General features: G+C 50.6%; 3 protein-coding genes across 3 annotated transcripts; 2 read left to right on the top strand and 1 right to left on the bottom strand.

The window, feature by feature from the left end:
• Positions 1-18,412: 18,412 nt before the first annotated feature.
• On the top strand, positions 18,413-24,751 carry SFTPB (surfactant protein B). The gene is made up of 10 exons (XM_075562657.1): positions 18,413-18,476; positions 18,767-18,900; positions 19,106-19,177; positions 19,476-19,601; positions 20,015-20,167; positions 20,660-20,749; positions 22,379-22,562; positions 22,667-22,827; positions 24,195-24,275; positions 24,704-24,751. The coding sequence occupies exons 1-10, from the start codon at positions 18,413-18,415 to the stop codon at positions 24,749-24,751; spliced, it is 1,113 nt and encodes a 370-aa protein (XP_075418772.1).
• Positions 24,752-34,157: 9,406 nt separating this feature from the next.
• USP39 (ubiquitin specific peptidase 39) lies at positions 34,158-60,302 on the bottom strand. The gene is made up of 13 exons (XM_075563090.1): positions 60,012-60,302; positions 56,841-56,910; positions 54,973-55,067; positions 53,399-53,535; positions 51,988-52,140; positions 50,630-50,855; positions 43,306-43,383; positions 42,161-42,228; positions 41,533-41,721; positions 37,812-37,954; positions 37,027-37,162; positions 35,373-35,459; positions 34,158-34,627 (listed from the first exon to the last, which is right to left on the bottom strand). The coding sequence occupies exons 1-13, from the start codon at positions 60,265-60,267 to the stop codon at positions 34,580-34,582; spliced, it is 1,686 nt and encodes a 561-aa protein (XP_075419205.1). The 5' UTR covers positions 60,268-60,302; the 3' UTR covers positions 34,158-34,579.
• A 3,629-nt stretch (positions 60,303-63,931) lies between these two features.
• C11H2orf68 (chromosome 11 C2orf68 homolog) lies at positions 63,932-67,787 on the top strand. The gene is made up of 4 exons (XM_075563089.1): positions 63,932-64,148; positions 64,228-64,346; positions 65,482-65,633; positions 65,997-67,787. The coding sequence occupies exons 1-4, from the start codon at positions 64,042-64,044 to the stop codon at positions 66,117-66,119; spliced, it is 501 nt and encodes a 166-aa protein (XP_075419204.1). The 5' UTR covers positions 63,932-64,041; the 3' UTR covers positions 66,120-67,787.
• Positions 67,788-70,211: the final 2,424 nt, after the last annotated feature.

Below are 70,211 nucleotides of genomic sequence, written 5' to 3'. Positions count from 1 at the left end.
ACAGAAGCGTCCAGCTGCCTGTGAGGCTGGCCGTGTCCTTCCCGTTGTCCCTATTCGACCCCCTCTGGCCCCACAGTAGAGACCGGCAGTCCTCAGCTAGTAATAGCCCAGCTGCCCTTCTGCCAAGCCCACACTCCTGACTCCTGTGCCACCCTGCCTGCACTCAGGGTGGGTCCCTCGGCTCTGCTGGGAGCAGGGACTTGGCTTCTCCTCTTCTAGGATGTGGTGGGGGCCTCGGAGGACAGCTAGAACAATGGGGAGGCCCTTATCAACAGCTAATCCCGTCCTGGCCCACTCCGGGACTTCCCTTCTCAGGAGCACCGGCTCTTATTTTAACACAGGACCAGCTTGCTTCTGAGTCACCTTGGCCCTAATTGCCCGTCAACAGAGCAGGACAGTCCCTCCCTGTCACCAGGGCCAAGCTCTTCCGAGGCAGTACAAGGAAAACACCTTCGAGTCCATAGTGGGCCCTCAGGGTCCCGAGGAGACCCTCACACACCATCAGATCCCCCTCCTTATTCCCAGCTGAGTCTGTGCCCACCAAAGCCCAGAGAGGGCAAAGGCATGCCCCAAGTCACTCGGCAAGGTCAAAACTCCTGGCCCAGCCCCTTGCAATTGTGAGACAGACTTTTCAGAGGACAGGAGGAGGTGGGAGGCACACTCTGGGGGGTGGGCTTGTCACTGTCTGCATGTGCGTCTACGGAAGTTTCCATCCTAGACGTTCCCTGAAAATTGTGTGCCTGTCCTTGGGGTGTGAGGTCAGCTCCAGGGTTCATTCAGAAACAGGAGGGGCCTCGGCTCGGTGCCCAAGTATCAGGGGGAACATTGCCCAGAAAGGGGGGTATCCGGAACACCTATGAATCAGAGCCTGCAAGTGGCCCACACCGTGACTGTGGGCCTGACGGGAAAAGTGCTAAGTGGCTGGGTGAGTGGCGAACAATAGAAGAGTTGGTTTCATGAGGCTGTCCAGGCTCTGGCATGTCCGGTTCTATCCATAGCCCTGGAAAATGAGGACTGGGGCCAGAATGACGCCCCAGAGGTCCTGACAAGGCGTGGCCACCCCTGACCCCTTCTAATCCAACACTCTGTGAGGATTTATACCTAACACTGATCCCCAAAGGGACGTGGGGCTAATCCCCAGGTAACCTTGCATCCAGTTCCCACAAGTCCCCTTCCCATCCCACCCCCGAACATACACATTCTCTCTCATTCACCAGAAAGGGGCTTATGGTCATATCTTGACTCTGGGAGCCAGTGCTGAGAGAAAGACCTTGGGTAAGTCCTTCACACTCTCTGTAAAGTATGCAAAGGGACAGCATTGGTAAAAAGATTAAAGCACGCTAATGTTCTCATCAGGTACCCTGATGGCATAGCGGCTACCTTGGGCTGCTAATCAAGAGGTCAGTGGTTCTAAACCACCAGCCACCCGAGAGAGAAAGACGAGGTTTTCTACTTCCATAAAAATTCACAGTCACAGAAACCAATAGGGGCAGTTCTACCCTGTCCAATAGGATCACTATGAGTTAGAACCGCCTGGACAGTTCTTTATTGTGATCATCATTAATACTATTGTTGTCATTTTAAGCACTTGGCAGATGCAGTCTGCTTCCTGTAACCCTGTGGAGTGTGTCCTCCAGGGACCAGCATTGTGAAGTCAGGAACCCCAGGCCTGGGATCCTCAGGAACAACCATGCTGGGAGGGGACATCAGCTGCTACATAAAGCTGAGATCAGGGCATTATGGATGGATGGAGCAGAGGCTTTGTACATCGAGCAAGCGTACAAGGTGGGATACAGGGGTGACGCGGTGCTCAGTGTTTGGCCCGATTCTCCTGTTCTTTCTCCCTCTGTGTGTGATGGAGGGAGGAGCAGGGTGGGCCTTTTTACCCCACAGAGACTGAGACTGAATAGTTGAGGCTCTGATCTACAGGGTCCCGCATTTTTGCTAATCAAAAACCCAAGAAACTTTATAATGCCTTTTTGTGTTTTTCAATATTTTTAGTTTTTTGTTTTTATAACACACTTGTTTTGCTTTTCATTTTTTTCTTTTGGAAATAAATTTTAGAACTGTAAACACAAACACGAGGAATTGTCGATTCAGCACATTTAAGGCATCTCTGGACCCATCTCCATGAGGTCCCAGTCATTCTGTTTGTGTCCCATGATCCAATGTAGGGCCCCACGTTGCCTTGAAGAGTTGTGTCCCCTTACTGTCCTCCAGTCTGGAATAGCTAGCTCCCTTCCTCTTTGTCTTTCACGACCTTGACACTCTTAAAGCAGGGTGGGCAGTCCTTGCTGAGTGGTCCTCAAGTTGGGTGTCTGATGCTTTCCTGTGGGCAGACTGAGGTGAGGCATTTTCCACTGAAGTGCCCCAGAAGCCATGCTGTGTCCCTCTCAGGGCCGCAGCTGGAGGCACCTGTGTTGGTACATCTCATTGTGGGATATGCGAACTTGCATCACTGAGGTGTGGGTGTGCCTATCAGATGCAGCCAATTCAAAGTTGCCATTATGTAACTAATAAGTATCTGATGAGGAAATACTGTGAGCTAACCTAACTGTCCTGTTCATGGCATATGTTCAACCACTGATTCTGGCATTCACGCATGGTTCTTGCCTGCAATAATTATGCATGTGCTGTTAGCCCAATAGTGATCGTTCCGTCTCCACTTATTAAGTGGAATTCTACTTTGGGGGAGAGCTTCCCCTTCTCCCCCATTTATTTATTCAATCAATCATTTATACTAATACGGACTCATGGGCATTTGTCTCTCACTCTCCAGGTTATTGTCTATTACAATCATTTATTTAGTCGCCCAAATTGTCCTGTATGGGATCACTGAGACCCACTGCATCTTTTTGTAATGTCCTCCTCCTTTTCTTGAGCACTTTTTCTAGCACATCAAAATCTTGCGTTCTCACATAGACTTTCTCAGTCTCAACCCTGGAATGAGGCATTTCTTGAAAGAGCCTTGATTCCCTTTATTGGAGAATGGTGATTAGAAGCCAAGACCCAGGGGCTAATAAACCCAGAGCTACCATTATGTCATTATTTCTACATCCCCTCAACAGCAAAGCTAGGAAATGCCTGTACAAATACACTTATTCCTATTTCCATTTCTATATCTAACTATATGTATACAGCCAGGAGTTCAACCCAATGCCCCCTGTTCCAATTCAACACCACAGTGCGAATTTCTGTATATGCTACTCCTGAGTGGGGTAAGCATTGGATTGATAACCTCAAGGTCAGCGTTTCAAAGCCTTCACTCACTCTTGAGTGAGTTTGTCTGCTCCCATATGGATTTCAGCCTCAGACACCCTATATAGGGTCATCATCAGTCAGACCTGATGACTCACTGCCATTGAGTGACCCTATAGGACAGGTAGAACTGCCCCTGTGAGTTTCCAAGAGTGTAACTCTTTGCGGGAGTAGAAAGCCCCATCTTTCTCCCTTGGAGCAGCTGGTGTTTCAAACTACAGACCTTGCGGTTAGCTACCCAACACATTGTTTTTTTCTATCAGCAGTGAAAAACAGAGTTCTCACTTTCCTTAATACATGTACTTATTTGATTAACCTAAGAAGACACATGAACTAGTTTCAGAACTTGTAGTGTTTTTAATTTTTTTTAGCTCCTGTGGCTTTGGTCAAATAATGCAATGCTTAGGGTGGGTGTGCTGATAAGATTGCAAGCAAGGCCAGGCAGTCTAACTGGGGGAACTCGGCAATGGGCGGTGTAACTTCTCTGGATATCTATCGCCTTATGTGCAAACAGAGGGACTAACAATATCTAGATGGTAGGATTCATGTGAGAACGAAAAAGATCGTGCATGTCAGGACAGAAAGCCCTGGGTAAATCATACGTGCTTATTAGAGCTTTTTATGACATAGAAAACCTTATTAATTCATTAGGAAATGGAGTCAATATTTTAACTGTGATTGAACTATCATGAAATGGGGTGGCCAATAATGGTTTCAGCTGATTGGAAAGCAGTAAGGAAGGGTTTGCAAACGTGGAGGCTGGCAGGGCACCCCTCTCGTCCAGTAGGTGGCAGCACTTGCACCCATGAATTTTGAGCCAGGTTCCGGCTCCGTGAGGAAGTCGCCACAGCCAGGGACGGTCCTGATGCACTGAACAAAGAAAGCAACACCCTCATCCGAGATGCGAAAAGACACCCACAACTGTGAAATACGCCCCTGGGGTTCAAACGCATCTGGCCAAACCTGGCGCTGTCAAGGAGCAACCAGAGTCGGGCGTGGCTCAGGCCCCCTTCCCCCAGGCCTTGGAAGGCCGTCCTGGGCGGTTGGGGGACGGGGTGAAGGGACCAGGGGTGGGGGGTAGGGGGACAAGCTGCACAGGATGGACTGTAAGCGCTGGAGCACCCGCTCCTTGGCACGCTTGGGTCCCCAGACAGGGGCTTGGCTGGGACTTACAAGCAAACCCACATCAAACTCCCTGCCATTGAGTTGGTGCCCCCTCACAGCGACCCTCTAGGGCGGGTTGGCACTGCCTTTGTGGGTTTCTGAGACTGCCGTTCTTTGTGGGAGTAGAAAGCCACGTCTTTCTACCGAGGCGCCCCTAGTGGTTTCGAACCGCTGACCTTGCGGCTAGCAAGCCAGTGGGTAACCAGAGCGCCACCGGGACTCCCTGCACTCACAACAGCCCCCGAACAACGCAGTGCACCTGAGAAGCAGGCGTGTGGCCCAGGGGCAAGAAACAGACTCACTCGGGAGGGCTCAAGAGGAGGGTGGATGTCCACCTTGGACAACCCCACCCCGTACGCGAGGCTCCGCTTCTGGAAGGACCGGCGGTACTGAGCTCCCGGTCACCCCGCTGCGCTGTCCTTGCGCGGTCAGTTCTGCTCCCCGGGTGGCAGGAGAGGGGTTTAGCCCCACATCGACCACATCCTGCAGGTCTGCGAGCCAGAGCCTTAGCCTCCCTATGCTTCCGCTTCCGCTTCCTCATCCCACGGCTGCAGGTAATCATCTCCAACGCGGGGGTGGGGTTTGGGAGTTTTCATGAATATTCAAGACGAGGATGAACTACTCAGTACTGAGTCTGGCCTCTCCCGAGTGCGCAATAAACGTTAGCCTTTCTGAATATCAGAATTACCATGCTTATGACTTTCCCTGTCACTGACCGCTGCCCTGTGGTCTCAGGTGCAGCTCGCTGGCGACTCTAGTTGGGCGAGCAGAACTCTTCCGGTCTGCCGGTTCCGGTTCCGTCACTGCTCCAGGGCTCGGAGTACCCAGCCACAGCCTGGGGCGCCATCAGTGGATGGCCGTGGTGAGGCGCTCCTCCCAAAGGAGGGCATGCAGGTCCCCAGAGCACCCAGGAAGGTTTTAACCCTTCCATAGCGCTTTCTTCAAAGAAATGCCCCTGCTCTCATTCAGTTACAGGTGGTGTTGAATCCATAGTCACTTGTATCATAACTAGTTCTCCCAATTCATGTGACTACAGGTACAAACCCCCCCAGATGGGCATCCAGGAAAGGTCTCCATTGTGAACATTGTCATCGACTCCCCAAATTTGGAAAACGCACCCCCCAAGCTATGGCGGACAGCTTGCAGTCCCCCTTCGGGGCTGCTGGCTGGTCCTGAAATCCATGGGCCTGCTCCTCCTCCTACACCCTCATCTAGAACTACGCAGAACTGCACAGAGGCACCAGGTCACAGGGACCAGGGAGGCTTAACCCACACCCTTGCTCTGCCCGGTCCTTGCTCAAGAGCCCCTGGGCCTGCAGCATGGGGTGGGCTGGAGAAGAGTTGCTGCCTGAGTGCCAAGATGTTTAGGGGTATAAGTGGGTGCTCTCCTCCCCCTACAACCAAACCTTCTCATTGGGGTGGAAACGGCCTGGGCAGTATGGGTGGCCTCCCACAGTGACCGTGGGTACTGCAAGGAATCTGCCCTTTGAAGACACTAGGGAAGGTCACAGAGGCTAAGACAAAAGCAGACAGGTGGTGTCCACCTCAGGCCCGGGCTCCAGGGACAGTGGGACTGGATGGAAACCAGCTGTTAGAACTGGGGTGGGGGGCCTCGGGGGAGTGGCCCTGCTAAGCACACAGGTGAGTTCTCTCTGTAGCACCTCGGACATCTTGCCAGAACAGTAGGGTTGGTCTCGGTGTTTTGAAAGGAAAAACCCAAGAGGCTTGGGAGCTGGAAAGGCTCAGACATCGGCAGAGCCGACATGCCTCTGAAATCTGAGTCTCTCTGGTCCCCAGCTGGGCCTGCAGAGGCTGTTGCTGGTGAGAAGGTGCTCACTGAAGATCGACACGGACTGCAATGTGGTTTGAGGGAACCTTCTAGAGGGGTGCACTTGTCCTGCATCTTGACGGGATGGGGGTTACTTGGTCCAGCCATCCTCGGGATCCTTGGGGAATTGGTTCCAGCTGGGATGCTCAGCCCCATATTCACTTGCAGCATCCCCACACGGATCAGGCTGGCAGTGAACCCCTGTGACCACTGATAGCGCTGCTGTCAGGCAGAGCGCCCGTTGGAAAGTGACTAAGGCAGGTTAGGTTAGGTTAGGTTAGGTTAGGTTAGGTTGCAAATGAACCCTTATCATGTGCTCTCCCTGTGGACCCATTTTAAATACCATCTAGGGTTTTTTTCACCTTTTTTTGTTCCAGCTGCAGCTTCTTTGTTTACTTGTGTTATTGTTTTGTTTTTGTACGTTGTTCTGTATATGACATCCACCATAGGTAAAGCTAGAGAGACAGCCATTGGGTTCATAGTTGCTCTGGGTTATGGCAGGGGAGGCTGTGGGGAATGGAGAGCTAATAATGAGAACAAGAAAGATTCTGTGCCTAGCCCTGGGGGTTGGCCATGCAGCCTGCCAACCCCAGGGAGCTGGGCGCCCTGCCGTGTTCCTGAGGATCTTGGATCCATGCGCCTCTGCACATACCGGCCTGTGAGTTCCCAGCTTCCCACTCCACCTTCGTGCTTGACCCACCCACCAGCTGCTGCATTAGCCCAGCTAGCACGTGACCCATGGACTCGAGTTGGACAGGACGGAGCTGTTCTTTAGATACCAAATGTATTCTCGATATAAAGTTTCTTTTATGCATCTATGAGTGGCACTGGTTTTGTTTCTTTAGAAAATTCAACCCAACACACCACCCAAGTAAGGCACTCCCCGCCCCTCTACCCCCAGGACAGGACCATTTCTTGCCAGGGTGTCTAGCGCCTTCACAGGAGCTCCGCATCCAAACTACACTGTGGAAGTCTGTGGGGTAAACTTCCAGGTCCTCAGACTGAGTGTGGGGCAGCACATCTCACTGAAGACACCATCTTCCTACAGGGATGTGCTAGGACGAGAAGCACCATTCTTGATTCCTGCCAGAGAAACAGCTTCCCGTGTGGAAGTGCCACCATCACAGCACCCCACTGTCATCACAAGTTTTGCTGGACATCTGACATCTTGTGACCACAGAGCATCCAATGCTCTTTTCTAGGCTCACCCTAATTTCCTTTGGGGAACTCTTGGTACCTCCTGTGTGCAGTCTGGTGGAAAGGATAGATAAATTTATCCTTTGGGTGGAAAGGAAGCCCAGGGGCCCATCTTCCTATTGTAAGTGCCCCGGAAGCTCCCGAATTTCCTGCTGCCTCGCTCCGTCTTAGAACCCCCAGAGCTTACCAGCTGGACATTCTTTCCTGGAAATTGGGCTTTGGAATAAGACACACAAGGACAGGAGGAAGAGTTGGATTTTTTTGTACCTATGACAGAATTTGGGCAGCATCTGTGACTCCTCCTGCTTCCAAGCCCCCCTGTGCTGTCTGGCTCCTGTCCATTTCACCTCAGCTCTCTTCCATGCTTGACATCCTTGCCACCCACTCTTCATTGAGCCTACATCCACTTCTGCTCCTGCCATCAAGGACCCTGGCTGAACATTCGCTCAGCCTAAAGAAAAAGAAAAGCCCACTTCCCCTCCTGAAGAGAGTCCAAGGTGAGGCTCCAAGGTCAAATGTGACCTTCTCCTAGACAGTGGACAGTTAGCCAAAGAGAAAAGAAGTGTATGTGATTCACTAACTTAACCACCTGCCAGCTGGCCACCTCTGGTCTGCACGTGGAGAAGCTGAGTCCACTTGACAGAGGTGGGCCACCTCTTATGAAAAAGGAAGGGAAGGTGGAATTTTAAGTGCTTGTTCAGCTCACAAGAGAAGCCCAGCGATTGCCTGCTCTCGATTGCGTAACTCTTCTGAAGAATTGTGCTGGGAACTGCACAGCTGAGCGCATGGCATCCTGGGATGGAATAAAGGGTCGCCCTGGCCAGTCTCTTTGTTTTCCTACCCTGAACCATGGCCAGTGGTGCCCGGAGCATTCTGCCCTGCTGCCATGTCCTTCAAGGACTCCTGGCCAGGATGTTCCGCATGGTAATCATTTGCTCCAGTATGTAAGGCACTCCAAGGTCCGGTTCTTGTCAGGAACTCAGCAGGGTGTGCTGACAAAGAGCCCAGATGCCTGGGTTCAAATCTCAAATCCGTCCAGGTTGGGTGACCTGGGGCACATCACTTGATCACTAGATGCCTTAGTTTGTCTTACTGATGAAAACTGAAGACTGTAGGTGTCAGTGTGGGTTACTGCTCAACAGAAAGAACACAAAGCCTTCACAGTTGGACCAATAAGCAACAGCATGACAAATGGCATAAAGATGGATACTGTAAAGAATATAATTTTACTTAGATCCATAATCAGTATCTGCTATGCACTGAATTATGTCCCCAGAAGATGTGTACTGCTTCGGCTAGGCCAAGGGTTGGCCAATTGTGGCTTGCAAGCCACATGCAGCTCTTGCAGTACGTCCATGTGACTCTGGAAAACAATTGAACATTTTGAAAGGATATTATTCAGATAGTGGTGGTTTCACTCATTTGTAAAAATATATTGTGGCTCTCAAATAATTTTCAAATTGTTGTGAGGGACATGATTGGTTCTTTTATCTCAAAAGTTTGCTGAACCCTGGGCTAGGTCAAGATACTTGGTATTATGTCATTATCCTCCATTTATGATCTGATGTAATCATCCTTCATTGTGATCTGATATGTTATAAATCCTAACCTCTATGATGATAATGAAATATGAGTAAGGAGGTTATAGTAAAGAGGCAAGATGCAATCTGCGGGAGCAATTTGTATTTTGAATTCATCTCTTTTGTGATATACAAAAGAGACTCAAATGAGCAAACATAGATGAAGGGATATCAAGTTCACAGATGTTAAAAAAGAAACAAAGACACCCCACCACCACCACCCACCCCAGAGCAGACATAGAGAGAAAGCCTTCCCCTAGAGCTGAAAGCCTGGATTTGGATTTCTAGCCTTCTAAACTATGAGAGAACAAATTTCTGTTTGTAAAAGCCATCCCCTTGTGATAGTTTTGTTCTAGCAGCACTAGATAACTCACCCATGCAAGCAGCAGTGAAGAGATCAAATGACATTACAATGGGCATATCTGCTGCAAAAGGCCTCTTTAAAGTGTTAGAAATCAAAGATGTCACTTTGAGAACTGAGGTGCACTGATCCCCACTGTATTTTCAATCATCTCATATGCATATGAAAGTTGGACAATGAAAAAGGAAGATTTGATGTCTTCGAATTATAGAGTTGATGAAGAATATTGAATATATCATAGATTATGAGAAGAATGCTATTTGTTTGTTTGATTGTATTTACTTTCTGTAGGATCAAACATACAGAAATCAGTGGGATTCTTGCACACTAGAGAAGATGACACCCAACAGGAAATTAAAAGAACAAGACCACTTACAATATCTGCCCCAAAAGATAAAGTATCTAGGAATAAATCTTACCAGAGAAGCAAAAGACTTATACAAAGAACACTATAAGAAACCAAAAGAGACTTACACAAATGGAAGAATGTTCTTTGTTCCTGGATAGGAAGACTAAATATAGTGGAGACACTTTATAAATCCAATGCAATTCCATCCCAAATTCCAGCATAATTCTTCAAAGAAATGGAAAAACAAATCACCAACTTTATATTGGAAGGAAAGAAAACACAAGATAAAAAAAACACTATCTTAAAAGTTAAAACAAAGTAGGCGGACTTTCACTCTCAGGTTTTAAAACCTATTACATAGCCACAGAAATTAAAACAGCTTGGTGCTGGTACAATGATAGACAACCAAGTACTTACAGATATTTGACCTTTGCTAAAGAACTAAAACACATTAGTGCTGGAAAAAATTTAATTTCCACCTGCAAAAGAATGAAATAAGGCCTATACCTCGCACCATAAGCAAAAATGAGCTCAAGACTGATTGGAGACCTACATATAAACCCTAGGACCATAAAAGCCATCAATGAAAACATAAGGAGACTGGGGTAAAAAACAACCAAATAAATTCATTTTTAAAATAAAAACTTATAAATAAGGAGAAATGTAAAGACCCGCTCTGTCATCGCGCCCTTGCTGACTCACGGTGACCCCTGTGTGTTTCCAGGACTGTAACTGCTTCCAGGAGTAGAAAGTCCAGTCTTTCTCCTCAGGAGATGATGGTGGTTTCCAACTGCTGACTCTGTGGATCACAGCCCAACTCATAACCACTATACGACCTGGGCTCCCTAAGGTAGGTCCCTGGAATGAGGCATAACCACACTACCAAACAAAGAAAAATACCCACACTGGAGAAGACGAAACAGAAGACTGGGGCCTTCGGAAAATGTGACATTTAGGCCCATCAAAAGAGGAAAAAGAGAACCCACAGATCAGGAAAAACTACTTAACAATTATAAATCAGATAAAATACTAATTTCAAAATGTATAGAAACGTACAATACCTTAAAAAAATACAGACAACCCAATCAAAACGTGGGCATAAGACAGGAATAGACAATTTACTAAAGATGACACTCAGGCAGCCAACAATCAGATGAAGAAATGTCCAGGTTCATTAGCCATAGAGAAATATAGATTTAAACAACAATGAGATGCCACCTCACACACTCTTTGCAAAATCACAACAACAAAAAAGCCAAACCAGAAAATAATGAATGCTAAAGAGGATGAGGAGAGATTGGAGCGCTCCTATATTGCTGGTGGGATCGTAGGTTCTACAGCACTATGGAATCGGTATGGAGCTGATCCTGCAACCTCTCCGCTTGGTACATCCCCTAAAGAAACAAAGAACAAAATACGAACAGACATGTGCACACCTATGTTTGTTGCAGGCATTTCTGTACAAACAGAAAGACAGAAACAATCAAAACTCCGGCTATAGAGGAATAGTTCAACTCTGATGCAGTCATATGTGGAACAGCATGCATCTTTAAAAACAGTGGCCAGTCTGTCAAGCACCTTCAGGCCTGGGCAGAATCCCAGAACATCATGCTCAGCACAGTTAACCAACCTCATAAAGGTGAATATTGTCTGACACCATTATTATAAAGGAAAAAGAACGAAAAATCGTTTTCATTCCCCAAAGATGAGACTTTAAAGACGATGTAGAAGCCAAGGGTGTGGGGGGTAGGGGAGAGAGGAAAGGGCCAGCAAACAATAGAAGGAAGAAGGGTAGGAAAAGAAAAGAAAAAAACAAACAAATCTCTGGGGGAGGGGGCTAATGAGATGCTGTCGCCGATTTGATGAGGTGGGCTGTGGACGACAGAGCATGTTTTCCTTGGTTTGTATTATACTCCACAAACACACAGCAGGGGAAAGAAACGATATATAGGTCAACACAAAGATTTTTGTTTGTTTGCTTATTTGTTTGTTTCCCTGTGTTTTAAAGAAAGAGAGAAAAGGGTCACAGCCTTAAAACCAACCCTGCAGACCCCTCCCCGTCAGACCTAAACATGGACCCGGATTTTCCTGGAACATCCAAGTTGGTTTCAAGCACACAAAGAAAATGCTGCTTGGAAGAGAGGATCGGGAGACCTCAGCTCACCTACTTTGCGCATGTGCTCAGGAGAGACCAGTCCCTGGAGAAGGACATCATGCTTGGTGAAGTGGAAGGTCAGTGACTAAGAGGAAGGCTCTTGGACAAGATGGGTTGACACAGTGGCCCCAACAAACAATGGCGAGGATGGTGCAGACCCAGGCCGGGCTGCATTCTGTGGGGCACACGGTCACGCTGAATGGGAAGAACTCAGCAGCTCCTGGCAGGATCCAAGGACGTGCCCTATATCAAAAGACATCTGGAAATGTTATCATCAAAGAATCTTGCTTGAAGGGAGGGTTTCTCATCCCTTGTGGACCTCTTTCATCTGTCAAAAACCTTAGATCACTTAGAGAGACACAAAAAATGAATGTAACAGAAGGTAGTTATTGTGAGAAGCTAGAGGAGAGGGCCGGCAAAAGGGAGGAAGGTGGATTGACGTCCATCCATGAGATGGATTGACACAGCGGCTTCCACAGTTGTGAGAGCGGTGCAGACCAGGGCAGTGCTATGTCCTGTCCTACATCAGGTCTCTGGCCATCACGACTGCCTCTCTGGCACCCAACATTAGAATAGGACAGCGCTCCCTGGACGAGTCTCGCAGATGCTTAGAGACGGGCTGGGAGAAGTGGGCTGTGAAGGGGCGGTCAGGAGGGAGCCCTTGCTATGTCTGTCCCTCAGAAGCTAACATCGGAGCAAGGGCAGCTTGCAGACCCAGTCACCAAAGACATGCTAATGGAGTCAAAGCCTCCAGTTCCTGCTTCTCTTGCCTGGCTGCTCATACAGAGCTTTCCAAAGGAGCCCGTGCCGCCTCCAAGAGGCTCTCACTACGTTCTCTCTCAACCTGAAGGAATCGGTTCCATGGAGGAAGGTTCAAAGGACACACCTACGGGTGGGCGGCCTGTGAGTGTCAGCCCAACTCTACGAGATCCGGATTCCATGAGAATTGGAATGATCTTGTCCCACTTTAACCCAGCAAAGCCTGGTTTAGGATTGGGAGGCAGGTCAGAAACCCAAATGTGTGGCGTCGTAGCTTAGGCTCAAGTTGGCGCTCCTGTCCAAATGGCAGGGAGAGACTCAGCCCCAAGAGCTACAGCGAAGAACAGCTGGAGCCTCCTGGAGGAAGTGGATCAGAATGGAATGCCTCTCTCCCTTGCTCCTTCCTTTTTTTTTTTCCCTTCTCCCTCCCTCCTTACCGCCCCCCACCCCATTTCTTTCTTCTTTCTCTCTTCCTTTGATTAAGCTGCGTCTGGCTGTGCATAACAGAGAATTCGGCTAGAGATTGTGTGAGATCCAGCCCCACATCCGGATGGGTCCAAGGGGTGGTTGTGTGACTGAGGGGTAGATTAAAGAGACACGAAGCAAGGCATACAGGGGCTCCCCTCTTGCATGGCGCCCGGAACCAGAAGAGGGTGTAATGTACTCTCTCACGGCCTTATATAATCTCGGGCCTGCAAGTCACAGTAAGCACATACGTAACAGGAAGAGGCTGTATTAGAGGCATACATGGGACATGCGGGGGACGAGCTAGGGGTGTGCTCGAAATCGGAAGGGGAGGTGCTAGAGGCACACATGTGACAGGAAGGTGCATACACAACAAGATGGGTGGATTCCAAAGTCAAGGTGGCAGCCTAACTTTGGTGGTCTCTGAGCTGGCTTGACCTGAGGTGTCTTTGCGCTCTTCTCCAGGGGAACAATCTGTGATCCTTATCATCAGAAGGGTCGAATTGCTCTCAATGGCAGACAACCTTCAGGCACGTAGCCTTCAAGCAGTCGACCTTGGAATGTATACAGTAATAACCCTGTGCTTGCAGATAGCACCTTAAAATTGGCATTGTCCTGGGGGACAGCGTGGGGAGTGACTTTGACTTAGGAGAACGTGACTGGAGTGCATCCCCAACCAAAGAACGTGAAGGTCCCCCTCCACAGGGCCTGTCTCCCAGGCCCCTTAACATATGAAGGTAGAGAATTTGTCCACTTCATTCTCTTCCCAGGTCTGTTACCCACAAGACTGCATAAAGTGAGCAAGAAGGATTTTGAATCAGGTAGACCAGCCGCTCCGGCAGGCCAGGCTCTGGCTGTTCCTCTTGGATCTGCCTTTTTGGGGAGATTTGCATAAGCAGTGAATGATCTAGTGCCCTTGGTAGGTCATACCCACCTTGTTTGCATAGTCCCACCCAATCATTCTGTGGGACTGACCAAGATTATGGCCACAAAGGTCCTATTACATAATTCAAGGCACCTCACTTCCCATTCCAGGACCATGCTGAGGTTGGCTTTTAGACAGGGCTTCCAGGAATATGCAACAGCATACTGGGGGGGAAATGCTAGGGAGCATGTGTGCATTCTGTTCTCGGTCACAAGAACTGATCCTCAGAAACGTCAGATTGTCTACACACCTGTAAGGGAGCCATGCCTTTGAATAATCTCGGGTGAATCAAGCTCTCAGGCCTTGCAGCACTTACCACAAGGTTCCTTTAACGTTTTTCTGCAGAACATTTCCTTATTCATTTACAGGGAGGAACAGGTGGGCCAGGAGGACAGAAAGGCTGGTGCAGGCTAACCCTGCCCCACAGAAAGTGAATTTTAATCAGAAACGGTGTTGCAAGGGTGGCATCGTGACAGCAGAATAAGAAGAGTTAGGGAATTTCTCACCATAGCAACCAGGAACCAGGATACCCTCTGTGCTAATCTGGGTTTGACTAGAGAAGCAAATTCATAGACACTCATATGTGTATAAGCAAGAACTTTATATACAGGAGCAATTGAATATTGAGAAAACATCCCAGCCCAGATCAAGTCCTTAAGTCCGATATTAGCCCATATGTCCAATACCAATCTATAAAGTCTTCTTCAGACCCATGAAACACGTGCAATGACGCTGAATGCAGGAAGATCACAGGTGGGAAGTCTTGTGGATCCAGTGGCAATATAAGGACCTCAGCTCTGGTGTGGGTCTCCAGGTGGCTCTTTCAGCTCCAGGGCTCTGGCTCCATCAGTATGTCTCCATGTGACTTGTTAACAGAAATGTCTCCCAGGGAGTGAGCGTGTGTCCCACCTGCAGGGAGCTGTTTATCTCCTTATTGCCTCCAAATGAGGTCATCAAGCTGTAACCTGATTGACAGGCTAAACTCCACCCCTTCATTCTTAATCTCAAATTAACAACAGATTATGTAACTGTCACACAGTCTTTCCCTGTCAGTGTCTTGCTTCTTGCGTGTTTTCTTATTTATGCAGCTATGGTGGCAGGTTTTTAGCAATTTGCAGAGACAGATCCCCTTTAAGGATCTGAGAAAAGTCATGGGACACACCCCACCACACCCCGCTAGAAGACCACCCATAAACACATAGGTTTGCATTCAATGTTAAGAATTTGAGGCTACCCTACAATGCTCACCAACTCCATTTCCCTTTCTTCCTGGGGTCAGAGAAAGACTACATTTCCCAGCCTTCTGTGTGGTTCAGTGGGGACATGTGACTGAGTTCTGGCCAATGAACTGAGGGTAGATATGATGGCTACCAACTACTCCTAAGCCTGATTGTACAACCCCCTCATTGACTCCCATCCTTTCTCTTTCTTCCCCTGCCAACCAGTCATAGAGGGAGGTTGCAAGGGTGGGCCCAGAACCCTGGGCAATGATAGAGCTTTGTAGAACAATACTGAGTCCTTAGATAACTACGAGGACCAGTGCCTCCCCAGCCAATGCTAATATGCTCTGACCTGTGACATGAGAGATAAGTCAGCATGTACTGTTTATCAAGCCACTGAGACATGAAGGCTGTTGGTTACTGACTGGTATGGATTAAATCAAGTTCCCTAAAACATGTGTATAAACCTAACCCATATACCTATCAATGCTGCCCTGTTTGGAAGCGGGGTTTTCTTTGTTATGTTCATCTGTACACACACACACACACACACACACAGAGCAGCTTCTAAATATAGCCACATCTGAGTTCTGAAAAGAACAGATTAGGCACAGAGGTCTGCATGAGCACATGTGAGGAAGAAAGATACATGTCTGGATCAACCACAAAGAAAAATGAGCCAAAACCAAAACTTCCTAACTGTGAGAAAACAGATTTCTCTTGCGGTCCCTACTGGTGTGATCTCTGGTACAGCAGCACGAGAAACCAAGATCCTGATTTGGGCTAATTGCCAAAACCAAACCAAACCCCACCCCACTCAACCCAACCCCAACACCACTCAACCCAACCTCAACCCCACTCAACCCAACCCAACCCCACTCAACCTAACCCCACTTAACCAAACCCAACCCCACTCAACCCAACCCAACCCCACTCAACCTAACCCCACTTCACCAAACCCAACCCCACTCAACCTAACCCCACTTAACCAAACCCAACCCCACTCAACCCAACCCCAACCCAACCCCACTAAACCCAACCCAACACCATTCAACCCAACCCCAACCCCACTCAACCCCACCCCACCCAACCCCACTCAACCTAACCCCACTTAACCAAACCCAACCCCACTAAACCCAACCCCACTAAACCCAACCCAACTCCATTCAACCCAAATCAAGTCAACCCCCTCTCAACCCAACCCCACCCAACCCAACCTCACTCAACCCAACCCCACTCAACCCAAGGCCATCAGGGTGACTCTGACTCATAGTAAGAACAGATCTGCCACCCCGGCTTCCCAAGGCTGTCATCTCTGTGACCACAATCCCTCAGGTCTCACAGAGACACAAAATGAAGGGAAAGGAGGCGTCTTTATTTGGTGAGCCAAGCAAAGGAGCACACCAGGACTCCGGTCACTAAGACGGCTCCCTGAGACCGGACCAGAGATCTTGGGCAGTAACTGGTTCTGAAAAATTGGTGTTTGTCACGTTGGTTCAGTTGAGTACAAGAGCTGGCTTCGTGTGCATCCTGAGTGGGGAAGGGTGGTCACAAAAATAGCACTTTGCCCACATCCAGGGCATCCAAGGAGGTATGTTTTCAGCCTCGTGATGTCAAAAGGTAAGGTTGAGGACCCAATGTATGACTAGTGGGACAGATCTAGTTGTAGCCTGGTCCCCAATACCCACCGCCCCCCTCCACCCCCCTCCACCCCTCTGCCCCTGCACCCCACAGATCTCAAAGATGATGGCTAGTCTGGGGGTTTCCATGTTACAGAAGCAGCATGCCACATCCTTCTCCCATAGGGAAGGAGGTGGATTTGAACTGCCAACCTGTTGGTTAGTAACAGAGCACTTTCACCAGTACACCACCAGGACTTCTCCCCCGAGTGTGGCCATTCACCACCCCCACCCTCCTGCCCAGTCGGTCCTAGTTGAATCCACATCAAATACACATTGGGTGACCAGTTTCCTTCCCACTTATACAGAGAGCACAGCACATTCCATTCCCATTGTCTTGAGAGGTCTGGAAGTCCTCGACGGACAGAAACTATAGGCATTCGTGGTGGTCCACTCCCACCAGGAACTGTGTTTGTCACACACAATGACTTGGGGGCTGATAGAAGGAACGCGCATCTCCGTGTGACCTTGAGCATGCGGCTAACCATCCTGTATTCGATGTTGTTATTGGGGGGAGAGTTCTTGGCCTACCCATCCCATGAGAAGTGGAGTATTTCCTGGATGGCAGGGGCTTGTGAGTATCCCCGAGAGCGGTCTTCCTCAGATACACAATGTCTGCCTGTGACGGGTTGGGCGCTAGGCTTGTTCTCAGGGTACCCTGCCTAGTGGGGCCTGGCCTGGGGCATGGTCAAAACTGCAGGAGGGCTGCTTCCTCCGGCCGGGGAAGCTGGTGGAGCCATCAGCTCTGCCCCAACCCTCACCCTCACCCACCGTTAAAAGAGGCAGGAGTCACGGCCTCTGGAGAGAACTATCCCAAAGCCGGGGCCACAGGTGTCTCTGCCCCACCGCCTGGTCTCAGACTCTTGGAGTACTTTGTTTTCTCTTTGTTTCTGCCCAATGGCTCTTCTGATTCGTGCTGACCAGGTGGGGGTGAGGACAGGGGAGAGGTAGGTGGCCTCGTGAGGGGCCTGGTTTTGACCTTCCGGTACTTTCCCTGCGTCAAGAGCCAAGTGGGAAACCCTTAAGAACATTGCTCAAGAGCAAAAGAAGTTCGGGAGTCCTGGTGCGAGGGAGGGGGAGGGGAGGGGAGCACTCTGGCTGCGCCCCTACTCCATCCCACCCCACCCTGCCCCAACGTCCCTCTCACACCCAGAGAGAGATGGGAACAGATACATTGGCTTGAAAACACTGGGACTGGAAGGGGCCAGGAGCCCGGGCCCATGGGGGATGAGGACAGGGTGGCAGCAGGGAGCAGGAGCCGGGTGGGCATAACTAGAGCATGAGGTGGGGAGAGCAGGAAGCGGTCACTGCCCAGCAGAAGTGGATCCAAGCCCCTGAGGGCTCTCCAGGGCAAAGACAAACACAGGAGTGGGGGGAGGAGATGGCAGCTGCTCCCACCAAGCCCGGCCCCCAGCCCCACCCCCAGCTATAAGGGCCCCTGCCCCAGGCAGGGCACAGGCTGTAGAGGCATCATGGGCAAATGCCACCTGCTCCTGTGGCTGCTGGTCCTGCCCACACTGTGTGGTCCAGGCAATGGTGAGTGTCCCCAGCACGTCCTCACCTCCCTTCCACGGGGGCAGGTGAGGAGAGGCACACCTTGGTCGTCACACCGTTGACAGGGCCAACCTGGCTCTGGGGCCAGGCCGCAGTTTATCCTCTGCTGAGATGAGGCAGCAGGAGGCTTGGGGGCTTGTGCAAGGTCACCCAGCTGGTGGGTCCTGGAGCAGGAGGGGCCAGAGTTCTATGACCCCAGAAGGTCTAACAGCCATGCAGGTAGGTTTGGGCGCCGGGGTGGTGGGAACTGAGAAGGCTGCCCTGGCCCCCAGCAGCAGCTGTGTCGCCCTCTTCATCCCTGGCCTGTTCCCGGGGCCCTGAGTTCTGGTGCCAGAGCCTAGAGCAGGCAGTGCAGTGTCGAGCCCTGGGACACTGCCTACAGGAAGTCTGGGGACACGCAGGAGCCGTGAGTACCGAGCAGGAGGCGGAGGGGCTGCAGGGAGGAGGGGGGCTGGGTGGGCTCTTGCCGAGTCTGAAGGGACAGGTGGAATGGGATTGGACAGCAAGGGCCTGGAAGTGCCCTTAAACCTCTGCTGGGAGAGGTTCACTCTCTTGGCTTGAATTGGTGTTGGGAGCCTGCACCCTTCCACTCATGTGCCCCACCTCCCAAGGATGACCTGTGCCAGGAGTGTGAAGACATCATCCGCATCCTCACCAAGATGACCAAAGAGGCCATCTTCCAGGTGAGGAGGCCCAGTCCTGAGGGAGGCTTGGGGATCTGGCTTAGCCCGCCAAGGGACCCCTTCCCGGCCTGGGGGAGGCCCATCTCACCTGGAACTCCAGGACTCTCCTGGCCAGGTGAGGGCCCTGGGTCGGGGAGCTGCCCGACAACTGGTGCCAAGTTCCTCTCTGAATTCCTGAGTCCTGGGGAAGGGGCGGCCAGTGTGCCTGGTGAGGGAGGGCCTGGCACCCAAGGGCTTAGGCAGGGGCTGATCTCAGAGGGGCAGCCTGACTGTGTCCTGCCCCGACCCCTGTCCCCAGGACTCGATGCGCAAGTTTCTGGAGCAGCAGTGTGCCATCCTCCCCCTGAAGCTGCTCGTGCCCCAGTGCCACCACGTGCTCGACGTCTACTACCCGCTGATCGTCGAGTACTTCCAGAGCCAGATTGTGAGGGGCCCAGGCCATCCACCCACCCCGCCCACTGACACACAGAAACCTCACCCACAGTGCGACCAGGAAACCACGCTCCCGGGCAGAGCCCCACCGCTCAGCAGTGCACACACACACAAACACACACGCACACACACACTAGTGCACACACAGGTCACACCCATCCAGTCCCACAGACATACACTCTCATTCCTTCATGTACTCCTGCCCCTCAATCCCCACACAGCCCTCTCTCTGCCTTTTGTCCACAGCTCCCACCCCACCACTTTCCCCCAGCCACCTCCCAATGCTTCCAAACCCAAAGATAGCGGCCCTAGTGTTTGGACCCTGGGGCCCTTTCTGAGCAGAAGTGGGGCTCCACCCCTTCTTTCTTTAGCTGTCCTGGTCCAAACCTCCGCATTTTACCCTAGAATCCCAAGGGCATCTGTGAGTACGTGGGCCTGTGCAAACTCAAGCAGCCTGAGCCAGGGCAGGAGCCCGAGCTGCCGGACCCTCTGCTGGGCAGTCTCGTCCTCTCAGTGATGCCTGAGGTGCTCCAGAGAGGAGCTGGGCCTCACACTCAGGTGAGGGGGCCTCGCAGCCAGCCTCTCATGCTGGACAGTAGGGACCCAGAGAACAAGGGCTGTAGGCAGGGCTCAGGAGCATGTGGGGGTCAGAGGCCTGGCTGGACACTGGAGTTTGAAGTAGAGACTGGGCATGAGGGAGGGGATGCTGGAGCCGCAGAGCAGGGGAGAAAAAGAGCTCTCCTGGAGCAGACCTGGAGCAGAGGGAGGGGGAGAGGGAGGCAGAGGGAGGCAGAGGGAAGCAGAGGAGGTCCACAGTGGAGGCCCAGAGCAGAGTGGAGGAGCTGAGGTAAAGGGAAGGAGGGGAGAAGGCCTTCAGGGGAGGAACAGGAGGAAGCAGAGGGGAGGAGGGAGAGGGAAAATAGGGAGGGAGGGAAAGGAGGAAGAGGGAGGGGGCAGAGGAGAGGAGGGAGGAGGAGGGGGAGAGGCAGAGGAAGCCCCCTCTCTAGACACCTTCTCCAGCTACACCCCCCCCACCCCGATCTCTTCCAGGACCTCTCAGGGCAGCAGTTCCCCATCCCCCTGCCCTTCTGCTGGCTCTGCAGGACCCTGCTCCAGCGGGTGCAGGCTATGATCCCCAAGGTGAGAGGTCCACGGCTGGCCCTCGGAGCTCAGCATGTCCCCCCCGCCACGCCCCAGCTGCCCAGCCGACTGGCAGCACTCGGAGGGGGCCACCCTCAACCCCAGGTCTCAGGCCTTGCTGAGCATACAATGGAGGTAGCCTGTCTCCTTGCTCGGAGTAGCCCATAGTGTGCCCAAGGCCACCCCTCTTCCCGTCATCCTCCTCACGGAGACCCTGTCCGTGGCTTTGATGCGCCAACCAAGCACTTTACCACGGTGCACCCTCAAAGCCCATGGGAGGGGTTGGAGCCCCCAGGGACACCATGTGAGGTGCGTGTGGGGGCAGGCCACCCTGAGCCAGGGGATCAAGAAGGGCAGTGGGCAGTGGTCGGGAGAAAACTTGGTGCCAGTGCGGGGGCGGGAGGGGGGGGTGGCTCTGGGAGCTCGGAGGTCGTTGGTGACCTTGATGAGGGCTGTTCACAGGGTCCGGTGCTCCTGGGGAGTGGGCTAAGGGAGCAGCAAGGAGGGACCGTCCTTCTAAGAGAAGTTTCTACCAGGGGCCGCCGAGGTGGGCAGGCAAGTCCATGACGGACATCTTTCAGCGTGTGGACAGACAGACAGGAAGGGGATGGAGGGAGACCCTACAAGGACCCTTCAATGAATCCTTGAAAGGAATCCTTTAATGAGCAAGGACTCTTCGCCCAGTGCAGCAGAGAAAGCGGGTTTGGGGGTGGAAGGTGTCAGACCCCACCCCACCACGCTGGGGGCAGCCCGGGCAGCAGGTGGGAGGTTGCTGGTCGATCGAGAATACACTTGGGAAGAAATGAGCCTGGGAGTGTTTGACCTGTCTTGCCCTTCAGCCTAGACACAGGTGTTTGGAATCAGGGTCCAGCAGAGAAACCCTTGGCTTCTAGGGGCTTCTGGGGATCAGGGACTTGCTGCCTCCAGAGCCATAAACTGGACCCCCTGTACTCCCATGCTCCCCTCCCCCCCACAACCCTGGCATCCACCAGTTGCTGTGGTGTCAATTCCAACTCACATGTGCCGAAGTAGAAGTGGCTCTGTAGGATTTCCCACGGCTAATTCTTAGGAACTAGGTGACCAGACTTTTCTTCCGATGCCTCTCTGGAGAGGCGCAAAACTCCAAGCTTCTCGTCAGAAGCCCGCAGGTTAGCGATTTACACCACCCAGGGACTCCGGAAACCAAACCAAACGCATGGCCACCAGTCAGTCCTACTGCACATCAGCCCCACAGGACAGGGGAGGGCTGCCCTTTGAACTCCGAGACCATAACCCCATCCTCTTCGGAGGAGCAGCCGGTGGTTTCCAACCAGGGCTCCTGGGGGAGTCCTCTGCCAGGGGCTAATGGGCCTGTGGCGTGGTGGGGCTCCCCAGTCCCGGCTTGGCTCCACCCAGGCCACTGTGTGTCCATCTGGGTGCAGTGTCAGGAGGCCAGGTGGCTCTTCTGTGCTTGCTCTGCTACACTGGCTGAGTCAGTCACCTGGGCTCTCTGGCTCTCGGGTCCTAGGTCTGTAAAATGGCATTCGTTCTTCCTGACAGCCAGAGGCTGGGGGGAGGCGATGCTTACAACAGGCCCAGGGCCTGGTCAAGGGAAGGTCCCACCGTGCCCTCTGTCTGCCCTTGCCCCAGGGTGCGCTGGCCGTGGCTGTGGGCCAGGTGTGCCACGTGGTGCCCCTGGTGGTGGGCGGCATCTGCCAGTGCCTTGCTGAGCGTTACACGGTCATCCTGCTCGATGCCCTGCTGGGCCGCGTGGTGCCCCAGGTGGTGTGCGGCCTTGTGCTCCGCTGCTCCAGCGCCGACAGCCTGGGCGAAGGTGAGCCCACTGCCCGCTCCCACGAGGTTCTCTCTTGCACTCGCACCACCCTCTCCCCCCCCCCGACCCCTCGTGACGCAGTGCCCTGACTGTTTTCTCTGTAGCCCTCGGTGCTCTTGAGCCCCCACCGGGAGAATGGCTGCCACAAGACCCAGAATGCCACCTCTGCGTGTCCCTGATGGCCCAGGCCGGGAACAGCACGCGGCAGGCCACACCGCAGGCCATGCTCCAGGCCTGCCAGAGCACCTGGTCCGACAGGCAGAAGGTACAGAGCAGGCGCCTGCGCCCTCGGATGGAGCGTGGAAGGAGAACCAGACTTCCCGGAGGGGACACACGGTGTGGGCTGGGTCTCTGCCCCACGTGGGCCAGACAGTGGGGAGACTGTCATTTAAGGGAAAACACAGGAAGAGTCAGGAGCCACCCCTAGATATAGGTCATGGAGCCAGCTCCATCTGCAAGGACACGGTTCTCAAGCAGATGAGTCATGTCGGGGCCCACGGGAGCCATGAGAGGGCCTGGTGCCTGTCGAGAGTCCTCGTGGTATGAGCCCGTGGGACACTCACTGCCAATGCCAACTCATAGTGACCCTCCAGGACAGGGGAGAGCTGCCCCTGTAGGTTCCCAAGACTGTAACTCATTACAGGGGTAGACAGCCTCGTCTTTCTCCTGCAAAGCGGCTAGTGGTTTCGAACTGATGACTTTGAGGTTAGCGGCTCACGACATCCCGAGTACACCACCAGGGCTCCTCACTTGGGACAAGAGACCTGCAAAAGGAAAGGACTGGGCTTGAGGTCCGAGGGTCCCTCCCAGTACACAGCTGGTGATAGAAATGCCTTACATCAAGGTCAGCCTAGAATTATTTTCTCCAAAAGCACCTGACTGCAGTGTCCTCCCCGGTGCCCATCACATTAGCTCTCAAACACCAGGGGACTTTGTGGTTCCTTCCAGCTCCAAAATTCCAGGGCAGAGAAGTGACTAAGGTTCTGCCTGGGCTTTAAGGTCCCCCGCCTGCAATGCCCCAGCTTTTCCGATAGAGACCCCCTGTGCCAGCCGCTCCAGCCCCTTCCCACCTCTGAGCAGCACTGCGCTTCTTTGTCGTGTGCAAATCCTGTTGTGCTTTCAGCCCAGTTCTGGGTCCTCCTCTGAAGCCCTTCCTGACTGCTCCAGTCCAGGCTCTCTTTCTGGACACAGGACTCCCCGCCCCCATCCACACAGCATCCCTACTCTCCCCTCAGCACCTGAACACTGCATGGTATTAATTGTGCCCTACTTGTTTTATAAAGTATTGTCCAGAGCACAGATGGCAAATATACTGATGGCTCAGATGGCATACAGACTGATAATTACACCTGGCATGTCTGTGACAGGCATCACTAATCGACCCCAGCACTCTATCACATTGTCCCAGAGTCCCTAACAGACCTTCCTGGGTGGGCAGTCCCTACCATGCTCTTCTGATGGCCCAGCTCAGCGTCTTACTTACAGGCAGGGCATGCCAGTGGGCTGAGGGTTGGGTCCTCCCAGGAGACCCTGGGTGATCCAGGTAAAGAGGGAGGTCAGAGCCACAAAGCAGAAGCGCCCTGGAAGGGACCTGAGTCCACCCAACATCTGTGTGTCTGTCTCCTTCCTCAGTGTGAACAATTTGTAAGGCGGCACACACTCCACTTGCTGACCCTGGTGTCCAGGGACTGGGATGCCCCCACCACCTGCCAGGTACACCCACCCTGCCTATCTGACCCTAGGACTTTCTCAGCTGCCCGCTCCCTCCTCCCCTGGGTTCAGAGCATCCCGGAAACCGAGAGGTGCTCCCTGCCCGTCTTAATAGAATGGGTCAAGAAAAAGTCTCCCATGAAGGGCAGCCTTTGGGAAGCCGGGAGGGGTGTGGTTGGGCAGATGCGCACTGTGGGACCAGGCTCTGTGCACTGACCAGCGTGTGCTGGGCAGGTGGGAGGGAGTGAAGTCGGGGTTCTAGGGTAAGAATTTCACCCTGTCAGGCTCCAAACCTACCAGGGCTGTGACTGCTTGGTCAGGTCACGGCAAGGGCGGCAGGCGGGCGGCAAGGGACCTAGAAGCTGCCTCAGAGCCTGCTGGGCGCTGGAGTGGGGCGGGACGGCTGAGGGTGCCACCTTTCTCTCTGACAGGCCCTGGGAGCATGTGCAAACCCGCTCAACCCTCTGCAGTGTGTCTGATGGGAATGCTGAGCCAGCCAGGCCAGGTGAGTGGGGAGGGGGGTGAACGGGGTGGGGGTGGGGGAGCCCAGCTCTAGTTCTCCCACTCTGCCCCGTGGTGACCCTATAGGACAGGGCAGAACTGCCCCTGGGGCTTCTGAGATTACATCGCTTCTCAGGAGTAGAAAGGCCTGACGTTCTCACTCAGAGTGGCTGATGGTTTCGAACTGATGACCTTGCCGTTAGCAGCCCAATGCATAACCACCACACCAGCAGAGCTCTTTATGGCAATATGGAATTCTTAAATTTCAGCAGGGCTGGCACTGCTCCTGTGGGATGGCAGGGGGCTGCTGGCCTGGGATCTTTAAAGTCCTATAAGGGCTCTTTACAGTGGGTTCTTTACAGACACTGGCTGCTCCCTCTCTCTGAAGGTGGACTGCTTTCTGTTTCTTGGTTGAACCTCCAGGTGATTTTACTTCCGCTGGGATTCATCAGCTCAAAGCTCAGTTGGGATCATACATTATGCGGATCAGTGCCTACGTAATGCCATGACTGTGTCGATGTGAATAAAATCCTATCTTCTCGTACTTAAAGGAAAAGATGCTGTCTTTAATGCCTTCAAGGTCCTGCAGAGCCAGAGCCTTGCCCCGAGGGAAGCTGGGGAGAGAGGCCCTGCACCGGTGCTCTCTGGATTTGACAGGGAAAGAGGTCTACATTCTTCTCTGTTTAACAGCTTGCTTCTTTCACCTCTGCCTGTGACCCTCCCCGTCCCAAAGCGACTGTCAGGCCAGAACAGTGACTGCTGGTTGATTCTGACTCATGGTGGCCCCAGGAGCATGGGTCACAGGAGAACTCTTCTCCCCGGGTTCACAGTGGCTGATCTTTCAGAAATAGCTCACCAGGCCTTTCTTACACCAGTCTTTGGGTTAGCAGCTGAGTGTCTTAACTGTTGGCACCACCCAAGGACCCTGTGAAGTTACTAAGGTACCAAAACTTAAAAATCAAAATCAATGAACAAGCAAATAAATAAATCTCTGGAGTTGAAGGTCTCAATGCCTGGAAGTCTCCCTTTATTGATAACATAACATTTGTCATCATATTTCTTATTGCAAAATACATGCATGCTTATTGTCAAGAAAGGAGATATAGAAAAATAACCTTTTAAGGAATGAAAAGAGCAAGTGAAACAAGCAGCCATCTGGCAGGGAAGCAAATAAGCCCACAAGGAAGAAGCACACCAGCCTGTGTGATCATCAGGTGTCAATGGGATCAGGTATCAAAAAATCTAAACCAAACAATTATATCGATGTGAATGAGGGGGGTTTGGAGTGGAGACCCAAAGCCCATCTGTAGACAATTGGACATCCCCACACAGAAGGGTTACAAGGAAGGAACGATTCAACCAGGGTGCAGTACAGCACTGACGAAACACCTACCATTCCTCTAGATCCTGAATGCTTCTCCCCATCACTGCCATGACCCAGTTCTACCTTATAAATCTGCTAGACCAGAGTACACACATTGGTACAGATAAGAGCTCTCAACACATGGAGTTCAGGACAGACAAGCCCCTCAGGAACAGTAGTGGGAGAAACAATATCCTGAGGGTAGGGAGATGGGGGGAGGAGAGAAAGGGGGAACCTATCAAAAGGTTGGATAATATATAGCCCATCCCCTAGGGGGCCAAATAACAGAAATGTGGGTGAAGGGAGACAACAGTGTAAGACATGAAACAACAATAATATATAATTGATCAAGGTTTCATGAGGGTGGGAGGATGGGGAAGGAGGGGGGAAAGAGGAGCTGATACCAAGGGCTCAAGTAGAAAGAAAATGTTTTAGAAATGTCAATGGCAACATATGTACAAGTTGGTTTAATAGAATTGAATGATAGATTGTCATAAGATTTTTAAGAGTCCATCAGTAAAATAAAAAATAATAAAAGAGAAGGATATAAACAAAAATAAATAAAATGGAAGGGGGGAAAATGAATGAAAATAGCTCAGAATCCTATCCCTCCAAGAAGACAGTCAGAAGGGAGTGTTCCCACAGGACAGGAAGAGCTGCCCCGCAGAGTGCCCAGGGCTGCAATCAGGCTGCCTCCTCTTCCTCCCACAGAGCAGCCGGTGGGCTTGAACATGCACTTTAACCACTGTGCCACCAGGACTCCTGGGGACAACTGCCATTGGCTGTATGTTTCAAAGAGATTCGAATCTTGGCCTTCTGAATTTAACTTTGAAGTAGACTTTTTATCAAGCTCTGCCAGACTTTTGTCTTGGAAACCATTGCTTCAATTATAAGACCCAGGTTTCTGAGAGAGATGTTTATATATCTATATGTATATATATCTAAATCTATATTATTTAAGAGTGTATTTGGAAAGATGGAGAAGCCCAGCCTGAGGGACAGAAGCATCCAGTAGTGTCTCCCAGAATTGTGGGTGGGCCTGAGTGCCTGGCCATGGAAGGCCAGCCCTTGCTCAGTAGGAGAGGGAGAGCTGCCCAGTGGGTGGGGGTGGAGCATGAAAGGAGGGTCCCTGAGGAGCACCAGCATCCTGCACCCCCAGAGGAGGGCAGGGGTGTCCCAAGAGCGGGGACTCCTGTTCACTTTCCGGCACTCACTGCCATCAAGTTGACTCCAGCTCACAGTGACCCAGCTGCACAGGGGCTTCCTGAGACTGTGCATCTCTCCTGGAGCAGGTCCCTCATCTTTCTCCCACGAGGGTTTGGGCCACTGGCCTGTGGTTCGCAGCACAGGGCATATCCCACTACACCACCAGAGCTCACTTCCAGAGAGAAGGCACATCCCTCCGAGAGGCCATGGCATTAGGATTGAAGAAACAGCCTCTGCAGGGGCCTGGGCAGCCAGGCCGAGGACTGTCTCACAGAAGCCCAGCCTCCACATGGTGGAACAGAACCACACCGCCCCCACCAGCAGGTCAGCAGTGGCTCTGAACAGCAAGCCCAGGGCTGGAGCCAGGAGGTGCCTGCGGTGCTGGATCCTGAGATGACAGAAAGCAGGCTTGAGTAGCCAGTGCTGGCTCAAGAAGGTGAAGGCAGGGGAAGGTGAGAGCTCCTGGCTCCCTGTCACCAGATGGTCACCGGACAGCTCCCCTACAAGGCAAAGTATAAACCATTCCCGGGGCAGAGGGACAGAGGACTTCGAGATTGGTCACCCAAGGTAGACTGAATGCTACAAACAAAGGGGCCGAGTCACCTCCAAAGGGGAAGATCGTGTTTGGAAGGCTCATGAGCCAAGACGAGTTCAATTATAGAGAAATAAAGATGATTGACATTTATGTCCACCAGCTGAATGACCGGATATCTAAGTCCAAGACAAATCGCTGTTAACATATTATTATACATCACCCCAGACCTTTCTGAGCACAGGTACAAAAATAAATTCAATTTGCACAATTGGAATGTGGTAGTTACATAATCTGTTGTCAATTTGAGAGGATTAAGAGTGAAGGGGTGGAATTTAGCCTGTCAGTCAGGTCTTAGCTTGATGACCACATTTGGAGGCATTAAGGAGATAAGTAGCTCGTTGGAGCCAGGACACAGGCTCACTCCCTGGAAGACAGTGCAGCTGACAAGACATATGGAGCTGCGCAGGTACCCTGAGCTAGAGGAGCCACATGGAGACCCCTGCCAGCACTGAGATGCTTACAACACTACTGGATCCACAAGACTTCCCACTCATTGTCCTGTGATCTTCCTGCATTCAGTGTCATTGCATGTGTTACCTGAGTCTGAAGAGGACTTTATAAACTGGTATGGAAGCTATGGGCTAATATCGGATTTATGGACTTGAACTGGACTCGACTGAGATGTTTTCTCAATATTCAACTCCTCTTGTTTATAAAGCTCTTTCTTTCTACATGAGTCTGCATAAATTTGTTTCTCTAGTCCACCCAGACTAACACAGGGAACATCTTGTACTTTGGAACTTTAATAGTCATTGAGCAATAACCTTCCCAGGTCAAAAAATATAGATACCTATCATCATTGCTAATCGCTATGTGATCTGATATTCCTAGTATGAACTCATTCCTTTAAAAATTATTAGTAACAGCGTCGTGAAGAACAGACACGCTGCATATGTATCTTTCATGACTTGTCTGATCATTTCCTTAAAATCCTTGCATGACAAAAAAATTTTTTGAGTCATTAACTATGGTGTGTATATGGTTACTTTCCTTACAGGTTGACGTGTCACCACGCTGGCCTCTGGAGCAGTAAGTTAGTACGATCGTAGCAGTACCTCGGCCCCACACCCGCCAACCCTGAGCCCTACAGTCCTCTTCTGTCTGCAAGCTGCGATATGAAGCGCGGCTTTTCATCATTACTCTACTTGACATTTCTGTGGTTGCTAAGGACACACCGCTTACTCTTTCTATAGGTCTATTCTCCATTTGCTTTTCGTTTATCTGCAATGCTTCTTGGGGCTCTTTTGCACAATGTTCCATGGCAGCGCTCTCCACCATTTTACATTAAGTAAGTAAGGTGTCGCCCTCAAGGGACCGACTGCTTCAGAACCAAACACTGCCCCGTCCCGAGCCCTCCTCTTAGCTGTTACATTCGAACCCATTGTTACAGCCACAGGGTTAGTCCATCTCGTCACTGATCTTCCTCTCGCTCGCTGCCCCTCCACTTTACCAAGCACGGTGCCCTTCTCCAGGGACTGGTCTCTCCTGATGACATGTTCAAAATACAGGAGACCAATGCTTGCCGTCCTCGTCTCTAATGCGTGCTCTGCCTGGATGCCTTCCAAGACAGATCTGCCCTCCTGGCAGCACGGGGACTTCCAATGGGAGTACCTTCCAGCTCTCAATCAAACGCATCAGGCCTTCTCAGTCCTCCTGATTCAATTCCAACCTTCGAATGAACGTGAGACAATTGAAAGTCTTCCAAGGTGCCTTTAGGTGTCAGGAGAAGCCCTGGTGGTGTGGTGGGTATGCGTTGGACTGCAATCCACAGGGTCGGCAGTTTGAAACCAGCAGCAACTCTGGGGCAAGACTGGATTCACGGCTCCCGTGAAGAGTTACAGCCTCTGAAACCCACAGGGTTTCAGCATTGACCCACGAGTCAGCATTGACTTCGTGACAGGGAGTTTGGTTTCAGATGCCAGAAGGAGCCTGATAGCATGGTGGTTACATGTTGGGATGCTAATTTTAAGGTTGGCAGTTCAAAACGATCAGCTGCTCCTTGGGAGAAAGCTGAGACTTTCTCCTCCTGTAAAGAGTTAGTCTTAGTAACCCACGGGGCAGTTCTACTCTGTGAGTTGGACTTGACTGGATGGCAGTGAGTTTTAGCTACCAGAAAATTCACGGAGTCTACATCAACAGTGAATGCCATGATAGACGTCTCCAGTTATTGTGGACTATTTGTTAGGCAGAAACAGCGTCTTGTGTGCAAGTTCAAAGGTGTGTGGATTGTGAGCCACGTCTTGAACAGCTCTGTGGCAGAGGACAACTGCCCCGTAGGTACTGTGCGCTGGCATCTTAACGGAACCAGCCTTCATCCACGTCTTTCCCCTCGAGCCACTCGGGCCGACATCGAGCCCTCAGCTAGCAAGCACTGTGCTCTCCCGGCTCCTTTGAATGGGTCTGCGCTCCTCTAGAGGCTGGGTTGCCAAAGGGGTGAAGTGGACCGGTAACCATGTATTTATTGTAATGTAGCTCCAAGGTGACTTTTCCTGCCTGCTGGGTGAAAATGGGTCTGGGCCCTTCGTGTTTTGCCTTCACAGCTGGCATGGAAGCTTTGTCAGTAGAAAAGGTGGTACTTCCTATTTCCAGTGGACTCTCTCAAGAGCCGCATGGCAGCTTTCTCCATCACCCTGCTCCTGCAGCTCTCTGGTTCTCCAGGGTCTGGCTCCCTGCAGCTTCACCCAGCATTACCGGCCCTGCCCCAGGAGTTCTGCAGCATCCCTGGCCGGAGACACTGCTCTCTGTCAACAGCTTTGCCCAACACACTACAGGGAAGACTCCAAGGGATAGCGGCTGCTCCTGACACCTGCTGGGCTTACATTTTTAAGAGTTCTCTTTGTTACTAAACAATCACTTGTTATTCCAACCCCATGACAGAGTGGTTATGATTGGGCTACTCACCTTCCCGGCAACTATTCCAAACCACCAGGCTTCCGAGGGACAAAGATGAGGCTCCCTCCTCTCATAAAGAGCTGCAATCTCGGGAATCCACAGTGGCAGGGCTAGCCTGCCCTGTAGGGTTGGCACGAATCAGAATTGACTCGGTGGCAGTGAGGGTTTTTGTTTTGTTTTGGGATTTAATACTTCTTGAAACTAAACTACCCCTGTTCAGATTATCCTACGGCTCCTCTCTGATTGGACCCAGGCTCACACCGACATTCTACAAACAGAAGCTGGCGATGGCTTAGACTAAACAATGGAGAGACTAAAAAGTAAAATGCCCACGAGGTGGCAGATCAGGGAAGTGAGGGGCAGTATAAAGCTCTCCAGCAAACGCAGCTCATGGTGAAGCCTTCCACCCAGACAGGAAACGCTGCAATGTGCTCAAGTCGAAGAGGGAAAACCAGTCAGTTTTGAATGTTGATTCTGAGTTGACTTTAAAGCACCTGGAATTCATCAAGGAGGAAACTGGCTATAAATTCAGTATCTTATAGCAGTCTGGGATTAAAGTTTACACCCCATCTCCCTGAAGCCATAGACATACGCATAACGGAACCAGCCCAGGAGCAAGGCACACCCCGAGGAGAGGACCTACCTCAGCTTTCCATCTCCCCTCACCCTCCAAGGCCCGGGAGTTTGACGTCCAGGTATTTCTCAACTCTCCCCACTTCTTGTTCCGTTAGTGTTTGGTCTCCTCTATTGTCAGCTTGTTTGCAATGTCAGGATGAGTCTGGGTCCAGCCCAAGTTCAAGTGCTAGATGGAGGAAGAAAGCCTACAGAGGAAATATTGGGTCCTCCCATGAAACTAAGGGAAGTGTTGTTCCAGCTGCGACACGGGGCAACCAGGTGGATGTCCTGCTCGGAACCAGGTCTGCACCTGGGCTAGGGAGGGAGCACAGCTCCTTCATTCCCACCTCCCACCGCTTCCAATTTGCTAACAGTGAGGCCATTGTTTTGCTCAAGGCTCATTAGCCGGGCTGACTCTCTGAACCGAGCCCAACTGCAGCAGAAGCTCCCTTCCTCCCCTTTGGTCACAGGGCAAACACGCATCCCAGTGGAAACCACCTACGCCCAGACTTCCTGCCAAGTGCAATGACAATCACTCCCAGATGTAGTCAGTTAGACGGCCTTCCCAGCCATAATGCCTTAGGGAGTGTATTATAAAGCCCGGCCTCAGTCATCCCATTTGGGAGGGACCCCTTTATGCTAGTGGACAGTGTGACGTTGGAATGAAGTCTCCACTCAGTAGCCAGCACAGAAACCCTGGGGGTGTAAGCGTGAGTGATGGGCTGGGCTGCTCACTGCAAGGCCAGCAGTTTGAAACCACCAGCTGCTGCACAAGAGGGAACAAGGCTCTCTCCTCCAGTGCAGTTCCTCTGGGAAACCCACGGGGACAGTTCTAGTCTGCCCCATAAGGCCACTAGAAGTTGGACTTCACTAGATGCCAAAGGTGTGCTTTGTTTCTGGAAGAATAGGGTGGGAACCAGTTAGTTCCCTTTGTTTTCTTGAGGACGTGGTCTGCCAAACGGCCAAAGCCACCCTGTAAAATCCTGCTCTGTTGGAAAGCCATCTCTGAAACAGGGGAACCCCAGGACCATTAGGAAGAACCCCTAGTGGAGCACACTGGAGAATGAGCTGAAGAGCCAGAGACCCAGAGGCACCAGAGGTGATGACCCGGAGACAATGGGGCAAGGCAGCATATGCCAACACCAGAGATCAAGGCAGCGACTGCAGACAGAGCAGAGCAGCCGGCAACTGTGCAACTGTGCGGGCAGAATGTGCTGGGCCACACAGTTGCGAAGCGGAGGGCCAGAGCCTAGGCTGAGGAGAGGTGCTGCTGTGGCCCAGTGCCTGAATCCTGACTGTTACTGACCCGGACGTGTGGGAACCTACTGGATTCCCTAACGCAGGCCCCTACGCGTGGTTTCATGTGGCAGTCGCAATGAAGGCGAACCCAGCAGAGTAGAAGAGGGCTGTGGGCCGAACCGCGGGCGTGAGACTAGGTAAAGGTGAAGCGAGGGGTCTCTGGCCTTGGGCTGGTGTGAAGTTGGGTTTTCCTTCTCCTGGGGGGCCAGAGGTTAAACATGACCTTGGCACTGTTGTGTCAACCTGGTCGGTCCCGCTGTTGCTTGAGGGTAAGGCATCCTGACACACCACCCACAAGCTGAGACCAGCATCACGCCAACTGAGGACAGACAGACACCATTTGGGAGAGGGAAAAAACTTCCTATTAAACTACCGTATATACTTGTGTATAAGCCAAGTTTTTCAGCACAAAAAATGTGCTGAAAAACTGGGGTTCGGCTTATACACGGATCAATGGCACAAATGGATGTCATCCGATCAAGCCCAACTATCAAAAGGAGGAAATCTCATGAAGCCTGACACAGAGTTAATAGCAAAGTGGGTTCGAGATGCATGGGAAGACATTCCAGAAGACATGGTGCGACGTGCCTTCCAGAAATGTGGCCTTAGTAAAGCTATGGATGGCAGTGAAGACTGCGCTTTGTATGAAAATGACAGCAGTGATGGTGATGACGGCGATCTCAGTGAGGACAGTGTCTATGATGACCTCACACCAGCTGAAGCTCCGCATTGGGATACGGATGATGATGAGGAATCCAGTTTTGAAGGATTTTAGCTTGGTTGCTGATTGAGCTCAGGGAATAGTACTCTTAAGGTATCATTGTTACCTTATTGTTTCTGTTAAACCTATTTTCCACTTACTGTGCTGGTTTACTAATGTTAAATGACTTGTCCTTTTATTTGTTTTTTTTATTTAAAATAAATATTTAAATACATTACCTACTGATGTCTCAATTTTTAGTAATTTTATTTTCATTTGTTTTGATTATTGAAACTCACCAATAGCTTCTGCATTTCCCACCCTAGGTTTATACTCGAGTCAATCAGTTTTTCTGGTTTCCCAGGTAATAATTAGGTACCTCAGCTTATACTTGGGTTGGCTTATATTCGAGTATATACGGTACTTAAATCCAATTACTGGCTATCTGCGTTGAGCATGGTACACTAATAGGAAACTATCCGTGTAATTCTAATGTAGAAAGCCTACATGAGTGGTCATCAAAGCAGCATGAGTAGGTAGTGAAAACGGTGACACGATGAGATGAAGCCAGTGTTCTCTTGATGTACACACCGTGAATGTATACACTGTTAATGGATACACAATACTGCATATTGCTACCAAAAACTGGGGGGAATTTTTTTTTTAATCCTACACTTACGTTGCCTGAGGACAAAGAACAAAACAAGAGGCTAGTTTAAAAAGGAAAATATTTACTCCATTCCAAAAACACATTAAGAAACCAAGGGACCCACAGGCAATTCATATTCCGGTAACTGATGGAAAAAGATGTTACTGGCTTCGAGCTCTTCTCCCTAGAATCCTGAGGCTTGGAGGAAATTACCATGTCCTTCAGACACGCCCAGCGACTCAGAAACAAATTACCTACATTTGTAAGAGAGTGCTGGCCCGCGGCAGCTAGAAAGGAGCTACACAGAAGGGGCTGGAGGAGCAACCTAACTAAATTGTAGGTGACGGCACAAAGCCACCCGGGAGGGCGGCCCACTGATGCTCTGAGGTGAGTCAGGGCCCAGAGTGCCAGGCTGCCCAGAGAGCTGGCAAGCCCCGTACTCTGATGCACAGACTGCAGCTTGTGTGCCCTGGCCAAGGCTCACCCTTCAAGCCCCCTGCTGGTTGGTTTCATCATTATCTCGTCTCTTCCAAATCTGTAAGAAATACATACAGGAGGTGATAAGGAGCTGGTCTCAGAGACATTCAATCACAGAAGTCTATTATTCAATATCCTCGGTACCAGGTAATAGAAACTCTTCACACCCTTATATACACATTTCGTACCTACCAAGATTCCTGAAAGTGATGCCGAACCTTTCAGAAAATTATCTTTGTTCAACTTGTCCTTTCCACCTTTCTTCACTCTGAAGAAATCCCCTGTTCCTAACACCCTTTCTAGAAAGGGTCCCTGCCAAGCCCGAGCCGGACACCGAGAAGACAAAGCTGTCTCCCCATCTTCTTTCCCCAGAGTGTAGGGCTCACAGCAAGACAACGACAGCACTGTTCTCCACGGGCTCTCAATCCGGTGGAGAAGACAGCCAGCACGCCAAAGCAGGCTGCAGGAAGTGCCGTCGAGTCACCAAGAGAAGTGAGCTAACTTTGCCTGGGGAGCAGGGAAGACTTCAGAGACGGACGGCTCCAGGTGGCCTGGTCAACATATCCCTCTTTGCTCCTGCAAATCTCGCTGGCCCCCTGCTCTTCTCTTTCTGAAAATCTCTGCTAAACCCAAAGGCCACATAACCCGGTCCCCGCTCACCCTTCTAACTAGGGTACAGGACCTCACTTCCTCCTACCATTCCAGCCTGTCTGCTCCCACAGCACCCCTCTCACTGGCCCCAGGCACCACCCATGAAGGCCTATTCAGCGCTCACCCTTCCACTAAGTCTGTGCCCAGCTCACCTGGATGTACGCCTCAGACAGCGTGATCATCTGGGGAAGGATGTCTGTCACCTGGAGGTCTTGTAACTCGTACCATTTGCCTGTTCCCTGCAAAAAGAGTCGAGTGAGGGTCACTCTGTTTGCTAAAAGCAGGGGTGCAGGATAAAGGGGTCCCATCAGAAGCAGCAGCACTAGACCATGACTCTCCAGAGTCGTAAGTTAAGAGGTTTGTGACCTCTGCAGGTGTCGTTCCACTTAGCATTTCTGATGAGTTGATCTCAGTTCCTTGAAGCACGATGGAGTCTTGAGCACTTGTATGCCTTTTCAGGAGAATGTAAGAAGCCCTCTCGACTCCTCACCCAAGATGCCTCCCTTAGGAGAAGAGCCTACAATGGGCAACCCTAACCCCGCTCTGGAGAACAAAGGCAACGGTACACAAGAGAAAGGGTCCGTGGCAGACGTTTGCATCATCCCAGCCTCCGTCCTCTGCTCCACAAATTTAACACAAACGCTTCACATCATGCGCCACTCCCCACATTGTGGAGAAAGCAGCATCTACATGTGCCAGACGTACTTCTGGAAGCTCACCTACCTCACCCATCTGAACTTCTAAGACATAACCACAGATCTCCAGGTATTTCTAACATTTCTGAACATAGCTGTCATCAAGAAATCTCATAATCACGTAGTATGACTCAAGAACTGTTTCTGAGAATGGGCTCCACCTGGGTTCCAATCCCATCCCCACTGACTTCAGGTTAAGTGACTCCCGCTCTGGGCCCAGGTGTCCTCATCTCTAAGAAGATGGCGCGGACATCATCTGGAAAGTGGGTGTGGTTTTACTGCGAACTGGGGGAGACTTACGGATGATCAGTGTTCCGTTCCATAATCCACACACATTTTTGGGGGAAGTGGGACGCTAACAACAGTGAGTATGAAAAGGAAATGTTGTGAACTGATTCCGGTGATGACCACACCACTCTTTATAATATGACCCAATGATTAAACTGTACGCTACGTCGTAAACTATAGGCCAAAAAAACTATTTCAAAAAACCACACACATTTCATCTCCTAAAATTAGCCTCCTGTATCCCACTTCCGGCTTCCTGGCCCCCAGGCCCAGTGACTCGTTCTCAGAGGTGTGTTTCCAGGCCATAAACTCAGTAACAGGCTCTGAGCTGAAAGGGAGACGTTAGACCAGTGCTTCACAAACCTGATTTCAGACCTATCTAAGGATCTTCTTAAAACACAGACTCTTATTTACTAGGCGGGACCTGAAACCCGGCCCTTCTAACAAGAGACGCTCCTCAGCCGTGGCTGCACAGACCCGGCTCGGAGGGAGCTTTGAACCACCGCCATGCCCCGGCCCCCCCTCCGCTGCTCCCATGCAGGGTTGCTCACCTCGACACTGACAATAGAGGTTTCAGAGCAACTTCCCTGTGCAGTGTCAGGTGCTGAGCAGCACCCCGAACCTCTGCCCTGGTTCAAAACCTCAGTCTTAATGAAACTCCCCAAGAAAGGCCAATGTGCAGGTAACGCTAAACACCACTGTCTGACGATGCCGACCTCTGATTAGTTGCGGGGTCCAAGCCAGGGCAGGCTGAAGGAACTGCCCGCGGCCATGCTGAAGAAAGGGAATCTGCTCTTGCCCCCCCCCCCTCCGGGCCACTCACATGGTGGAGCACGTGGATCCGGTAGGAGCCCTCTGAGGGCTTGCCGTCATGCACGATGTTGGCAATGAGGTCATAGGTGGTGTTCTTGTGGACTGCCTGCACTTCTTCAGACAAGTATTCTCTCAGGTCCACGTTTCTAGTGGAGACAGAAACACAGCCAGGGCGTTAGACAGGCTGTGCGGTGAGGGACACTGGCCTACACACACTGCCATCACCTTGCAGTTAGCAGCCACACACCCAGCCCAGCGCCCCAGGGCTCCCTGGCTAGCCTGTCCCTCCACAGTTTCCTCGTTCTAGCTGGGGAAAGAGACCGGAAACCGACTCGGGAACCTAGAGTAGCTACAGCACGTGGGAAAAAGGATGACGTTTTGGAGAATTTGAAGAATTTCTCCAGTTGGGAAACAGACTGAGTCACATAAATATTAAGAGACTATGTTAACTATATAACTTTAGGAAAAACACAGCCTTTGGGCCGGTAAATAGTTGACCAGGTAAAAGAGAAGAACTATCGTATGAGGGGCTTTCAAGAAGCCTGCTCTACTCCTCCTTCATCAACTGTTCTTCCCTGCACTCCCAGCAAGCAACAGGACAAAGACGTGAAAGGGAGATTGCTTCCAGAGGTAAACATCTATCTTGTAATCCTTTCCATTTAAAACCCTGTAACAGTGTAGTACAGGTAGATTTGTTCCCTCTCATCTGTAATGGAGAGAGCCCAATACAAAAATACTCAAAGAGATCCAGTCTTAATCCCCGTAAGAGAAAAAGAAAACCTGGGTATCACTCACGTAATAGGGAAATTGACAATGGTTGGATTCTTCTCCACAAAGAAGTTGTTCTTGGTGAATCTCTTAATGCAAAAGATGAGGTATGGAGGCAGCTTGGTGAGCTGGAAACGCTTCAGAAAGTTCTCCTTGTAAGTCTTATATTCCTAAAGAGAAAAGAAAGTAACGGATTAGCGCTGGAACTGGAGCAGGGACACTGCTGGGGCTTTTTTGTTTTTTGGGGTTTTTTGCTTCGTCTTGGTTTAGTCTTTTTAACTGTCATTTTACTTTGCACTTATAATTCAGAAGTCACCTGATCCCAGACACGAAGTCAGTCACTGGTTTAAAATGAGCCACCTGACTAAGGCCGATGGTGCTCCCTCTCCGGCACATGATGACATAGTTGGACGATAACCAGACTAACATGGAGACCCTCCTCGACAGGGGAGCACCGTGTCCAACGAAAAAAGGATTTTCCACAACTGTGGGACTAAAACCACAGTGATCAAAGCCCACTGCCGTCACACCGAATCTAATGCGTAGTGACCCTACAAGGCCGGGAACTGCCCACAGGGTTCCACAGGTGTGATCTTTCACAGCAGCAAACTGCCACTCTGCAGGACAGCGGGTGGGTCTGGACTTTGGAGACACTCAGCCACTGCACCGCCAGGGACCCTTGGGAAACCATGATAAACCCAAAACCAAGTCCACTGCCACCCAAGTCAACTGACTCATACTGGCCCTATATAGGGTTTCTGAGACTAAATCTTTACAGGAAGAGACAGCCTCATCTGTGTTCTGAGGAGCAGCTGGTGGGTTTGAACCACCAACCTTTCAATTACGAGTTCAATGCCTAACCCACAGCTCTACCAGAGCTCCTTAAGAACCATGATTGCCCCACGAGCACACTGAGGATCTGATACTGCTGAAGCTGGGAGGAGTCCCTTACATTGAGGGGATCTGAGGAGAGCTGGTGACCGACCTCCCACCCTCTTTCCCACTCCACGATTCCAGGACTCTTGGTCAATGGCAACATTCCCCAACGGCCACTGAGTGCATGAAGGACAGTGGTGAGAACCCAGGACATGCCCTGGGGCTCAGAAGACCATGAGCAGAGGTCTGTTTGTCCTGGACACAAGTGCAATTTGTAAAGGGTGACCCGCAGAAACAGAGAGGCAGGAGTGAGAGACCAACCATCCCGAGCGCGAGAAGGGCGGTGCCGTCGCCCGCCCTCTACAGGCCGAGTTCTGGAGCTGACAGTGTACTTCAGTTCCCCCAGGACACTGTGAGCCAGGACACACACACTTTAAAACATCCTTGACAATGACTATATGCATTAGCAAGCAAGCACAATTAACTCCACCTCGGGCTTGACTGAGTGAGCACCATGAACCTGCCTCCAGGGACTGGGAGAAAAAAATTTTTTTAATTGTATAAGCCCCCCATAAAATAATTTTTTTAAGTGGGAATCTGTGGTATTTGAACTAAGACTGTATTACACCCTGTTCCACAAATTAAGACACTGGGCTCCAGACAAGTGCAGCCAAGACCACAGGGTGCCTCACTCCCCAGCCCCTGCAGAGGACTGTCTCTGTGAGCACTTCCCATCTCTGAGTTACCTACTGCTGAGGCTAAACCCTGCGCAAGTGGGAATGAGACGCAGGGCTCCCTTTTTGATTCAAATCCTGACTCGGGACTGAAATTCCACTGAGGGCAAGACACTGCCGAGACTACCAAGACCCCAACCATCTTGGCTCTAGCTCACAGGACCGAGGTTCCACATCAACTGAGATGGAGACGGGGACTGCTGCCTCCATTCACCAAGCACCGGCTCCTAAAGTGGACCATTACTTAGGGAAGAAGTGAGTCACTGTCCCTGTCCCCCGCACCCTAATATACCAACTGGTGAATAGGTGAATAAAAGACGACATAGCCATCTCAGCCAAAACAAAACCAACTGCCACAGCCAGGTGATTCCAATGCATAGCAACCCTGCAAGACGGAGAGCTGGCCAGTAGCATTCCCAAAGCTGGGCATTTCCAAGGCAGCAGACTGCCCCATCTTCCCCTCAGAGCAGCTAGTGGGTTCAAACCACTGACCCTTTTGGTTAGCAGTCAAGCACTTTAGCCAATGTACCACTAGGACACTCTTCCTATCCATAAAATGGAATTTTAATCAGTCACAAAAAAAATGACGTATTAATGAATGTTCTAAATGTGGGTTATCTTTGAAGACATGTTAAGCAAAGGAGCCAGTTTGCAAATGACTCCATTGATATAAAAATGTTCAGACCAGACAAATCTAGAGATGGAAAAGAGACTGTTTCGGGGTGGAGGGTGCGGCTGAGTAGGGCGGCGGTGGGCTTCTTTTATGTTCTAAAATTGAGTGTGATGAAAATGTTCTAAAATTGAGTGTGACGATGGCTATACATCAATATCACTGATATGGTACACTTTAACAGGTGAACCGTATGACATGAATGATATTTCAGAAAGCTGTAACTTTTAAGTATCAAGTAAATACCAAGAGATTTCGCTTCATTTGTATCTAAGAACAGGCTGGTTTCAAGAAGCACTATTCTAATTATCTCAGACCACTGAAAAATGGGATAGAAACAGATTCTTATCTCAATGTGGGCAGAACCTAACTTATAAAGCCTTCCCAAGAAATCAACAGACTCAGTGGTGGGGAAATCTGAGCTTGGCTCCAGGGCGACCAGCACCACATTCGGAGAGGAAGGAGCGCAGCGGGTGGGGGGGGGGGGTGGTGACAGCAGCACTGCTAGTGGCGGTCACTGGTGTCCAAGGCGCACTTGTTTGCAGTGTGTAATTTGTTACAGCTGCAAACTTGCTGAAGAACGATAATTCCAAGGAGCATATACCAACATTTATGCTTATACTAACTGGAGAAACACTAAGTCAAAATAAATGTAAAGCAACATTGAAGGACCAGGAAATTATTATTATTTGAAGAAACAAGTGACAGCAGGCAAGGGATGCCCACAGACCACATGTGTGCGAGCCCAGTCCTCTAGCTTGTGTCCTCCCCAAGGCCAGGAAGAGTCCGTTCTTTTTTCCTTCCAATAACATGCCTCTACTTGAGCTAGGTCTTTACTGGAATTTGGCATTTGAAAGCAAAAGAACCTTGATGAGCACAGAAGGAATAGACAAAGTTTCAAATACAGGTTTCAAATAAAATAAAACACTCTTCAAAAAAATTACAAGTCTATAAACATAAAAGAGGGAATTAAACTAAGAAAATAGTTTTAAAAGTCTGTTTTAACTTGATAAGGGGTAATATTGTGGGGAAACCTATTTTATTAACTGAAAGTGTTTCCTGTCGTCCTTACTGATCTAGCTCCACATAACTCAGTCATCTGTGTCACAACCAAGAGGGCAGACCTGTCCCTGCGGGTGTCTGAGCCTGTCACTCTTCACGGTTGGAGCAGCAGGTTCCCAGCTGCCGACCTGTGGCAACAGCCCAACGCATACCCACTCTAGGCCGATGCCCATTCTTAAAGATGGAAGCTTTTCTACTTTTTTGCATTTGTACTGTCCTATATTCGCCCCTCCTTTCTCGACAGAGAAAGCGTAACCGGGATGGCCGAGAATGACAGGGAGGGAGCAACCATCTGGAAATACCCAGGGGTCTAGGCAGCCCACAGCGACTGTGCACTTATAGTAAACGTACTGCACGCATGTGTGGGTCTCAAGGCTACAAAGAAAAGCAGAGGCAAATGAGCTACCTTCTCAGTGATGCCATTGAACTTGGCCAGGATGTTGAAGAGCGGCACCTGCGGGATGATGAGCTGCTCCTTCTCATCCTTGTAGAGCGGGGCGGTGGGCAGGTCCAGCGTCAGGTACATGAAGGTGGACTCCACCATCGTCTCCTGGTACTCATCGTTGTGGAGCAGCTGCTCCTTCTCCTCCGCGGGCTAGAGAGTCGGCGACGGACAAGGAGGCTGAGGGTGAGGTGAGCAGCAGGGAGCCAACACAGCCGCAAAGAAACCCTGGCTGAAGGCATTCACAGTCGCGTCATTTTCCCAAGTGACTGAGGAGAACAGCCCCAGAGCCCGGGGCTGGGCACTTTCAGTTCAACACAGGGGCAGTGCCTTGCATCTTCAGAGGTCTGACTGGCACAGGCACACCTTCTAGAAAGTGTTACCTGAGCCTTCTGAAAACACACCAGCACCCCCCAGTGGCCAACTCCAACCAGCCTCCAAATTTCTCCAGAACACAAGCAGTGGGAGCCCCAGGGGCCTGCTCCTTGGCAGAGGTCTTGTAGAACCTCTTCACTTGGCAAGGGATCGCTTATCTCCCCTAAATGCCTCCGGCAGAACTAAGCAATCCCAGAGCAAGGCCCGGCCCACTCACCAGATCAGGGTGGGGGAGCTTTTTGGTGAAGATCCTCATGGACCCCTGGAAAACGTCGGTCACGATCGCTGCACAAACAGAAATCAGACTCGGTAAGGGTGAAGACCTTTTCCAAACACATGCACAACTTCTAAGTCTTGGAAGTCAGTCATCACCTTCCAGCACAAGAACCAAAGAGCTCATAAACGCACCTGTTCCCCTGCGGAACATGTATGCCACCTCCTGATCATTGTACTTGTGTAAATCACAACGCTACATCTACCCCGTCCCCTCCCTTAAGCCCGCAGCTCTGAATGGATGAGTGGCTTACAGCGCCTGGGGAAACACGAGAACAGGTCTCAGAAGCACATGCTGCCTGGGGACGAAGACAATGCCCAGGCGGCAATGGACGCAGAAGGAAACGACGGACAGGGAGACAGATCAGACCCAAAGCAATGAGACAGAGAGCACAGCAGGACACGGCACAGGATTGAGGGCAAGCACAGGTTGAAGACACTGGGCAGGGGTGGAAGGAACACACCGGAGAAGGACACAGCAAGATACAGCCACCAGTGCCGTCACACTGAGGGCAACAGTCACTAATCAGGGCCCCAGAGGATCCCCTTCGCTCTGCAGTTACTAGCTAGTAGTGCAAAGTGGCACTCAAGGAAAACATCTCACTACCTCACCTCAACAAGACGGCTGAGGGGTTGAGAGGCTCTGGGCACCTGCCATAGAGGCCGGCAGCACTGCCCCCAGTCTAGGTTCAGGGTGAGGAACCAAGTTTTCACCAGGTTTGGCCTTCAAGTTAAAGACCAGGCAAACCTCCTCACACAAATTATCACGAGGACAGGAGGCTGGGAGTCTAGAACATGCTGTTCAGTCCCCCTGCCTAAAACCGGCTCAGGATATCCAGGGCATAGGGGTGTCCCTTTCCACTTAGTGCAAACCATGGCCACATTCTAACAAAACTGGAGAGAGTGGCCAATCCAGGAGCAACGTTTGGGGCATGTGCGTAAGAGCTCGGACTGCGCTTCACCCCCTCCACAGCCCACCAGGACACACAGGCAGACCCAGAGAATGGTGAGTGCGAAAGGACGGGAGCCACAGGGCTGTTTAAAGGAAGCAAACCAAAGGTGGTTTCTCTTCCCAGCAACAGAACTTACTCTTCTTCTTCTTCTTTGTGCCCCCCAGGGCTGAGTGCAGGGCATTCAGGAACCAGGACAGAAAGTCGACACCATCCCCTGGGGGAAAAGGGAGGGGTGAGACAAGTCAGAGCGGGGCGGCAGGACCTAGCCAAACCTTGCCCCAGTTGTCCTCCTTCCTTTCTGGCCACACCACTCTGCCCCTGGGCCAGTCACCTCCATCCGGCTTGGGCCTTCCACTCCTTGCTCATCGGGGCTTGCGGATCCTTGGGTTGTCGTGAGGTGCCCTCATGTCGGTGCTGACTCAAAAACCACCCACATACAATAAATACACTGCCTGCTCCGTCCCATCCTCAGGCTGCCAGGGTTGAGTCCATTTGCAGCCAGAGCCAGCCCATCTTTCCGAGGACTTTCCATGACCTCTCCTTTACCAAGCGTGATGTCCTTCCCAGAGAGACCTCTCCCCATGCATGAGACGCACTCTCACCAGCCTCACTTCTGGATGCATTTCTTCCCAGACAGATTTGTCCATTCCCCCCGGCAGTGTGCGGGGCTTTCGACAGACTCTGCCGACACCACAGTTCAAAGGCCTCATCAGTTTGATGTCAGTGCTCCTTATTCCCTGTCCGCTCTCACATGCACATGGACAAGGACAGTAACCCTGGCTTGGGTCAGGTACGCCTTTGTCCGCAACCTGGTCCCTTTGCCTTGAATCTTTGAAACAGGACTTGTGCAACAGCTCTGCCCAAGGTAACTCGTCATTTGACCTGGCTGCTCCTTCCATGGGCATGGACTGACACTCTGCTAGGTAGCCAGAATAGGGACAGAGAGGGGGGAGGGGGTTGTCTCCCCAAATGCCTGCCAAGGGCCACAATACAGGGGACCAGGGAAATCAGGCACCCATTAGACACCTACGGAAGAATCCAAACTGAGCATGCGCAGACTAGGGCCACATAGGTGCAGGTGAAGCTAAACCTGGCCACAATCTAGGCACATGACATCACACAAGTGTGTTAAAACTCAGCCAATACCCTGAGCTATGCCTCCCTAACCAGTGGATATAAAAGCCAGCCACAGGCAGGTCAAGGTTCCCCCCACTGTTTTTCACTCTTCTCAAGTTCAGGTGTGTGCTGCAAGGGGAGGGTGAGCCTCCTCCCTCGCACGTGCGCCTGCACACCTCTGTATGCCCACTCGCGGCCCGCTCACTCTTGGGTTTTCCTGCTCTTGGCTCCACACGGTATCTCTGACCCCCGTTTTGCATTCCTTCCATGTGTTTTCCCACGCTCCCTGAAATGGTCATTTTCAGTCTTGAACTTTCCCACAGCCCCTGCATGCTTGCCCAGAAATAGTGTGTACTTTTGGAGGCTATAGACCCCAAAACCTCCCTTTCCCTCATAAAAGTCACTTGGGTTTACAAAAGTGCTTCTGCCATGTCAACTCCTTCAGCGCTGCGAAGCAAGAGCTGACGTAAACTATCCCGCAAACCTAACCTAGTTGAGAATAAAGCAATCCGTGACGGCCGTCAGTGTTTCTCCACTCAGGACAGTTCTTACAGCGATGTGGACTTGAGTCTTCTTCATGGTGAGGTGGAATCTATACTGAAGGTGGTTGTCTTTGACCTTCATCGGCAAGTGCTTCAAGCCCTCTTCACTCTCCACAAGCAAGGTTAAGTCATGTGCACACTGCATGTCAACGAGGCTTCCTCCCATCCCGAGGGAGAATGTTCTGCATGGAGCCCAGCGCTGATCCACAGGAGAACCTAAAGCCATCAACTCGGCCCCAGACCTGTGCCTCAGACCCAGAGGCGACCGACCATGAAGGAGAACGACCGCTTTGTCGAGACGGCTCCAGCTACCTGCCTGCCCCGGCTCACAGGATTCTCCGGGACGGGCAGGAAGGAGCTGTTACCCAGCACCAAGACCGAAAAGGCAACTAATGCCAACACCAGGCTCACTGGGAAGCAGCGTGTGTGTGACACCCGATCCGTGGAGGGTGTGTGCCTAGAAGCCCAGGGCCCAGATAGCACTTCCTCACTCACTAATACCCGCCTCAATGCGACTTCCTCTTTGCCCACTCAGTTAAGATCGCGTCGACTGTGGGATGTTAATTTCATTTCCCTAAGTCCAACGTGTGGGAAACGAGGGACCCAGACCAAAGTGTCCGTGGTCTTCTCCCCTTGTGACACAGGGCATGGCTGCCAGCTCTCATAAGAGGCATGTCTCCACGGCCCCAGTGCACACCGTCCAGGCTCAACAGCCCCTCTGCCCCCACAAAGGCTAATGTACAATTGTCTCCTGCAGATGCCTATCTCTAAGAATATCCGCTTCCTTTGTTCCTTAAGCTGAAGGAGCGATTAGCACCTTTTGTCTCTTGTATGCCTGTTATTTCCTTTGAGATATTTCCCTGGAGGACTTGGGATATTCAAGATAACACACTGCCCACGTTGTGTGCTTGTATTAACAGGAGGCTTGCAGGCATCACTGCCATAAACCGACTGGTGAGTAAATGCTACTCTTCTCCCTCGTCCCCAGAGGCTGGAGTCCCGTGCCTGTGCACTTCCCCCCGCAAGACCCTGTCCGACACCAAAGGCCTCCTAACTCCACAAGGACTCTCTTCTAATCCCCTCACATACAACGCCTTATCCAACCACAGCAAGACGGAGCACTAGGTAAAGAATGCCCCACTAGGTCTCAGAGATGTGGGGGAAACTACGCTGTGACAAAGTAACTGCTGGGGACGTCATTGTGATCAGAGAAACTAGGTAGGTTTATTGGGAGTGTGTGTGTGTGTGTGTGTGTGTGTGGGGTGACCCTGATTTTTCTGCAATTCTACCAGCAGTTATGCTCTCAAAGAAGCTACAGTCCCAACGTCCACCTCAAGTCCAAGATCGTCGGTGGAGCTCTGCAAATGTTAACACTGACCAGTCCACTCCTAAAATCACTCATTCTCAAACAAACCTTCACACCTGATGCAGCACAGCTTGGTACAAAAATCTGTGTCTAGGTGAGAGGTGATAAAGCAGCAAATATTTCTAAAAACAGGAGATACTCTAGCCAAGCTAACAGATGGGAATTAGGCAGTTCTATAAAGAAAAATTTGCCAAATTATCAAGGATGTCACTGACTTGGCAAATGGGCAGATCTGCTGTAAAGCAATTTTAAGGTGCTCAAAGGCAAAGATGTCACTTTGAAGACTACGGTGCAGCTGACCCAAGCCATTGTGTGAAAGCCAGGCCATGAAGGGGGAGGCATGGAACACGGATGCCTTTGAACAGTGGGGCTGCCAGGAAAAAGGAGCAGACCGTCTCAGACGATGCCCAGCCAGAAGGCCTCTTAGAAGTGAGGATGGTCAAGCTGCAGCTCACGCCTCTTGGGCATGGTATCGGGAGGGACCAGTTCCTGGAGAAGAACTTCACGTTTGGTGAAGCAGAGAGTCGCAGAAAAAGAGGAAGAGCCTCCACCAGCAGGACGGAGGCAGTGGCTGCAAGCATTGTTAACGGCTGAGAGACAGGATCTCCACTCTGCTGTTGGGCATTCGAACCGTCTCCAGGGCCCTGACAACAGTACAGCACACACGCGAGGGAGGGGCTCAGGTTAGGGTCGTACTGGTCACCTTGGAAACTGCCAAGCACCATCAGTAGTGTTCAAGTAATCTAATAGCTTCTGTTCTTTTGGGAATAAATGGGAGTTATGGAGGAAAAAAAACACCTGACCTAGAATACATAATCTTGACCTTATCCATCCCAAAGTGTCTCCTATTATCTACTACCTTACCTACTTGGATTCCTACCTATTCTTCCTTTAAGTAGCTGAAGGAGCCCTGGTGGCACAAGGTTGGTGGTTCAAACCTAGGTGTTCTGCTAGACGAAGAAGACAGCCTGCTTCCATAAAATATTCACAGCCTCAGCAGCTGCGATGGAACTGTGTTACTACTGTGTCCACTAGGGTCACACCTCAAGGGCCTGAGTTAGATACCAGAGAGTCTTAAAAGCCGAGGAGTCCTTCTTGCACATGCCCTCTAACTAACCCCTCAGGTGGGGTAATGCTATGAAAACAGAACCTGCCCTCACTTGCCCTGCTCCAGACTCACCCTCAGGAAGCGCTCACGGGGGACTTGGTGCTACAGCACTTACTGTGTAGTGAAGAGATCACACGGTGCCCAGCGATCAGAAATAATGGCTCCTGCGTAGCACCCATGAAGAATACAGCTTTCCTCCAGTTCCTAAGTGCTTCCTTCCCCCCAACTACCATGATCCGAATTCTACCTTGCAAGCCTGGATAGAGCAGAGGATGTACACTGGCGCAGATAGGAGCTGGAGGCACAGGGAATCCAGGGTGGATGATACCTTCAGAACCAGGGGTGTGAGGGGTGATACTGGGAGGGTGGAAGGAGAGTGGGTTGGAAAGGGGGAACCGATTACAAGGATCTACATGTGACCTCCTCCCTGGGGGACGGACAACAGAAAAGGGGGTGAAGGGAGACGCCGAATAGGGCAAGATATGACAAAATAATAATTTATCAATTATCAAGGGCTCATGAGAGAGTGGGGAGCGAGGAGGGAGGGGAAGAAGAGGACTCTATGCAAAGGGCTTAAGTGGAGAGCAAATGCTTTCAAAATGATTAGGGCAAAGAATGCACAGATGTGCTTTATACAATTGATGTGTGTATATGTATGGATTGTGATAAGAGTTGTATGAGCCCCTAATAAAATGTTTAAAAAAAAATTTTAAATGGCTCCTTGGTTCAAAAGCTGATTTTAAAACAAACAGCCATCTAAGTGAGGTATCAGCTAAGTCCACACAGCAGCAAGAGACCAGCTGCTGTGACGCAAAGATTGTACATGACAATACCCAAATCTGGAGGAAAGAGCGGTCTTACACTTCACACTCCAAACAGCCAGTTTGCAGCAGACGACGGGTGACAGTGAAGCCCCGACGCCCAGAGACCATTACATCCCCATAGATCAGGGCTAGGAAAGACCTGCCATGAGACAGGGTCACTGCAGATGGTGGACAGCGGGTATGAGTCAGGCTGCTCCAGCTGTAAACACGGTCACAGAACGGACGAGGCAGTCAGGGCGCAGGACAGCACTGACAAAACACACAACTTCCTCTGGGTCTTCTTTTTATTTATTCTTATTTTAATAAATCATCTTATTGGAGGCTCTGACAGCTCTCCTAAACAATCCACACATCAATTTTATCGAGCACATTTGTACATATGTTGCCATCATCATTTCCAGTAACATTTTCTTTCTACTTGAGTGCTTGGTATCAGCTCCTCTTCTCCCCGCTCCCTCCCACCCTAGTGAACAGTGGATAATTTATCAATTATTTTTATTTTCATACTTTACAACATCCTCTCTGTCTCCCTTCACCCACGTTTCTGTTGTTTGTCACCCTGGGGTGGGGGATTGTATGTCAATCATGGTTCAACTTATCTCACTCACTTCCCTCTACCCTACTGTCGTTGTTCCTGAAGAGTCCATCTGTCCTGGCTACTTTGTGTAGAGAGCTCTTATCTGTACCAGTGTACATGCTCTGGTATAGCCAAATTTGTAAGATAAAACTGGGGTCATGACAGTGGGGAGAAGGAAACATTAAAGACCTAGAACAGCTGCTCTCAACCTGTGGGCTGTAACCCTTTCACAGGGCTGCCCAATTCCTAACAGGAGCAAAGTTACAGTGATGAAGCAGCAACAAAAATAATGTTCTGGTTGGGGACCTGTAACCTGAGGACCTGTATGAAAGGGTCTTGGCATTGGGAAGCTTGAGAACCACTGGCCTAGAGGAATGTGGTGCTACACTGCATCAGGACTGGCTCATACCTTGCTTGTGACCCTTCTGTGAGGGGATGTCCAACTGTATACAGATGGGCTTTGGGTCTCCATTCCAACCCCACTGGTTCGCATCAAAATGGTTGCTTGTCCTCTAGTTCTTTAATGTTTCCCCCCACCCCCCACTATCATGAGCCCAGTTCTACTTTCCAAATCCTGCTAGACCGGAGTATGTACACTGATACAGACAAGAGATCTCGACACAGAATCCAGGACAGATAAACCCCTCAGGAACAGTAATGGGAGTACAGGGTAGAAGGGTGAGCAAGGGGGAACCAATTGCAATGATCGATGTATAAGCTGCCCCCCCACCCCCCAACCCAGGGACAAATAACAGAAACATGGGTGAAAGGAGACAGCGGAAGATATAAGACATGAAAATAATAATAATCATAATAATATATAATTTATCAAGGATTCACGAGGGTGGGAGAGGGAGGGTAAAAAGAGGAGCTAATATCAAGGGCTCAAGTAGAGAGAAAATGTTTAGAAAATGATGGTGGCAACATATGTACAAGTGTGCTCGATACAATTGATGTGTGGATTGTTACGAGAGGTGTAAGATGGGGGAGGGGGAACAGGAAGGTAGTTGGGCTGCTAACTGAAAGGTCAGCAGTTTGAAAACCAGCCACTCCATGGGAGAAAAACAGGGCTTTCTACTCCCGTAGAGTTACAGGCTCAGAAACCCACAGGGGAGGTTCTACCTTGTCCTACTGAGTAGCTTCTACTCAATGGCAGTGAGTTTGGGTTTTTGTTTTTAAGTGAGGTTAAAATGTAGCACCTTATCATCTGATCTCCCTTTTATTATCTGCTTTCCTTTGACTGAGGCTTTTTGTTATTTTGTCATTGCACATTTTGGTTGGCAAAGGAAGTGGAGAGAAATGGCGAGCTAATAATGAGGACAAAAAAGAAAATGTTCTAAAATTGACTGTGGTGATGACTGCACAACTGAAATGTATGATATGTGAATTTTATATCAATGAAATTAATTTTTAAAAAGATGCCATGATGCCACATCTTCACTTACCAGTCTGCACTGCCGCACTACTGCTGTCAAGCTGTGACCCACACTCCCGACAGAAGCCTCCCTCCTCCCCACATTCCAGGCCAGCCCTTCACAGCACCCCAGAATCCAGGGGTCCTGCTGTTTGCAGCACTTCCTGTCGGAGTCAGCGCTCCTGCACCCCCATGCTTCTGCCCAGCGTCCTCCTTATCTTGAATGGCCCTCTTCTCCACCAACCTACCTCTGCCTCTACTGAAAACTCAGGGGTCTCTTCCCGCCCCTCTGACCCCCGACCCATGTCCACATGTTGGACTGGACGTCCTGGCCTCATGGCCCCCCAGTGTAGCCTGCTTCCTTTACCAGCACTGAACACGCTGTAGCCCCCCCTTTCTACACAACCATCTTCCCACTAGACAGGGAGCTCTTTTGAAAGGGAAAAGTAAGTTTGTTCATCCAACCAGTCTTGTTCACCTAACATCAGAGAACATGAGTAACTTATTCCTCACCTTGCTTGGTGATCTGAAAAGTCTTCTTACTGCAAAGGACAACAGCCTGAAGCATTTCATGGGGAGAGACATGTGCCTTGAAATTTCGAGGGTTCCAGAGCTTTCTCATCAGCTCTCCAAAACGCTGTACCAGCAAGAACATGATATCCCCAGGAGGCCGCCTGATGTTCTTATAATTGTCTTCTTCCAGGAAGTAGTTCCGGAGAGGAGGGACATTAGACAGAGCCTAAAAGTCAAACACTCACCATGAGCCCACCGCTTCTTTGGAGGAGCCCCTTGGAGCCCAGGCTCCTCCCACCCAGGTTACTTTAATAGACCCTAGTGGTGTGCCTGCACGGCCTTCGCTCAAGAGAACTGTCAGTCAGCACTGTGCCACCAAAGGTCCCACTCGTGTCCGACTTCATAAACGTTACAACAACACGTAGCTGTGGGCATTTGCAAAGGCAGACTGTAACAGGGCCACAGAGAGTATCAGACTGTAGGCCAGGAGGTAGGGAAATAAGGCCACGGCAAGTTCAATTTTGTCTACCAATCTGGGGACCAGCCGCTAAATCATGATCTTGCCCTTTGACAGAACGTTCTGAATGTGTGAGTCTGGTTTTAAAGATGGCTGGGAATCTGGACACTGTGAGCCATCCGGAGACGGTGCAACAGGGAAGGCAAAAGACACCGCTTTCACTTTCCACATGCTTCCCCGGGAAACCTTGGCTGTGTTTACAACTTTTAAAAATCAATTAATTTTGTCCAAAGCCTGGGACTGCTGTCAATTTTCTTTTTTAAAAAATCATCATCTTGTTGGAAGCTCTCACAGCTACGTTAACACGCCGACTCCTCTTAGAGCCAGTGTCCTGGCACAGGCTGCCCGGTCAACTTCCTCGCTTATGCCTATGCTTACCAACATTTTCTAGTTTTCTACTACACGCATATATGGTTTATATGATTTTTTAAAACCTCATACTTTCCATTCACCGAAAGACAACTCTGGTTTTCTGCATTTTCCATTTGGAGCCGTGAGCAGCGGCAAGAAGGAGCCATCTGAGGTCAAGACAGTGAGCCTCGGCCCTTTTAAGACAGCACGTTATCGAATATACCCAGTTCTCACTTGGGTTAGGCAGACAGTGTAAGAGACTCACCGTTTCTACCCTCTGGCCCTAAGAAGCCGCAAGGCACGAACCCTGCTGCAACCTAGAGCAGCTAGAGGACAGGCAGCTTGCGGCAGAACAGACTCAAGCACAGTTCTCAGCAGACTCAATGCCTGGGGATCACTCCACGGCTCTCGGCAAGGCTACAGCGGTTTCCTGGTCGCCCCACTGCCCACGGGCCACCCTCTCTTCTTCAACATCCCCTTGGACTCCTACCTGCAGGACAGCATTGGCATAGTCGTTGGCCTTGATGTTATTCAGCCCCACGATGCCTGGCAGGTAAGTGGTGCCATCATACGCCCGGGACAATTTGGCCTGCTTGTCCAAGTTTGCAATCTGCTGCTTTGTGAAAGTGGGCTTCAAGACATACTGCAGGCACAAGGAAATTGTTGTTAAAGGACTAGGAACACAGTTCATTCAATAGACTAGGTTCAGCTGGAACAGCTACTTCTGCGAGAGACAAAACACAAATAGATCACGAACTTCTGACCACCCCTCCAAACGGCCCCACCACTCAGTGTCGACAGAGGTCATGTGGGGCATGTCTTCCCCACACTGCTAAGCTAAGAAGGGGATTTCTGTGTTTAACCAAATCACTGAATCCCAATCTTCCCTCAGAGCTAAACTCCCTGACCAAGAGATGACTGCCAGGAACTGCAGGGCCACCCTGGGGTGTGCTGACAGCCAGCCAACTCACCTACCCACTAAGGCACGGACCTGCCTCCTTCCCTAGAGCAGGACTCTTGGGGACATCCTGTGACTGGAGACCAGAGTCCTCCCAGCTAGAGAGCTATGTGGGTCATCCAAAAGGGTTATGGACTGGGCAGAGTTCACCAGTGGTTTGCTTTAAAAATCTTTCTTTCAATCCTCCTGTAAATACAGTTCCTCACTAGTTAACATCAATTATTAACAACCCGGTAAACGTTCCACAGCATAAACTGTATTTCAAAAACCCTGAATACCTTCCTTTAAAAGAAATAAATATGGACTCACTCACTGAAAAAGGAAATATAATGATTAACAACCTCAACATTAACCAAAACCCAAGAGGACTTCACATGGTCTCCACTGTGAAGAGCAACAAACTCTTGGTTCAGGTCACACAGCAGAGCCACCACCACAAGGCTGGGCTCGCAGACCTGCTAACCGCTGCCCTACCCCAGGTTCGGAGAACAGGCCCACTCCAAACCCGGGGCAGGATATGGGATACCGCAGATGCTTCAACCCCATCTACGAGGGACTCTACGGAGCCCTGGGCGAGGAGCAGTTATGTGCCGGGCTGAGATCCACAAGGTCAGCAGTTTGAAACCAACAGCTGTTCAGAGGCGAAAGACGGGGCTTTCTGCTTCCATAAAGAAACCCCCAGGGGCTATAAGACAGCTAAGAGACACGTACTTTAATCACTGGCAAGAACTCTTCCAAATCTAAATTAATAAACTACCATTTTGGTGTGTGTTTGTTTTTAAAGATTTAAGTCCACCATGTGGAGAGCAGCCCTATTTCTGCAAGGTGGTCGCAAACTACAGGCCTTTACTTGGTTTCCCTAGTTCTACCCACACAAAAGGAAGCCTTCCCTGGGGAGGTCCCAGAGAAGCCCGGCCCTAACCCGGCCCTCGCGCACACCGACCGTGATGTCCTCCAGGGAAGAATCGATGATCTCATAGTTGTCGGGGAGGCAGTAAAACTTGAGGGTGTGGAGGTTGAGGAAGACATGGTGGCTGAACTGGACACTATGAATATAGGCGTGTGACTTCAAGCCCCGGCCTGTAAAGGAGGGGGAGCGACTATAAAAGCAGGCAGAGCCCAGAGAGGCACAGGCCATGCCTGACTTACCTCTGTTTGTAACACTACAACACACTAACAGCAGCAAAAGTAAAGGCCTACACCATCCATGAAATAAAGCTCCCACCTGAACATCTCATCACCACCTTCCGTGAAAAACATGAGCATACCAGGTACTTTGTGCCCCAGAGGGCATAAGCCATTAGCCGGGAAAACCAATTCCACAGGCAGTGGCGCTTCCAAAGGCTAGTGGACAACCTGGTTAAAAGATAATGGAACTTTTCCAGGAACTTTTTTAGGTCCCACCAGCACATATAGATGAACACACCTTTATCCCAGGACAGTCCATCATCCCTGGTTCTCAATTTCCAATTGTCCAAAATTTGGATAATCCTGCACCCAAGTACCTTTGTTCATGATGCCATTCTTTCTAGCTCCCCCTTTGTCACTCACACCCTGTATGCCCTGCAAGTTCAAGTCCCACCTCCACCTCCTCCATGGACTTGACACTTCTAACACTGAGCTTGCCTTCTTTCTTTCCACCGCTTACTGTCTCAGAGTCCGCGGTGCCACGCAGTGCGCGCTGCACTTAAGGTCTCTCACGGCTGACAAACTGCTGTGGGTGTTCACCTGGACTTCTTACAAGAGTGAGCAAGTAGTTACTATTTCTTTCACATCCTCCACTCTACTACATGTGTACAGCTTGCTTGGTTGGTCTCAATGAAATGAAACAAATTTTAAAAAGTCCTTTGAGCGAAGATTTTCAGAAAAAGACACAAACATAGGAGGCAGGGTCAGAAACACAGAATCTATGGGCTCCCTGACACCACCTGTCACAGGATCCAGTTTTTTTGTTTTTGTTTGTTTTTCAAGGGAAAGTTCTAACATCTTTTAATTTCATTAAAAAAATCTTTTTATTGGGGGCTCATACAACTCTCATCACAATCCATACATAGTCATTGTGTCAAGCACAGTTGTGCATATGTTGCCATCATCATTCTCAAAACATTTTCTTTCTACTTCAGCCCTTCATATCAGCTCCTCATTTTCCCCCTCCCTCACGAACCCTTGATAATTTATCAATTAGTATTTTTTCATGTCTTAAACTGACCGATGTCTCCCTTCACCCACTTTCCTGTTGTCCCTCCTCTGGGAGGGGGTTCTATGTAGATCCTTGTGATCAGTTCCCCCTCTCCCGCAGGATTCAGTGTTCTCCCATTCAGATCGATGCAGGTTCTGCCCACAGAGCCGTCTTCTGGTTTCTAACAGTCACTGGGGACTAAGATCAGGATTACTGATCATGACTCCTGAAAATAGCTTCCTGTCTTTAAAATTTAAACTAGAGAAAAAGAGGACTCTCAGAAAACCTGGGCCTAGTGCAGAATGCTTAGCAAGTGGACAATATGTAGTGTCACTTACCTTGAAAGTATTTGCCGCACACCAAGCAGGCATATGCGTTAATATGGGAGAGGGAGATAGAACACAGTTTCTCAAAGTCGAAGTCCAGCACACTCCTAAAGAACCAATGGAAAAGACAATGAAGAGGAGTGGATGTCCAAGTGGATAACTAAGTAGTACTAACATTATGTCCACAATTTCAATAGCATTCTTCAAAGAAGGTTCAACACCTGCATAGACTGTGGGAGCAGAAACTCCTCCTCACCCCCCACAGTCCACAGCAGGGTCAAGATGTCCGCCCGACACACACAGTCAGTGACCTGCTTTCACGAATATTCATGAGCCTTCCTTCACAGTCACTCTCTGAAGGGAGAGCTAAAGGGACTGGGCCCCAATAGCATTCCAAATGAAAACACTGGGAGGGGGGCATACAGAGTGAATACACCCTTGTATCAAAATTACTTTTAGTAAAATTCATAGTTACTCTTCAAAAAAAAAGTATGTTTAGAAAAATGGAAAATGTTGTCCACAGAGTAAAAGGAAAGCCTGGGGAAGTTCAGGCGAACACCCACAAACAGGTCTACTGCTCTAAGGTCACATTAACAGTATGAGCGTGGCAGGTGAGCGACAAAGACCATTACCGCCACTGAGTCCACAGTGGCAAGAGGATTTCTTCTCACTAACTCTCGCTAGCTAGTAACGGTCCCTTCCCGCTTCCCTAGCCAATCAAGGGGCACTACCCACACAAAAAGGAGGCCTTGGTGGCAGAGTGGTGACGAGCTGGGCTGCTAACCACAGAGTCAGACATGCAAAATCACCACCTGCAATTTGGGAGAGAGATGGGCTTGCTATTCCCATAAAGAGAACGACAGTCTCAGAACCTCAGAGGCACTTCTGGCCTGTCCTAGAGGACTGCTATGAGCCAGCATCAACTCCATGGTGGTGTGTGGAGTTTGAACCACACGTGGTTACTGACGCGGTGAAATGTCAAATCCAGGACCTTAATCACACAAGCCATCTTCCAGATGCTCCATGTCTAGCTACATGAGCAGCCTTACCTAGAACCATGTGTCTTTGTGGAACGTTCTATTAGGTAGACTGAAAAGCATTCTAAGTTGTCTGTGTCAGGAAAAAAAGAGGACCAAGAAAAGAGGTAAATACTTGTGCTTTAGGACCAACGTTTATCTCTGTGGGGTCTCCGTCTGTTGAATCCCAAGCAGGTAGAACAGCACCTGGCATATCTGGGCACGTAACACATGTTTCATTTTGCTATCACCATTTCTAGGGACGCATTGGTCTATTATCCCAAGCATTCAAGATGAACCAAAAGCTCTTCACACATGGGCTCACCCTGAAACCACAGCTCTGTTCTACAACATCCACGCGGCCTCCCCAAATAAAGGAAGCCCTACTGCTCACTTACCATCTCATTACCCGACACTTCATATTTGCCATAGTGAAAGTCTCGACTATCGTGTGCATGACTGACACACATCGGCAGGAATAAGGCCGGGGTGCAAGGCAAGAGTAACACTGCTCATGCTGAAGGGAGCAACGTTGCTCATGGTTAGTTCAGAAACACTGCTATGGTGAAGGTTACCTGTCAACTTATTCAGACCTTGGTTCTCAGGGGTCTGTCATTTGGCAGTCATGTCAATGATGTGCTCATCTTCCATTTTGTTATTGGGGGTGGTCGCCTTACCTAACGCTGATTTCACAGTGACCTGGTCTGTGGAACCTGATCACGTCAATGACAAGTGAGTATAATAGAAAGCAGCACAATTTTCTAGGCAGGCAGCTTTAGAAGGGATTTAAAAAAAAACTTGTGCCATGTACCTTCTACGTAGATGGTTGTTCTTTTTGGTGCCCTCATCACTCGCCCTACTGACCTGTTAATGGTATCCAGGTATGGGCAGTGGCGGCTCCTTCGGTCCTCTGAATCCACTCGGCCATTCTTGGCTGAAAGGAAAAGTACCACAGCCTTTGATAAAGGGAACCCAGTACTCAGGGTCAAGTACTAATAGCAGGGAAAACACAGAAATGGGAGGCACTAAACAAGATGAGCTCCTATGCCGGCAGCCTTGTAACACTAGTGGAAAAGCCACACATGGCACAAGACACAAACTAGGAGACTAGAGTTGGACCAAAGGTAACGGGCCAAGGAATGGTTCACAGATTACACACAGATGCTGGGAATCACTAAGAAATCCAAACAACTCAAGAGGAAAAGGGGCCAAAGTTGTGAAAAGGGATTCTTCAATGAAGAAGACGGCTTACACAGACAAAAAGATGTTCAACCTCAACCGCTTCCTACCTGCCATAGCAGACAAATCCAAGGGTTGGCGAATACGTAGACCCCTGGGAGTACTCTAGACCTGCTGGTGGTGGTACACACCGGGACAGCCTTGTGGGAAATAGCGTGCAGGATCGAAGCTACAAATATGCAGGTCCTTTTACCCAGCAATTTCTACACCACAGAGAAACTTCTGCATGCATGTATCATGAGACAGTATTTTAAAGCATCTGTAGCAGCAATGTAGGAAAAAGCCCAAACTGGAAACCATCCAAATGTCTGTCACAGAGAACCCAGTTTGCATCTATCACCAGCAGTGAGCTATTAGATAGCCATAATGTTCATGTGGATGAAGCCTAAGTATATGATGGGCAAAAGGGAAAGGCCTGTGGACACACTGCATCTGCAGGATTCCATTGATAGCACGAACAAAACAAAACACTGGACAACAAGCACACATACATGACACAAAAGGGAAGTAGTAAATAATTACAAGACCCCGTGCATGAAACAAAAACATACAGAACTCTTAGCAAGAAATTTGAGTGCTAAATATTAAGAGTATGACCCGTACAAGGTAGAATTAAGAAGTCTTGAAGAGCTAGAGACTCCCCTCCCCTAGAATTGAGCCTACATGACAGGCAACTGCTACTTCATACAAGAACGTAGCACACAGCAGTATGAGGGGGCTTCACTTGTTCATGGAAAAATGTAATGAAAAGATAATGACATTTTCCACAAGCATTCTGAAGCCCTTTTGGATATGAAAGCCAGGAGCACAATGTTGGGGGGGGGGGGGGAGGAAGGCTGTGAGAGGTCAGCAAGTGATAACCAGGGGCTGCCACACTGCCACCAACTCCTGGTGACCCCACATGTGTCTGAGTAGCACCCGAGTCCACTCCACTGCCTTCTCAGAAGCAGGTCTGCTGAGGCACCGCTGGACAAACTTGAATGACCAAGCTTTCAGTGAAAAGTCAGTACTGGCCATGTTCACTGACCAGGGGCTGTGCCCAGGTGGCAGGCACCTACTTAATGAGCGGTGAACATTCAACAGGATTCCCAGGTTGGGCTGGGCACTCAGCTACTAGGTAGAAAGTAGCCTAGTGGTTTGAACTCACCCAATGGTGTCTCAGGATGCATGCCTAGTGATCAGCTGCAGTACACTCCAATGGAGCTATACTCTTCTGCACACACGGGGTCCCTAGGAGCTGTACTGGACTCCACAGAAACAACAGACTTCCGACAAGTAGGAAGAGAGCATGTTCTTGTAGTTAGATGCCAGTGACTTGGTTCCGACTCATGGCGACCTCTTGCACAGCAGAATGAAATGTTGCCTGGCCCTACACTATCCTAACAATTGTTCTGTTTGAGCCCATTGTTGCATTCACTGTGTCACTGCATCTCCTTGAGGGTCTTCCTCTTTTCCAATAACCCTCTACTCTTCCCAAGCAGGATGCCCTTTTCCAGAGAGCATCAACTCAACAGCTCAATTCACTGCCATCGAATGGATTCCGACTCACAGTGACCTTATGGGACAGGGTGAAGCTGTCTTTGTGTTTCTGAGACTATAACTCTTAACAAGAGCAGAAAGCCTCATCTTTCTCCCACAGAGCAGCTTGCAATTAGCAGCCCAATGAGTAACCACTATGTCACCAGGGCTCCTTTTCGGAGAGCGTATCAGTTAGGAAACAATATCAGTTAGGAAACAAGTCAGTTAGGAAACAAGGCTAGGTAATGTGTCAAAATCTCATCCTCTCACAGAGTGCTAGGCGTCAGAGCCCACAAACGGAGGCAAAGAGGGAATTCAACTACTTCCACTACTTTACAGGCAAAAATGTGAAACCCACCTGCCCAAAACTCAGTTACTCAGTCTCAGATGTAGGGCATGAACCCCCCTCTCCTGAAAGTTACAGCCTAAGGATGCAGATGCCCACCCAGGCTCTCACCTCTGAAGGGGTTGATGCAAGGTAATAAAGGAAAACCAGCATTTTAACTAGTTCATTTCCACCCGAGATACACTAAATCATAATCTGCATGCTAATCAGATCTTATATGTGCATATAAGAAACATCTGGGATTCACTTTGACGAGTCTCTTAGTATACCTGGGGATAATGATGGAAATTCTCAGCAAGACAAAACCCTAAACTCAGTGCCATTGAGTCATAGTGACCCCATAGGACAGGGTACAACCGCCCCCAGTGGGTTTCCAAGACTAACTCATCTTTCTCTCAGAGCGGCTGGCGGTCTCCAAGGCCTAGCCTGTTAGCAGCCCAACGCGTGGCCTAAGGCAAACGTACATTTCCGAGCTACTGTAACACCTGAAGGAGGCAACCCCTGTAATCACCCGAGTGCAGCACGGTGCCTGCCCGCCTTAAACCAATTAGACAAGGAGGCTGTTATTCATGGTAAAATATTAGCAGTCAACAATAAAGGAAATATTCCGCCTTAAAAAAAAAGTCCATTACAACTGCGGTTACTGAGACCAGCGGTTCCTGAATGGAACCGTTAAGAGCGCCGCGACTCCCGTGAACGTTGGCCGCTAGAACCCACGCAGAGGTGACTCAAAAGAAAAACCTGGCAACCTGCTTGCCAAAGAAAACCCCGCGGAAGGCAGCTCTGCTCCGCTGTGAGGCCCCATCAGCGCCGGGACAACTGGCTTGGCCCGGAATTGTTGCGACCAACGCCAGGAGCATCCTCCTAAGACAGGGCCCCTCCTCCCCGACTCCCACCCCCCGCCCAGCTCAGCCCAGCCCGGCCTCGCGCACCTCGCACCTCCCGCTCGGGCTCAGAGTCCTCATCGGCCTCGCGTTCCCGCTTCACGCGCACCGCCGAGGAGGCGGGCGCCGGGACCTCGCGAGCGGGCAGCGGCTCCGCCTCCCGCTTCACGCGCACCGGGCTGCCCCGGAAACTCGCCGCCTCCGGCTCCCGCTCCCGCTTCACGCGGCTCGAGCTGCCCCGCGACTCGGACTCGCGTTTCCCGCGGGCGGAACCTCGGGACTCCCGCTTGGATCGGCTAGACATCTCCACTACCGGGCAGCCGTCCCGCGCACGCAGGGAGCACGCAAGAGCGTGGCGCACGCAGCCAATCAGGAGCAGAGCCGCGACCAGGCCCAAGGAGCGCTACGGGTCGCTCGGAGGGTCAAGCCGCGCGGCGGGACGGGTGGGAGGTGCTGCGCGCCGAGCAGATGGGCTTTCAATTGCGAGCGCCCTGGAGAGAGTTCAAAGAGGCAGGAACCTCTTATGAGCTGCAGCGTTTCTGAATCAAAGGAGCTGTCATACGGGTGCAGATTTCTTCAAGACACTTTGTGCCCCCAAACCAAAACCAAGAGGCTGGTTCCCACGCACCGAGAGACCGAGGACCCAGCACAAAACTAGGTGACATCACCTTCACGCGGCAGCCTGGAGGTCCTCATCCCGGTTGCTTATACCACAAGGAATGAGTAATCTAGACGGATTTATCAAGAAGCGGATAAAACTCGAGCTGAAGGGTCTGTGACTTCCACACCTCCTTCCCACTCCTGTACTAGTTTGTTCCTTAATTTTAAACCGCTCTACTGAGGTATAAGGAGCCCTGGAGGTTAGTTGGATTCCCACTGGTCTGCAGTTCCAGACCACCAGCCCCACTCTGGGAGGAAGATGGTGTTTTTGAATCTCATAAAGAGTTCCAATCTCAGAAACGCACTGGGGCAGTTCAACACTGCCCTTAGAGGGTCACTAAGAGTCAGCACCGGCTCTGTGGCAGTGAATTTGATTTTTGTTTTCTTTTGTTTTACTGAGGCCTAACAGAGCTCTGGTGGCGCTGTTGGGGGGTGAGATGGGGCTGCTCACTTTAAGATTTACAACCTTGGACCTCTCGGGATTGCTGAGCGTCAGAATCAACGTTCCATGGTAATATGTTTGGTTTCTTGAGATGCAGTTGACACATAAGAAAGTGCACATGTAGAAACAAAGTGTTTTGAGGATGATGGCACCAAATGTACTTGACTCCATGGATGGATGTATGGATTGTGATGAGTTGTACGAGCCCCTAATAAAATGATTAAATTTAAAAACGAAAAGAAACTGCACATATTAGTGTAGGCTTAATGTTACATTTTGACAAATATATACAGTTGGAGCAATGGCCACAATTAACATAATGAATGTAAAAGTGTATCCCGTACCCCCACCCACCTGCTGTCACTATGGGAGGATTTGCAGGAGTCCTGGTAGTGTAGTGGGTTACTCATTAGGCTGCTGGCCATAAGGTCAACAGTTCCAAACCACCAGTAGCTCCTGGGGAGAAGGGTGAGGCTTTATGCTCATAGGCTTCCTCTGACTCGGAATCGACTGGAGAGAGTTTGAAATAAATGGACTCCTACAGTGTGTATACTCTTGGGTTTTTGCTTTTGTTTTGTCCCGGTTTCTTTTATTCAGCATGATTGTTTTGGAATTCATCCATGTTGTTAGTATATCAATAGTTCATCCCTCTTGCTCAGTAGTATTCCATTGTGTGGATGTAACTCAGTTGGTCCCTTGTTCTAATCAGGAGTTCCTAATTTTTTTTTTTTAAGAGCTTAACAATCACACAGGAGCTCTAATGGCATAGTGGTTAAGCATGGGGCTGCTAACTGCAAGTTCTGAAGTTTGAAACCACTAGCCCAGGGGGGCTCACACTTTTTCAGCATGCGAGCTACTTATAATCAAGTCAAAATGATCTACCAACTACAAAACATATATTTATTTTATTTATTACATTTATTCATAAATGCATTGAGAATTCTTTATATGTACAAAGTATATTCATGTACTTTGCATAACTGCTTGAGTTCATATTGCAGAACACAACACAATAAACTATGTACATTTTTTTGTCCTGACCTGAGTTTACTCTGATGACTTGCACTGAATGGAATGAGTCAAGGATGCATAGTCCGGACAGTGCTGCTGACAGCCGGCCTCGAGCGCACTTCCAAATGATCATCAGTCATGGTGGAACGGTACTTGGACTTAATGATCTTTATGTGGGAAAAGGCTGACTCATAAATAAGTACAGCCGAATAATGCAGACAAGGAGGTAGCACATTTTCTCATGTTTGGATACTTGAGTAAGTATCTGCGAGTAAGTTCCAGAACTGTTCATGTGCGCTGGACTTCAGTTGAATGTCGGCTTGTAGTGTCAAAATCTCCCATTCCGTATGAAAGTCTTCTTACGTGGTCCAGCACCCCCACTCATTTTAATACCCTTTCTTACGTTTAAGAGAGGAAAAAAAAAACAAGGTCTACAAATTGGCGCTAACTTAGCTTGTCATTTTTGCTGCACTTCGCACAGTTGTTTGCGCATGCGTCTGACGCCTAAGATTTCATCTGATTGGTTGTGCTGTTTATCAATGAAGGGATGGGATTGATGATAGGTTCACGTCTGTTTTTTTCAGTGCCATGCAATCTACCCACACTACATTTGCGATCGACAAGTAGATCGCGATCAATGTATTGAGCACCCCTGCACTAGCCGCTCTATGAGAGAAAGTCTGGGCTTTCTAGGCCAGTCTTGGAAACTCACAAGGCAGTTCTACCCTGTCCTATATGGTAGATGTGAGTCAGCATCGACTCGATGGTAGTAAGTTTGGGGTCGCTTTTGGTAATAATAATAATAATAATACAGGTCTGGCAGGCAGAACATCTTAGTCCTAGCCTCCCAGCGGGTTGCCTCCTCCCAACCTAGACAGTCCCCGTCCTACCGTGTCCCTATTTACAAGTGCAGAAACCGTCGCTCATTGGAACCAAAGAGTGAGCTAAGGTCACGCCGCTGTGATGGAGGTCCACACTATCACCATTAAAAGCGTCGGAAAGGCTCCACACCAAACCCTGAGGGATGTGATGGGTAATGTGTATTTTCTGATGTATTTTGGTCTACCAGATGTAAGCGGAAGTTGGGTTGAATGGATGTTATGAAGAAAGCAACAGGCGGGTCCGAGTGGTAGAAATCCGTCCCTCTGGACATCCCCTTACAGAACGGTATGGGGGAGGAGATGAGCCAGTGCGATAGTGTAGCAACGATGACATATACAACTTTCCTCTAGTTCCTAAATGCTTCCTCCTCCACTCCCCACTATCATGATCCCAATTCTATCTTGCAAGTTTGGTACAGATAGGAACTGGAAACACAGGAAATCCTGGTCAAATGACCCCTTCAGGGCCAGCGGTGTGAGTGGCCATACTGGGAGGGTAGCGGGAGGGTGGGCTGGAAAGGGGGAACGGATTACAAGGATCTACATGTGACCTCCTCCCTAGGTGACAGACAACAGAAAAGGGGGTGAAGGGAGACGTCAGACAGGGCAAGATAGGACAAAATAATAATTTATAAATTATCAAGGGATCATGAGGGAGTGGGGAGCAGGGAGGGAGGGGGAAAATGAGGAGCTGGTACCAGTGGCTTAGGTGGAGAGAAAATATTTTGAGAATGATGAGGGCAATGAATGTACAAATGCGCTTCACACATTAATTATATGAATTGTGATAAGTTGTATAAGCCCCTAATAAAACGGTTAAAAAAATTTTTTTTAAAGAAAGAAATCCGTCCCTCGCCTCTCACCGCGCCGTATCTCACCTCCACCCTGCTCAGCATCCACGCAGCGCGCAGCCACGCTCGGCCCCGCTGGGCCTCCCGAGACCGGAAGTCACGACGCGGTGCCGGAAGCGGGGCCCCGGGAACCGGAAGCGGGCCTCGGGGAAAGATGGGCCTCCTCCGATTGGAGCGCGGCCGTTGGGCCTGTTGAGACCGCGGCCGCGGCCGCTCTGCGAGCAGGGGTCCAGATGGAGGCGGCGCCGGACCCCGGGCAGGGGCTTTGCTGCAAGCCTGGTGGGCGGCTGGACATGAGCCACGGCTTCGTGCACCACATCCGACAGAACCAGCTCGCTCGGTACCGCCCCGCCCCGCGCCGCCGCCGCCCCCAGCCGGGCCCGGCCTGGCTCTCCTGACTCCCGCCCGGCTCCCCGCAGGGACGACTACGACAAGAAGGTGAAGCAGGCGGCCAAGGAGAAGGTACGGAGGCGGCACACGCCCGCGCCGACGCGGCCCCGCAAGCCCGATCTGCAGGTCTACCTGCCGCGACGCCGAGGTGAGGCCGCCCGCCGCCATCAGCGGTCCCCGCGGGCGCCGGGCCCTGGGCTGCGACGCTCGCCCTACTTACCTGGAAAAACCACTCCGCGTCCCCGCGCAGAGCTCCCACCGCGGCGGCCCCCTTCCTTTTAATTACTTCTTGCCCCCCGGGGAACAGGGAGGGCTTGTAGTCCCCGGTTAAGAGTCAACCTGACCATCACAGGGGGTCCCTGGGAAATGCCCTAGCCGGCCGGAAGGTGTGTGTAAGTTGGCCCTCGCGGCCCGCTATCTGTCTCCCCGGGCTTTAGCAGCGAGAAAGCCTGGCCAAGCTATCAGGGACCAGGGTACCATTGTGAAGGAAAAGTGCAAACCCAGGAAAAGAATCCCCCATCCCCTGTGATCTAGGGGTCCCAGTAGCGAACAACGTGAGGGGTCGCCAAGCCTAAACGGAAGGGCTTTTCCTTTTTGAACACACTGTCTCATTGAGTCTTTACTCCCCAGAAGATGCACCAGATTGCTACACCTGTGTCCCGGGTTAGGACACTGAGGCATAGGGAGTAACTTGGCTCAGAGCTGCTACATGGCAGAACCTGGATTTGATCCCATGAGGGGCTCCAGAGACTGTTCACACCACTCCTCAGTTACCTTCCAATTCTCGGCCTTTTGGCCAAGATCAAGTGTAGTACCTTCCAATTCTGTTCACTAGGTAAAAAGACATTGTAATCACCTTTTTTAAAAATTAATAAATCTTTTTATTGGGCTCATACAACTCTTATCACAATACATACATACATCAGTTGAGCAAAGCACCCTTATACATTCGTTGCCCTCGTCATTCTCAAAATTCGCCTTCCACCTGGGTTCCTGGAATCAGCTTGGTTTTGTAATCACCTTCTGTAAGACAGGATGGTGCTGGGCCCCAGCAAGGATATAAAACTGGCAACACATCTCCCACGCACATTCTCTCTCTCTCTCTTTCTCTCTCTTTCTCTCTCTCTCTGTCTCTCTCTCTCTCTCTCACACACACACACACACACACGTCTGGTCCCATAAGATTAGGACTTTGTTTGCAGGATGTCTTCCTGCGTCATATCTTTGGGCAAGGGCATCACCTGCCTCCCCCTCTTCCCTCTCACTGTGGTTCATCCCTCCAGATGGTTCTACTCACCCAAGCAACCCTGACTATGAGGAGTCCGGTGAAAGCAGCAGTAGTGGTGGCTCTGAGCTGGAGCCTTCTGGCCATCAGCTCTTCTGCTTAGAGTATGAGGCGGACAGCGGAGAGGTCACATCAGTGATTGTGTATCAGGTACGCCGCAGGTGGAAACCGCTGCAGCCTGGAGGGCCTGGGCCACGGCAGGCCTTATTGCCAGGTCTTGAACCACTGCTTTCCCGGGGCCAGTGGGCAGTGTGTGCTCCACACAGGAGCACAGGACTGCCGGGTGATGCTTTCCAAGCACGGCCCGCTCCCAGGACACAGTGATTCTCAGAGGGGAAGCAGGGAAGGCCCGTGGCCCCCAGTGAGAATCACTCTGATGAGAAAACCTGGGCAGTGACAGCAGTCGGCAAGACATCATGTGCCACATGGCCTTCTGTGAGTGTGTCTAGTACAGGGCAGGCTGCCTTTCCCGAAGCGGCCATGCCCTGAGCTTCCTGACTCTTCTCCACATAGGACGACGACCCAGGAAGGGTGAGTGAGGAGGTGTCAGCGCACACGCCTCTGGACCCGCTTATGCGAGACGCCCTCAAGCTGCGTGTCCAGGAAGAGATCGCAAAGCGGCAAAGCAAACACTGATGGATTGGCCACATCCTCTCCAGGCTGGCACTTTCTGACTGCACTGGAAATAATTCCGCCCAGGAGCTGACTTATAGTTCCAGGGTGCCAGGTCCTCCCGCTGCCCTTGAGCCCAAGAGCTCCTGCCTCCATAGGAGAAGGGTGGTGCGGCACTGGCCACCTCTCTTGACGCCAGTAATCTCCCCGTGTGCTGACCCATTTACCAGCCTGATGTTCTGGAATATTTTGAGAAGTTTGTTCGAGTTTGGTGTTTTCGGAAAGCTGAGTCTCTGGGAAGAGCTGGCCATTCTGGCGCTTTGTGCCCTCTTGCAACTCCCTGACTGAGGTCACGTGCCATGGGACACTGGGCTGCTCCTGTGTGTGTGGCTCTTGTGGATCCTGCCGACTGCACTCCAGGGCCATGTTTTCCTGGCTCCTTTCTCAGCTGGATTTTGCGCCCGTTGCTTTGTTCTTTTCTCCCATATTCTCGCCTCAGGTAGTGTTGAGCTCTTTGACCCCACCCTCTCGCCACGCTGGCAATGTCAGCCTCCCTGAAGGTGTAGACAGTGGTCTGAGCGCCAGCTGCTCAAGACTTTGGATGTGGGGTCCTCCAGGTAATGCTGTTAGCAATAAAGTAGGAGACCTTTCCTTGTGGGGGCCTATATGCAAGCTTGTTTCCCTCCCTTTTCGTGACTTTTGCAAGTTCCTGGCTAAGCCTGCTGCCTTACACAGTTGAATAGGACCTAAGGAGAAGATACTGGAATGAAACTGCATTGATTTCTTGTTGCAAAAGCGGCCTTGGTTAGGGCTGTGGAATTCCAGCTTTTGACCTTACCTCTAGTTTGTCTCTTATCTGCTCAAACTAGAGAAGTTATCGGAACAATCTTGAAACTGTCTATCCAAATGTTGACTAACAGTCTGGAGCAAACATACAAAGGAAATTTCAACATGAGCAAAAAGTCCCTGAACCATCCCACAAAAGGACTAAAGTGAGCCTGTTTGTGACTCAGGCTCTTTTCATTCCCTAACTTCCCGGACTTATTCCCTGGAATAAAGATCTCAGGATTGTCGCAGCTTTCACCTGGTGGGTGTGTTTCCAACGAAGGGTGAAGCGGAGGTCCAACGTGCATACTGAGGCTCGGAGCCACGTCAGCGCTCCAGCAAGTTGGCCTTGCCTCTGTGGCCAAACCTGTGGCATCTGAAACCAAGCCCCCTCCCCCCCCGCCCCAGGGGTCTGTCCACATCAGGCTCTTCAAGTTCAGCCCGACTGTCGGCTAGCCCATCTCTCCCAGGAACTTTTCTCTTAGGGGATACCTGAGAGCACTGTTGGTTTGCACCGTACACCTCTGAGAGTCTTCCATCTCTGAGATGAGATGAGGCATAAGACCAGCATACCACTGCTGGCAGTGCCAGAGGAATGCCAGGGAGGGGAGGGAATGGACAAATTAGAAGGCCCTAGTGGTGACACAGCCAAGGATCAGAGTTCACTTCACCACAGAGCCAGTCTGAGGGTGAAATGCCTTAAATTTGCCAGCCCAGCGCTTCCTTCTCCTTTCCAGTAGAAAGTCTTTGCCCTGTTCCTCAACTAGGCTGGAAGTGCCTTTTGACTTAAAATGTTAACAACCATCCAACAGGCCCAGGAGGCTTGCCAAACTCCACCCCCAGGCTGCTAGCTCAGAGAACCAGTCATTTTAGCCTTCCTGTTCTTCATCTGATCTCATGACTTGGAACATAGGATTTTACTGGAGTTCTTAGGCTAGCTAGTCTTGAAATACTTTTTAGATCTGCCTTCTACAAAGCTGAACCAATCACCTGTTTTTGGATTTTATTCTAGAACTTGGAAACAAACCCAGAGTAAGGGGGGCCGGCCCCTGGAATGTTTGCCTCCCTATCTTGAAAGGAGGGAAGCTGTAAAGGGGAGCAAGTGTTTTAATTAGCGAGTGCCTGCTTTGTCCCTTTAAGCAGTATGTGGCCCTCACAAAGGCCTCAGGGTGGAGCCTGATTGGAACTCCTTGCCTTTAAACTTTTTTCTCTTGGGGCACTTTGCTTATGAAGTACAAGCCAAGAAAGCATTTCCACTTTCAGCTACAAGTGTATATTGTGGGTTAGGCATTGGAATACTAACTACAAGGTCAGTAGTTCAAATCTTCAAGCCACTCCAAGGAGAAAGTTCTGGTCTTCCATAAAGTTGCAGAAACCCCTGACCCTACCCTGGCAGTGGCGTACAGCATGACTGTGAAGGATGAAGCCTGACCTACTGGAGGTTTACCCACACGTCCTCGAAGCAGCCATTGCTTCAGACCTGTATGAAATACCTCTGGGGTACCTGCAGGGCCACCCCTTATGTGGCATCCTGGAGGAGCCCTAGTGGGGACTGTTTGAGCGATTGGTTGGGTCAAACTTAACACAGCGACTCTACAGGAGAGACACCTGGCAGTGTGCTTGGTGAAGATTACAGTCAACGGGAAAGCCCAGTGGGACAGATCTGTATCTGGGATGTCCTGGGTGACTCGGCATAGTTTGGCATCAGGCAGGTCTCTGATGTCCCAAACACTTTGCTGTCCCATTAAGTAGCTATGCCGGCAGCCTGGGCCATGCGGTGCAGCGGCAACCACCTATCCAGCTTTCCCAAGAAACAGGTCTGGGACCTGTAGCTCTCATGTCCACTCAGCAAAGTGTCCTTGTTGAAGGTAAGCTGTCCATTTAAGCCTGTGCGCTTGCTGGGCTGCAGTGGGTAATGTTACAAATGGGAGCTGGGGTGTGCAGGGGTAAAAGCCGGGTTTTTGTAGAATGTAATGTAAGAAAGGGAAAACACTGTATAGAGTGTTTTGTACTAAGCATGAGTAGGAGCTTCTGGAGGCCAGCCAGCCAGTGGGACCATCGTGGGCAGTTCCACTGCTCTTCCCTATGGAAGTGCCTCTGAAAGGACATTCCATCTCCATGGTCCACTCGGAGGGGCACTGCCAACTCAAGCCGAGCTTGCACGGTGTGGGGCAGCCCTTTGAGGTAGTGAGTGTCCAACATGCAGGCTGTCAGATCCCCCGCTGCTTCACCGATGCACATGAAGCCTTGGCCGGGAGAGAGGAGTCAAGACAGTACTCTCCTCCCTCAGAGCCCTCTCTGGGTGGAAACACTGCAGAATGTTACCAAATATTTGAAACAATTTAAGCCCTCTTGTTGAAGTCCTGCCCTATCCAGGAGGTATCAGATGATCAAGAAGCCATATCAGATCTCCCCAAGAGTTGGAGCGGGATTAAAAGTGACCCCCCAGTGAACGCTCTGCCTGCACTGGTTATGTTGTGGTGCTAACAGTAAAAAGCCAGGCACTCTTCCGAGTTCTCTTTTCAGTGTTTCTGTTTAAATCTTGGGGAAAAGGTACTTTTCAAATGCAGTATTTTTTGTTTTCCCCCACCCTCAAAAAATCAATAAACACTATTTTTGCAGCGCTGTTTTTCCAAGAGTTGTGAAATCACTTGTGTACATACAGGAATTATAGATTAAAGACCAGAGCAAGGCATTTGGGGCTGGAAAGACCTCGCTTACTTGGAGAGCTGGTTTAAGCAGAACACCTGCTTTCTTACCTGATAGTGCCCCGCCCCCCCCAACTACCCATCAAGAGGCTGTGATAGGGAAGGCTATCGGCAGACTATGGCAACTAGCAATAAGCCAAAAGTTGCCTTCTTGTCACAGATCTGGGTGTCTCTGACCGCCACATCCACATTAAAGAAGCCATTTTCGAAGTTGACTGATCCTTCCAGGCCTTCACTCTGATAATGGACTGGGATTCCACCCCAGCTCAGTCGGAGATGGCCAATAAGTTGCTAGTGAAGTAGGAAATGCTGGGGATTCATACCACCATTGGCTAGTGAGAAGAAAGTGCCTGTTCCCATGGGGTTGCAGCTGGGGCGGAAGGTGGTGCCTCTGAGAAGTAGCCCTTCCTTCCCAGGCAGAGAAGGTAGCCGCAGAGGTGGACTGGACCTTGCTCATCGTTCTGCCAGGTCTTGTACAGAGATCACCCTGCTCACCCACACGTTGGGCTCTGTTTTGACTACCTGCCCTGCAGATGGTGAAGTTTGTAAAAGGGCTCACCCAATGCATTTCTATTTCTGCCTT

Source organism: Tenrec ecaudatus, chromosome 11 (assembly GCF_050624435.1).
Source record: "Tenrec ecaudatus isolate mTenEca1 chromosome 11, mTenEca1.hap1, whole genome shotgun sequence".
Taxonomy (NCBI): domain Eukaryota; kingdom Metazoa; phylum Chordata; class Mammalia; order Afrosoricida; family Tenrecidae; genus Tenrec; species Tenrec ecaudatus.
The sequence above is the reverse complement of the archived record's forward strand: the minus strand, read 5'-3'. Positions and strand labels throughout refer to the sequence as shown.

What these genes read in the sequence shown, in the direction of transcription:
- C11H2orf68 (XM_075563089.1), top strand. Translation starts at nt 64,042, where the DNA reads ATGGAGGCGGCGCCGGACCCCGGGCAGGGGCTTTGCTGCAAGCCTGGT. An exon ending in CGACAGAACCAGCTCGCTCG is followed by an intron (nt 64,149 to 64,227) that starts GTACCGCCCCGC and finishes GGCTCCCCGCAG; the next exon opens with GGACGACTACGACAAGAAGG. An exon ending in CTACCTGCCGCGACGCCGAG is followed by an intron (nt 64,347 to 65,481) that starts GTGAGGCCGCCC and finishes TCATCCCTCCAG; the next exon opens with ATGGTTCTACTCACCCAAGC.
- SFTPB (XM_075562657.1), top strand. Translation starts at nt 18,413, where the DNA reads ATGGGCAAATGCCACCTGCTCCTGTGGCTGCTGGTCCTGCCCACACTG. An exon ending in AGTACTTCCAGAGCCAGATT is followed by an intron (nt 19,602 to 20,014) that starts GTGAGGGGCCCA and finishes ATTTTACCCTAG; the next exon opens with AATCCCAAGGGCATCTGTGA. An exon ending in GAGCTGGGCCTCACACTCAG is followed by an intron (nt 20,168 to 20,659) that starts GTGAGGGGGCCT and finishes GATCTCTTCCAG; the next exon opens with GACCTCTCAGGGCAGCAGTT.
- USP39 (XM_075563090.1), bottom strand. Translation starts at nt 60,267, where the DNA reads ATGTCTAGCCGATCCAAGCGGGAGTCCCGAGGTTCCGCCCGCGGGAAA. An exon ending in TACCTGGATACCATTAACAG is followed by an intron (nt 55,068 to 56,840) that starts GTCAGTAGGGCG and finishes TTGGTTCTTTAG; the next exon opens with GAGTGTGCTGGACTTCGACT. An exon ending in TCAATGGCATCACTGAGAAG is followed by an intron (nt 37,955 to 41,532) that starts GTAGCTCATTTG and finishes TTTTCTCTTTAG; the next exon opens with GAATATAAGACTTACAAGGA.